Here is a 51,898-nt window from a genome sequence, read left to right as displayed (position 1 = left end):
GTCCTCTGCTTTAGGATGCTGCTGGGGTTCTCCAGCCCAGCTGCATCCTGTGCCATGAATTTTTTATAAGGAAGCTAGTTGATAACAAACAAAACCCCTTGATCTTTACCCGCAACAATTACAATTAAATACATTTAAACACACAAGCACTATAAAATAGCTTGTGTGTGCTTTCTATGTACACATTTTACATTTGTCTCCATCCAACTTTATAAGAAACGGCTTGTGTCCCATTAAAATGGAAGACATCCACTACTTGGAGATAAGAGAAAGTTCTTATGGAAGCATTAAGACCCACTTTAAACTGTTACTGTCTTAGTGCACTATTTTTTGGCATCGCCTGGTGAAAATAACATCTCATCCAAGCCTTAAGATGCATTCTTGAACTACATCCATGGAATAAGAAACAGACAACGTAAAGTTGAGTAGTTCCAGATTCTGAAAAGCAGGAGAAAGCTCTAAGTGCAAAAATGAACAAATATATAAAATGAATTTACAGTAACTGCTGAAAAGCCATTCCTGGGATGTGTTTATATTAAACAAACATGCATTCAATCACCAAAATAAATCTCCAGACAAAGTGAATTCCAATGCTTTGAAAAAGAAGAAACTTTTAACCCAGTATTTAATGTTGTGGAAAAGGTTATAAATTAAAGATAATTCTGCATCTTTTGTTGCGATCCTTAAGCTAAATATTTTATTGAGGATTTTACTGTGGGCATAAGATAGTTAAAGAAAAAGGCAGAAAAATGAATGAGTCACTTGGCTAAAGAAGCATAGCAGCATTGAGGTCTGAGCACTATTTATTTAGCTCATGTCTAGCAGTATAAAATAAGTTGGAAAACAAAAGTCTGTCTGTAATTGGGTTTAGAATCTGAAATGATTTCCCTCTAAAATACAAAAATTCCTTGTACAAGGATATGGCTAGTGATCTAAACTTTCTCAGGTTTGTGAAACACTGATCGTTCTCTCATCCCTCCGGAATAACAGATGGGTTGTCCTTGTACAAAATATGGTATCCACCTGCACTTCATTAGAGTACTGCATATTTTGTACATGCCACACCACAAGATCACCATGATGACATAGCAGCTTCAGAGACCAGCGTGACTAGGGCTTTTTTTTTTTTCCCCCTCTTGTAACACAGAGGATCTGGCAGGCTTTTACCTCCTGACACTGTTTACAGCATATATTGGTTGATACAGTCCCTTATTGCATCTGCTCTGGGAATTAAGGAAAGCAGCTTCAAGGCAGTAAGGTAAGTGCTGCTGCATGTTTTAACGGTAATGTTCAGCTATTTAAATGTAGCTCTAATGGGAACGTGAAAATATGTCAGGACAAGTTTGCCAATTTGTAAATTGAACACAAATCAACTGTTACTTAGTGGATTCACTTTCTCGGTTTCCTTAAAAAAACTCACATATTTTGTGCGTCAGTGTTACACTTTTTTACAGTCTGTTTTGTCTTCAAAGGAGAGTTAACGTGCAGTACAAAGAAATTTGTAAGACTACTCTCTGCTTTCCTATTCATTCATAATCTAGTAGTAAGAGCTTCATAGACTCTATTTGTTAAATCATTTTACAAAAGACAAATGATCTTGATATTTAAATAATTAATTTAGTAAACAATAAGAGGAAATCATAGGTATTTTGATTTTTTCATTAATTTTAAAGAAACTTTTAAACTTATTAAAACTTCAAATTAAATCTTTTGCAAGATGTGTAAGATATTATGCTGCAGAATTAAGTTATATTTAGTTTAAGGCTGATTGAATGATAAACTCAGATTTATTTTTATTTCACAACAACTTCAGAATTAAGGTAGTATAGTTTGAATATCTTCTCTCCCCTACTGTAGTATTTTTTTCAAAATTGTGGATATGCCATTTAGTATGTTTGGGCAAGTTTCTTTCACAAATATTTTCACAAGTATTTTACAATATAATTGATTAGAACAAATACAGGCAATTAATTCAAGCATGTTTAAGATAAACATCTAAGAACATATTTTGATTTTATTTTTTTGTTTATACAGTTCAGTGCAACAAGCAGGAGTGTGTACACACTCCACCTACTTCTTACATTTCTGACAAAGAAATGTTTAGCTATGTGAATGAGAAATCCGTGTATTAAACAAGACAACTTTACTGTGATATTTTATGTCACATGCATGCTCACATGCCCTTGCACTACTGAATTGTCATTTTCCTTTTAAAATGTCATTGACAAAATAATTCAAAATATTTGCTATCTAATTTTTAAAATTATTTCCAGGGATCTGCAGAGCAGTTAAGCATTGCATGCTATTTATGAGAACAGCCAGCTTATGATATCAATAATAAAATTTAGTGTTACAAATGTAATTTGAACCTAGAAGAACAATAGAGTTTGAATTTAAAGTGGGATGTTTATGTTATTTTATATGTAAGACAAAGTAAAATGATGCAGACGTGTAAAAATTTCACTGTAAGGCTGAAGACTGTAGTCCAAAGAGTTCACTTCACTTTGTCTTATACTTTAAATACAGAAGCTATTAGTTCTCCATCCTTAATGTTTAGTACCTAAATAGGATCGGGTTTTGAGCTGAAATGTGTCACTGTTGTGCCTTTACTTTCAGAGGAGCTGTACTTATTTATACCAGCAGGGGACCAAAGGTTGAGTTTGCATATTCTCATCCAGTAATGAAGAACAGACAAAGGAAATTATACTGATAATTCACATTTTGATTATTGGTCTCTCCTGTGATTTGTAATTAGGTAAATGTGGAACCATCATCATATGCAGTCATCCTCTTTATTCACTGGATAGCAGCTTAATGTCTAGCAAAGGGACTTTGTGGGTGATTGTCCGGACATAACATGAGAACATCTAAGAAAAAAATCTTTGTGCTGTAATGCGTGATATCGATAGGCCCTGCCTAGAGGTACTTTAGTTGCAATTATTAGCTGACTGGAATGAAACTTGGCTTTTAGCAAGTAAATAAAATCAAGGAAATTTAGAATTAGGGAAGACGTTCTAGCTATGTTCCTGTGTTTTAACGCTGTGTACTCTGCATAACACTGAACAATGCCAATAGCAAGACCAAGTTACTCTGCTGGAAGACTGCCCAGATCTGAAATCAATATCTGGTGGTCTGTTTACAGGCTTCACATACTTTCTGAAATTACTTGAGAACAAGAAGGTTCTAAGGATTTCCTTAATCACCTCCCTCTCTGAACAGTAGTTGAATGCACTGATCCTAGTCTTTTACTGGTGAAAATCAAAGTAAATTCAGTGACTTCAGTGATGGTAGACCCACTTTCCCAAAACATCTTCACAGATCAGCATCTGGTGAAGTATCTGATGAGAAGGGTATGCCATTAAAAAGTAAGGTAAGACTGCTCATATTGGATCACAGCAAAATGTCACCAAGAACACTGAATATTTTTTGCTGTATGTGAACTGAAAGACCAAATATGTGAATCTAGTGTTTTATTGTTCTATTAATTTAGAATGGTCATATGATGTAATAGACACTTTTATTATTATATATCGAATTTGAAAGAATATTTACACTATCTGAAATTCAGTCATTTCAGATTCAGATATTAGAGTACACTCGTGCACACGTATGCAGTGCTGGTCATCACCATGTTGAGGACAATAGGTCATATATTTGTTAGTTTGTTCTTTAGGTGAATATGAAATTTAGTGGATCATGCTTTACTGGACATAATCTATGGAAAGAAGATATACCAAGCTGCAGGCATCTTAACAGCACACTATACATCCATCATTAACCTTAGTTTGTAACTTTCCTGGCTCTTTCAAACTTAAGTCAAATAGCCAAATATTTAGATATGAGGCAATTCAGTACGTTAGGAACACTTCATAGAATTTAAATGGTAGAACTGCCTCTGAACATGGCCTCCAGGAAAACTGAAAACTGTTCTGTGCCAAGTTTAAAAAATTTAGTCTTTATCATTGTTCTTGTCACTTAATGAATAAAAGCCAAAAGATATAAGAATATTTTACTTAAAACAACAGAATGGCCTGTAATTTTGCATTACAAAGGAAGATTATAACAAGACAATGACTGTAAATTTATAGTAGTATAAGTGCATTACTAACAAACTAACATATTTTTCTTATTTAATAGCTTTAAACAGGAGGCCTAAGTTAATTAGATTTTAATTATAATATTTATGTGATAAAATTTTAAATATTGCTGAAAAGAAAAAGTTTTAACTTTTTTATTCCCTTTTACCATGCAGGGACAAGACACATCGCAAAGATGACTTTAAACTCCCTACCCATCTTTCTGTTATTGATTAGTGGCATATTTTGTCATTATGACTATGGTCCTGCAGATGACTATGGTTATGATCCTTTTGGGCCATCAGCGGCAGTCTGTGCCCCAGAATGTAATTGTCCTTTAAGCTACCCTACTGCCATGTATTGTGACAACCTTAAATTGAAAACCATTCCAATTGTACCAAGTGGAATAAAATACCTTTATCTTCGAAACAATATGATTGAGGGCATTGAAGAGAACACATTTGATAATGTAACAGACCTACAGTGGCTGATCCTAGATCACAACCATCTGGAAAATTCAAAAATTAAGGGAAGAGTCTTCTCTAAACTAAAGAATCTGAAGAAACTTCACATCAACTACAACAATTTGACTGAAGCTGTTGGACCACTTCCCAAAACTCTGGATGACCTGCAACTAAGTCATAACAAGATCACAAAAGTCAACCCTGGTGTGCTTGAGGGACTGGTGAATCTGACTGTCATTCACCTCCAGAACAACCAGCTGAAAGCAGAGTCTGTTTCTGGGGCTTTTAAAGGTCTGAATTCACTTTTGTATCTTGACTTAAGCTTCAATCAACTTACAAAGCTACCAACAGGACTGCCTCACTCCTTACTCATGCTGTATTTTGATAATAACCAGATCTCCAATGTTCCTGATGAGTACTTCCAAGGTTTTAAAGCCCTGCAATATTTACGCTTATCCCACAATAAATTAACAGATTCTGGAATACCAGGCAATGTCTTCAATATCACGTCACTGGTTGAGTTGGATCTCTCCTTCAATCAGCTGAAGAGCATTCCAACTGTCAGTGAGAACCTCGAAAACTTCTACCTCCAAGTCAACAAAATTAGCAGTGAGTTAAATTTGCATATTTTCAATATTGTCTTATATAGTCTGGACACTGATTGTCAATGCAAGTATCTGAAAGGGTAGGTGAACCAGTCTGAAGAAATGGTACTGGTTAGAACGTTAGCATACTGACATTTCTTTGACACTGGTCCACAATAATGTTAAAATACAAACATTTATATAAGAACTATTCACAGTAACCCTAAAGACATAAATTTCTGTTTTCATGCTCATGTGGGTATTATTGGCCACATTCTCATCTCATGTTAATGGAAGTAACTCCATGTGAGTAAATGGAGTCAACTTATACAATTGAGGAAAAAAAGTGTGGGAAATTTAATCAGTGTGAAAAATGCTCAGAATTCATAAGTCAGCAAAAAGAAACAGATATCAGCTGAGAATATGTTAAGCGTAACCTTTCAGAAGGCTGGCAGTGAAAGGGTTGGACTGACAACAATACAACAAAGTGGCTGTTTTTTTCCTCTCTTCTTTTTTCCTCTTCTTTTTTCCTCTTCTTCTTTTTCCTGTCTCTTTCCTCTCTTCTCTCATGCAGTATCCCACTAAACCTGTCTCAAAATCCAAAGAGCTACCCTCGATGTTTCTTCTTCTCATTCCCATTTCCCTCATCATATGATCAGGTGGCAAGCTTGTCTCCATTCCAGCATGAGTTTCAAAAATATTCCTTCTGAAGTCAATAATGTCACACCTTGCTTGAGGTCATGGAGGTTTCTCCTGAAACAGGGCTTTTACAAGGCTGTCTTAATACTGCAGCGGGAAGGTATTGGAGAGCTGAAGAGGCCTCAACATCATATCAGAAGCTTTCCATCTTCACCTCTGTTAGCAGTGGTACCTGATGGAGCGGCAGGTCTGTCCAACATAGTGTTTCTACAGGAGGACTGACATTATCTTGCTAGTTGGCATAAAGTGAACCATGAACTCCTGTCTTCTACTTGCCTGCTCCTATCCACCAGGGGTTTAGGTTATCAGTGTTAGTTGTTCCGCACATAGTTAACTCCATACAGACGTAGCAAAGGCAAATATTTTAGTGCTGATTTAACCAGACAGAGAGCAAGACCTTTTGAAATGTTTAGTATTTACAATGCTACTCACCTCTCCTAGAAGAACTAACAATGATGGCGTTTAATATCTCATGAGATAAACAAAGCAGTTTTCCCTGATTAAAGTTGTTCTGAGCCTTCTGCATGATACCCAGGCACCATGTTTGTTTTCCAGTCACCTTTCCACCATTCTGAGCAATAGTGGCAGCAGTTTAATTTTGGGATGAAGCCTGTATTTCCAGAGTACTGGTCAGAAGCAGGGGGGGGATCATGTGAGAAGTAGGTGTGCACCCGCTACTGCTGTTTGTCATTGCTACTCTATGAACTGATGTGTAGGAGACCTCTGATTTATTGTTTTTTTTGCTTAACCATGAAGTCTACCAGACTTCAATAATAAATTTTCTTCACAGGCATAGTATTGTGTTCCCTAGGATGCTAACTGATAATTCAGGACAAAATTTAGCTAGCAATAAGCATTTCAATTTAATGAAGAACCAGACAGGATGATTAAAGCCTTTGGAGTTCACTATTCATTATACCTGACGTACAACTATGACTGCTCAGTCTTTCTGAAAGTTGAGTTGATTGTTCTTTGAGTTGATTGAACTTCAAACAAATGACCACATTCTTTCTTTTTTTTTTAAATGAAGTATTGTAATTTGCCAGAGATCTGTGTGAGGATGACTGTGAAGACGGCCAGCATCCCTTCCATACTGTGGCTTTTGGTACACATGTAAAACTTTCAGATTATGCTTGCATAGCTTAAAGTTTTCACTTATATTGAAAACTAACATAAATGCATTTCTGCAGTTTCCCTTTTTCTCAAGTTCCTTTAGGCTATCAATTAATATTAATATTTGTCTAAAGAAGAGAAATCTGGTTCCAACACTTTTGATCTTACCAGAAAGAAAGGAAATATTCTCTAAATTATTGTCCATGAATTTAAGCCTAGGCTTGCTACAGTCATTATGCACTGCCATACACAAAAAAAATGCCTTTTTGAGAAATGTCCTCATTTAAGTGTCTTAGAGATTTTTTAACATAATTTGATAAATATATACAGAAAACAATTGTAGCAGAATTGGGTTCACTTCAATGTGTTCTGTCTTCATTGGTGATGTGAGTAGTAGTGGACAAAGCAGACAGCAAACTGGAATGAAGGTAAATTCAGAGTAACTTCACTGATCTCTACTAATGTATTGAAGTATGTCCATTATACTGAAAGTAAGTTAGGTATCAACTGTATACTCCATCTACTGTACTCGATGCTAATTGAGTATAAGATAAGACCATGGGAGTCCTATAAAAGCCTTTACTTTCTCCATACCCAAAACCTAAACTGTAACTTCTGAAAAAATTCTATTTAAAAAATTATTTTCTATTATTTCTTAATATTTCTTTTTATTAGTAATTTCTTATTAGTAGTAATACAATGGTAGAATTTATTCTTTAATAACAACAGTGGTTTGCTACCTGCTTTAAGATGCCATTAGCATTATAGATATAGATGTACCTGATAGAGATGGAGATGGAGATGGAGGTGGAGGTGGAGATGGATAGATGGATAGATAGATAGATAGATAGATACTTATGTACGTATGTACATATGTATGTTCATAAATAAATAAATATATACTTGTTTTACAGACATCTCAATGCAAAAAGAATGGAAAAGTCCTGTACAGGAATCAAAGAGTCCATCAGCTGGATCAGTACTGTAACTGTACTTATTCTAAACAGAGTTAGTTGTGGAGGTTCTTTATGATCTTTTATCTGGCTCACTCCACTCATCCCAAATGGGTATTTTTTTTTGACAACGTCCTGTGCACAAATGACTCCGATATGATCACTGTGAGACGACAACTAGCAAGGGTGACTGTGGGAACTCAGATCCCACTAGGATTGCTCACTGTATTGTACATGTGAACGAGGAGTCTTTCTACAGCTAATCATCCTCTCAGCTAAAGACTGCTTATGCTTTTTTGTCTAAAAAATAAGTGTTTCATGCTCCCATTTCACTCTGTACATGTGGGAGAGAAGAGGAAAAGAGAGGAGAGGACAGGTCTGTTCCTGATTTTCCTGCATCTCCTCCCCCCTTTATTTCAAATGCAGGTAGTTTGTTAGAATATCAGAATTCCATATGGCAACACAGAGTTTTAGTGAGAAAATAATTGTGCTCATGCAGGGATTCTCTTTTGGGAAAATACAAATGCCACACCAGTGGCAAAATTCCAGCTACACTACCTTTGAACCTTAATATTGTAAATTCAGGAAGACTTTTTAACACTTGCAGCATTAATAAGTGTAGTAAAGGAGACGTAAGCCACTGATATATGTTATGCCATGGTGCTCTGATCTCACTGATTATAATTCCCATAAAGTTGATATGGCTAACAATACACCAAGTGCATTCACTCCCACTTATCTTGTTTTCTCCTAGTGGAGACTGCAATTAGCAAACTTTTTTTAACATGCTTATAACAACTGAAAATTACACAAACTGTATACAAAATCAATACCTCAACGCAAACAGTGTGCACAAAATATTAGAGCCAAATCACACAGGAATCCATAGACTCACCGAATGTTTTATGTCGGAAAAGGCCTTTAAGATCATCAAATTCAACCATAAACCCAACACTGTGAAGTCCACCACTAAACCATGTCCCTAAGCAACACATGTATACACCTTTTAAATACCTCCAGGGATGGTGACTCAACCACCTCCCTGGGCAGCCTCTGCCAATTCTTGACAACACTTTCAGTGAAGTAAGGTTTCCTAATATCTAGTTTAAACCTCCCCTACCATAATGTGAGGCCATTTCTCATCCTATTACTTGTTACTTGAGAGAGAAGACTAACACCCACCTTGCTACAAACTCCTTTCAGGTAGTTGTAAAGAGCAATAAGGTCTCCTCTCAGACCTCTTTTCTCCAGGCTAAAGAACCTCAGGTGCCTCAGCCACTTCTCACAAGACTTGTTCTCTAGACCCTTCACCAGCATCGTTGCTCTTCTTTGGAAATGCTCCAGGACCTCAATGTCTTTCTCCCAGCGACAGGACCAAAACTTAACACAGTATTCAAGATGTGGCCTCACCAGTGCCTAGTACAAGGAGATGGTAATTTCCTTAGCCCTGCTGGCTGCACTATTTCTGATACAAGACAGGACGCTTGTCTTCTTGGCCACTTAGGCACACTGCTGGTTCATTTTCAGACAGCTATTGCCAACTAGATCTGCATCAACTTCCAAAGTGATTTCAGTCTCATAAATAGTCAGTACAGCTATTTTGGTAACACAGATAAATTTAATGTTTTACTTGCATGAAGTTTACATCCTTTGAGTAGTTAAGCATCTACCCAACTCATATAGGCATACTTGTTTTACAACAGATGTTAGCATTTATACTCAAAAGTAACAATATGGAAAAAAACAAGTAATTTTATAAAGTTTCTATATGTCTGCCTTCAAACAATATATTCTTGCCATGTACTAACAAGAAAATGAAAAACAAAATCTATATTAGAATTCATATTTACTTAATCTTTACAAATTATACCCAAACTATCTGCAGAAAACTGGACCTAAATAGTTAATGTATAGGTCAAGTAAATGACTTTGAAGTTTCAAGAACTTATGTTTTTATTCAGCAAAATTCCACACAAATTTAATGCTTTAAACATCTCATGTATTATATGATCTTAACTTGCAGGAATAACCAGTTTATTTCAGCTGATATATTCTGATTCAGAAGAGTATCAGAATTGGTCTGCAGGTTTAATATTATACTATACTGCAACATTTACTGCCTAATAAATGTCCTATTAAGAATGCATTTTGTCTCTCGCCTTTTCAAAAGAAGGCTGTAAAATATAAAAAATATCCATGATGTTTTTGTTTGCTTTAATCAAATTGGTGTTCAAGATCTAACTTTTGACATACATTTCCTTAATCCCTACTCAAAACAACTATTTTGTGAAAGATGCACAAATCTTTACCCATTCCTCAAGATCATATCTCCGTGACCCAAAAATTACCTAAACTCTCAGGCTTTAAAGGTATGCCTGTGTAGATGGGTCTACACTTAGCTTACACAAGGCATGTTTCATCAATAATAGTGGATTATTGTAATACCAGCTCTGGAAGAATCCAACTGAAGTTAAATTGCAGATGTGAAAGATAATTCCTCCACTTTCTTTAGTGCTACATGATATAGGTCATCACTTTTTCTTAGATGAGTTAAATAGTCATGCAGAAAAGGTATTTAAGGTGGTATTTTCAACAGCCAATGAATGACCTGTGACTGGTAATTGAAATGGTAACCAATTGTGAAAACACTACCTTGATTTCTCAGAATTTATGAGAGCTAATCTTTTGCAACATAAAAGCAGCTGAATATATAAAATTTGTCTGCGTATTGGTGAACAATCTCATTTAAGGAGTTCCCTTAAAATATTTCCTGTGTGAACTAAATTAATGTCAGTGACCTGAAGAAAAGACTCTCATACTAATTCTTTAGTACTGATGGAGCCTTTAAATAGGTTATTCTGACTCAGAAGAGTCTCACAGGTGAGAATGAAGGACTGTTTTTGCAGAATCACTCAATGTGGTATACCAGGGACATAAGATTTATTCACATGCGTTCTGTCTTGAGGATAGATTTGCTGTGCATGACAGAGGTGTATAATACATGTATGTGTATGCTTACATGTACTGAACACAGACTTTCTCTGCTTCGCGTAATTTCTAGTTCATAATACCACTTGTAATATATAATAGAACATTTTCCGTTTCAGACCAATCTAGTGTTATGTGAACAAAATAGTAATTCAACTGAATAGAAACTATACATATATTCACATATGAATTACAATAAGTACAATAGTTTAATAAATATTTTTTACATTTATACTCGCCCTTGAGACCGTTCAACTGTACAATGCAAATATAAAACTCCTCCCCAACCCCAGACTCGAATTCCATTATGAAACTAGTAAATCAAAATGACATATCCAAAATGATCATTGATAGAGACATCCATTGGACTGCCTGTTCTTAAGGGTAAAGCCATATAATGACTTCTGTTTCTCCAGAAATTGTTTATTTCCTTCAGTGTCTTATGTAGTGCGGTTCTAACTCTCCATTGTAGTATACTTAACACAACTGATTCCTCTCTCTGCATCTCCAGTTTTACTGGAGATTGTTTTTTTTTCCCTTTTTTTCTAAATGCTAGGTTAAGCCTCTATATAAATTTTAAGGTCATAAAAGCCAAATGGGTACTGAGACCACACAGTACTTGAAAAACTCTGTCTTGAAATTCTCAACCTATAACAACTAATGGAAAGAACGTCTCCTAACACAAGATCTTCAAGTTCCAGTGGACTCAAGGCAATTACATCAGTAGACATGCAAAATATTAAAACATAGCAGCATGAACTTAATATAACAATTTTCAAATTAAATGTAAAAAGCAGAAAGAAAATGATTTCATCCTATTTGTCCTAATCTTCCATGCTTTCTTATTTATGTTCCCTTTGTTTTAGAGTTCCCATTGAGCAGCTTCTGTAAGGTTGTTGGGCCAATGACCTATTCCAAGATCACACATTTGCGCCTGGATGGAAACAACCTCACTCGGGCTGACTTGCCACAGGAGATGTACAACTGCCTTCGAGTGGCTGCTGAGATTTCACTGGAGTGAGATATCTGGAAGCTTCCAGCTTCCTTCTAGAAGCAGTAACTACAGAAATTACACCATGATAGCTCTTTAAAATTAGGACATTCCTTAAAAGAAAGTGTCAGTCTGCATATTATCCATTTTGTTTGAAAATATTTAGCATGCACTTGGCAAACTTAAGGAAATGTGCATATTGTTGCAAAAAGTTGTATTTAGAAAGCAGAAGAATGGCCAAATGTGGTGCAAAATATGCCTTCATCTCACTAGGTAAGTTGATTAAATGCATTCAACTTCGTAGAATTCTGTATCCATGCATGCAATAGATGCCAGCTGGTACCAGACTTACATGGAAGTCAGATGGGTTTCATCAGAGCGCTAAACAGTTTGAGCTAGCCTGTGTATATATCAGATTCCTCTCTAACCAATCTAGGTATCTTCATTATTCACGCCTTTTTCATATTGTTATCAATTAAAAAGGAAAAAATTATTTAACGATTTAAGAGCAAACTAAGATGTATGAAACTATGTTTTCAGAGCCCATTACATTATTAAATTAATTAAATATTTGAAAGATAACAGGGAAACAATCATTTTTCAGGTTAAAAAATGTTTACTCTTCTTTTTGTCATACTTTCATTTAAACTTTCATGGTAAGATTTTTATCCATTGATGGTATAATTATTATTTCAAGTCATATATACAAGTATTTTTATTCAATTACTTGCATGCTACTTTTAACCAGATTGTAGAAAATAAAACGTAGCAAATAGTATTTTTATGTCCATATCATTGTCAACTATGTTTCAGTCTTTTATAAATTGAAAAAAACTTCAGGTTAAGACAAGATAATCTAAGCTATTCTATTATTATTGAAATTTATTGTATGGTTAAATAAACTGTTTTCTCTACTTTCAAGTTTCAATATGTTTATAAACATACAATCTAGCTCAGCACCGGTGAGACCGCACCTTGAATACTGTGTTCAGTTCTGGACCCCTCACCACAAGAAGGATGTTGAGGCTCTGGAGCGTGTCCAGAGAAGAGCAACGAAGCTGGTGAGGGGGCTGGAGAACAAGTCTTACAAGGAGCGGCTGAGAGAGCTGGGGTTGTTTAGCCTGGAGAAGAGGAGGCTGAGGGGGGACCTTATTACTCTCTACAACTACCTGAAAGGAGGTTGTGGAGAGGAGGGAGCTGGCCTCTTCTCCCAAGTGACAGAGGACAGGACTAGAGGGAATGGCCTGAAGCTCCGTCAGGGGAGGTTCAGGTTGGATATCAGAAAAAAATTCTTCACAGTAAGAGTCATTGGGTACTGGAACAGGCTGCCCAGGGAGGTGGTTGAGTCGCCTTCCCTGGAGGTGTTTAAGGAACGGGTGGATGAAGTGCTTAGGGACATGGTTTAGGGAGTGTTAGGAATGGTTGGACTCGATGATCCAATGGGTCCTTTCCAACCTTGTGATTCTGTGATTCTATGATTCTGTGATAATGTGTTGGCCATTAAGTTGTTACATTGTGGAGTTTGCAATAAGGGTGTAACAGCACTATGAAATGGTACAAATTAATTTCTCAGTGTTGTCCAAAGAACAATGAAATCTCTTAGAATCCACGCACAATGCTTAAAATGCAATCCTAGCTACACACAGCAGAGAGATGATAGTATATTCTGTGGGACTGTATAGTCCAATTATTGTCAACATCCTGGAATGCACACTAAAATAAACATGTTAGAAACTGAGAACTATAAATAACTTGCTTGCAAACACAGATCGTCCCACAGGTACTATTTTCTTTTCAACTACTAGACTATTAAACACTCAGGCTAAAACTCTTCTTCTAGTTTCTATAGCAAAAGCAGAGGTTTCTATATCACCTCTGAAAAAAGAAAAAAAAAAAAAACACCACCATACACCACACCATTTAGTCAGCACATTGCTAATTCCAGATGTTCAGAATCAATTCTGAAACAAAGAAACCTGTGACTAAAACAAAAAGAGAGATGCAGAAGAAAATAGAAATATTTCCCTCCTCATTTTTGTAATTTTTGAATTCATAAGTGTTACTGCATTTTCTGTCCACATACATGAAGGACTGAAAATAACATTTGTTACAAGTAAGCTAGAAGAATTAAGTCTAAAGCTGGGGCTCTCTGAACACATCAGAGTGGAAATGACTATGGAATAGTACCTAGGCATTATAAAACAGAAGAAGAAAGAGGTGCATGCAAAAATCTCCAAAGAACAGAAAAAAAAAAAGAGAAACACAATCAAATATTTTCCTGAGTTTTTAACATAACTGTGCCCTTCACAGGAAAACACGCTAAACACTAAGAATTCTACAACATACTGAAATCTGTCACTATATATCTGTGATCTAGCAAACAGGACAGAAATGTATTCTTATTTTCAGTTTGTTTCAGCAAACCAGTTCTCTCGTGCAAAACAAACCAGTATGAACAAGGAAACTGAGAACAGTCCTCCTCAGGATAGTTTATAAAGTGTTGATGATGGTACTTTCTACATATCCCTATGTTGCAAGTAAAGCAAACACAGATGTTCACAATGCATTCTGGAGTTATTTTCAACGGATAAAGTAGAAGGACAACCTTTGTCAAAATAGCAAATAGTGCTAAATATCTCCCTCAGAAACTAAGGAATCACCACATTGCAATGAACATTTGGACAACTAAGAGAAAATGGCATTTGGCAGTACATTTTTATCTTGAACAGTTCTTTCCTATACTTCAGAACTTCTCAGTTAGTTGGGGAGAGAGAACATTGCACAGCTTGCTCTTCATACTGAAAAAAATGGAACATGATGTGCTTCTGCTAAAGGAGAAGTGGGACACCACCTCTTTGCTTTCCTGTTGTGAGACGCAAAAGCACAGATCTTTGCTTCTGCATTAATGAATTGGTTTACATCATTATTAAACCTGTTTAAGATTCTAATCTCTATATAATTGGCAAAAACAGATGGCTAATAATGTATATTTACTTTAGTTCTCAGTTTATGAAAGCTACATCAATTGTTTTCTCAGCATTAGGCAGAAATGAAGGTGTTTGGAAACAATTAGCAGAGCTAGAACCTTGGAAACTGAGTCACTGTAATTTGTAATTTGTGCCTATCCTGGAAGGGAAGGTGATTGATCTTGATTCTAAAGTCCTCAGCATTGTGGACAATATGCAGCCTAGAGTACGGAATAGAAGGAAAATATTGGCACACTGTTAAGCAGGAGAGGTGAATCAGTCACCCACAGCACTGAAAAGGCAAATGTCCTCAACACTTTCTTCACTTCTGTCTTTACCAGCACTGTTGATCTCTGGGCCGTGGGAACAAAAATCCAGGTTGATGCAAACACATACCCACCATCAGTAAAGGAAGAATTGGTTTGAGAACTGTTACAGAAGCTTTTTGCCCTATAAATCAATGGACCTTGACAATATCTATGCCAGGCCATTAATAGACCAGATTTGTGTCATTATGAAGCTGCTCTCCATTATATTTAAGAGACTGAGGGATGTCCCAGAAGACTGAAAGAAGGCTAATGTCACCCCTACCTAAAAGAAGAGCCTAAAAGATAATCCAGGTAATTATAGGTCCATCGTTTTTACTTCAGTCCCTGAGAAATTTATGGAACAAATCCTCTTGGGTGCTTTCACATGTTAAATGAAACACATAATTGGGAAAACCAGACAGATTCACTAAGGGCAAATCGTGCTTGACAAACCCGATTGCTTTTTATAACAAAGTGACTGCCTTGGTTTATGTAGCGTGAGTGGTGGATATTGCCTGCCTTGTATTTCTCCAAGGCTTTTCATACAGTTTTCAACAGCATCCTCCTAGAGAAACTGACACTGTCTAGAAAACTGTCCTGTGCAGTGGGGAACTGCCTGAAAGGTGCTTATAAGTAGTTCTTTTTCAAACTGGCAACCTGTGGAGCTCCCAGGGATTGATATTGGGCCCAACATTATTTAATATCTGTATAAGTGATGTGGATAATGGGATCAAGTGTACCCTAGTGAAGTTTGCTGATGATATCAAACTGAGTGGGGAAGTGGACGCTTTGGAAGGGAGAGCCGCTGTAGAGGAAGACCTGGATAGGCTGAAAGAATGGGCTGAGAAGAACGCTATGAAGTTCAATAAGGACAAGTATAAGGTCTTGCACCTGTGAAAACATAATCCTGGTGGGCAATAAACACTGGAATATAACCGGCTGGGGAGCAGTTCTGTGCAAAGGAACCTGTGGGTCCTGGTGGACAACCATCTCAATATGAGCAAACAGTGTACTGCTGCAACAAAGCAAGCCAGCAGGATACTGGGTTGCATCAACAAGGGCCCCACCAGCAGAGGTAAAGTCATTATCCCCCTCTGCTCAATGCTTCTCAGGCCACACTCAGAATACTATGTTCAGGTTTTGTCCTCTCTATACAAAAGAGGTGCGGACAGACTGGAGAGGTTCCAGAGAAGGGTCACAAAGATGATTAAGATTTGAGAATCCTGTCATATGAGGAAATGCTGAAAGAGCAGAGCTTGTTCAGTCTTGAGAAAAGAAGGCTTAGAAGACACTTTATCACCATGTTCCAGTATTTTAAGCGTGGCTACAAAGAAGATAGAGATTCCCTTTTTACAAGTACTTACATGGAAAAGATGAGAGGTAATGAGTACAAGTGACTCCTGGGGAGATTCCAATTGGACAGAAGAGGAAAATTTTTCACAATGAGAACAGTCAGCCATTGGAATACTCGCCCCAGAGAAGTAGTGGATTCTGCAGCACAGGACACTTCTAAGATTCAGCTGGACAGGGTACTGGGTGATCTTGTCTAGATCATGCTTTTGTCAAGAAAGGTTGGACCAGATGATACTTGGGGTCCCTTCCAACCTGATATCCTATGATTTTTAGAAGGAGGTTGAACTAAACGACCTTCAGACATCCCTATAGACTTATTTATAATTTCTGTGAATCTGTGGTTCTAAGAATACTGGTAACCAGTAAGGGAAAATAATAATTTTAATAACCAGCTCTACAGCTGAAGAGTTTTGCTCAAATGCACATAGAATATTTATTGTTCCAGATTCCAGTCCATAATTCAGACTCCCATGATACTCACAAAATCATAACTCAGCTAACATTTGGATATAGATTCTCTAGGTAAAAACTGTGGAAACTTTCCTTCATTGCCCAGATGTCTGCAGCTGGCTTGTGCAAATATATTCCCATTTTAATGCTTGTGAGATACAGAGTGCTGGCAGTGAAGCCAGAGATCTACCCTGCTCACTCTCCTGTGTGGGACAGCAGAGGCAAATGTGCTTAGAAGTCTACACAAAATAAGAGAAGCAGTCTTACAATCTGACATACCAATGGACATTGCTCACGGGGGACATTTTGGTTGTGAACTTTTTTTGTAGGTTTAGGGACTGATTAAAAGATTCTCAGCCTGTAAAAAAATAACTTAATTGATAAGCTACATAGCTTTTATCGATAAATATCTCTTAAATCTTTTCTGTATTTTAGGGCACATATCATACATGTAGGAATGTCAGGTTCAAATACCTGGACAAATTACCACTTCATTATGCAAAGCAAAGCAGCTTCAAGAGAGACTGAGCACTTTTAATCATGCTATACTTTGCAGCTTCTGAGATAAAGTTGTGGTTGTGGGCAAGATAGGAAATAATTGTATCCATATCTCCACATACTGAAAACACAAGAAGGATCTCATCAGTCTTCTCCGAGAGGTGACCTGCCTGCAGTGCCCAGCTGGAGTGAGTTCAGAGGTGAGACTGAATTGCTCAAGGCTGTGCCCACTGAATCACATAAACACTTTATCCTAATGATTTCAATCTGGATACCTTAAGCTGTCCTCAGTTTGATAGTTTTTGTCAACCCTTAAGGTCCCAGATAGATAAACTCCTTGTTGGGACTGATGCAGCAACACTCTACAGAGAAAGACACTACTGTATCACTGACCTGGAGACTTTTCATATCCTGCTGGGGGAATCTAAAATGAAGACACTTTCAAATATTTTTAGCTTCTTTAACAAGAGAAAAATGTAAAATAACAGAAATAACACTGACACCTCACAGCCTGTTTTAGCAATCTTTTTTGCTATTTTAGAATACTTAATCCATGATAGCTTACTTTTCAAAACAGTTGATTTACAGATTGGGCATTGGATGACTAATTCATGTTTTATTTTGCCTGGGAAATATTAATCATCTAAACAGACACATGAAGACCCAAGATATCAATGCATGTATGTAATTGATAAATGGATGTCAGATATTTACTTTAAGATATATTTAGCATATATGGTTGTATGTCTAGAATTTTGAAATCAGATCCCTGTGTTTGATAGATTTGTTTCAGTGTTGAAATCGTTGAAGGTATGAAAACAAACTGAAGTAAGAGATTGACAGACACGTTTAAAGAGTAGGTAAACTAAATTTAGCTAGTAAAGGTGAATACCAGATCTTGGCATTGTGTCATGGAACCTTTATGGTGTCACTGTGGTAAAGAGATCAAAACAGAGAGAGAAAAGGAATGGACAGCCAAAAAAAATCCTTAATGTAACATATTCAGCAGAAAAATTTGTTTCCCATAAAACTGAGCCCTTTTCCATACTTATTGTGTTCTGAAATCTGTTGCTTAGCAAGGATTTCATTAAGCTGAGCTACTCAGTTCTCCCTATGTCTTTTACAAAGGAGTGAAGGTGTAAAGTAAACTGCTAGAATTTTGTTGCTGGACTTTTAGAACAGGCTCTCAACTTCCTAAACCCTATATAAACAAAGAGTCAGGTAACATTTATATTGCACGAATTAAGGTAGCCCAACTGTTTTCCAGCATTCCTTTAAGCAATGTCTCCTAATCTAACCTAAAAGGTCCCTGGAGAAACTCCCTGTAGTTTAGCTGCCTGAGTATGCACAGAACTGCCTATTTTGATAAGAGATGCAATTTCTCCCACTTGAGAGGTCTAGGCAGGCAATTCCAGGCTTCTAGCAGAGATGTAGGGTTCCTGCTCCTAAGGATGTTTTAGTTTTATTTTTCACCAGGAATGATGTAAATTAAAATGCATTTGGAGGAGCTGAATCTGGAACAACTGTGCTGGCCTCTTTGATCTGTCTGCACTGTTCCCTGGGCTAGCCTGAAGGGCTCACACATCTGCTTTATTTTAGACTCTTTGGTCTTGCTGACCTTTTGTGGATAATTTTTAAAAGGAGTAGCAGATGCTATTAATCTACATATATCCCCGCCTGGTGATCCGGGAACTGTCTGGAAATAGAAATTTTGTGTTTCTGACTAAATAAAACTCAGGGCTTCCTGCTCTCTATTTCAAACAGGGATGCAGAAAAAAAAAGAAAAAAAAAGTGAAGTGAAAGAGGCAGATTGAACCTTGAGTAAACATAAACACCTGCCTTAAGTGGTCTGCATGGCGGGCTGGAATTGCCAGTAGAGTGTATGATCAAGGATATATAAATTGGTCTTACTTTCTTCTTCAGGTTTTGAAGCATCACGTTTTCTCTAGTCATCATGGAGGGAATTAAAGAGCATATTTCAGATAAATTGATTGTCCTTTGCAGCAAGACACCTAGCATTTTAGTAAAGTGAAAGTGAAATTAGGCACATTGCATTGCAGCCTTTTCTAAATGGAACAAGTGAATTAGCTCTGTTTGCAGTGTACTCCTGGGTTTGCTGGTGAACTATACATGTGCTTGATGTTTAACAGATCTAGTTTCATATTAAATCTGAGACATATGGCAGCCATTACTGAAAGCAAAGTTTTTTTTTTCGCCATCATCAATTTCAGTGATGAAACAGAAAAACAGCTCTTACAACACTGATAGTTGCCCATATCTCCTCCCAATGAGTCTTTCTAGTCTATGTACTTTTAGCCCTTCTTGTCTTTCTCAAGCTCGAGGGTAATTCTAGTCTCAAGCATGTACATCACTCTTCTGAAGGAGCTGCTACCACCTTCTGCAGTTGTTGGTGCTCCTTACTTTTGTTGTTTTTTGTTTGTTTGTTTGTTTTTAATACAGATTCTCTTATTAGATTGATTAACAATGTGGACCACTAAGAGACGCATGGAGCAAAAATCCTCTAGTAGCTTGAGACATCTTCAGCAAACTAGAATACTCCCAACAGTATCTTTTAAAAGGTCTCAAAAATTCAGAGTGGGCATTCACAGTGTTTTTACTCTAATAATTTTTCCACTTCCTTTTACTGTCATGCAAATACCTTACATATCATTAATTTTGGGAGGATAGTTCATCATCTCAGGAACAGTTTGTATTTTACTGATATTTGTCTTTGATTGATTGGCTTCACAAGTTAAAGATGACCTCATAAACACAAACTTCTTAACCTCCTCTTACTGAAAATAAGGCACTGGAAAGTGTCTCAGTTTGGATACTCAAAACGAAAAGCCGCCCAAACCATTAGTCAAAATCTTGGCCATGATCTTTTATTAGTCTGTGAAATTTTATCACCATATATCACACTCTTTAAACAACAAATAGCGATGCCAGATGATGGAGAACTGAACAAAATGAATGCATGAAGGATAGTTTGCGTGTAATCATGAAGGTTTCACGGAAGGCAGGATTTTCTGCAAAGAATATTTGGGCAGCCAAACAATAGTTTGTTTCTGCAGAAGTCTTTCCAAAATTTTGAGTGCACGCAAGAATACACATTATAGTCCTCACACCCTTTCTTCTTCATTTTGAGGACTTGTTTTTTTTTTTTTTTATTTACACTGGTTTTGTTTGCATTAGGAAAGATGAAAATTAACATTATTGAGAAAGTATTAGCAACCGGTTTTGCTGTTTTCTTCTGCTAGTGAACAACATCACCGTTCAATGAGATGATAGCATATACGTTTGATAGGATCAAATACCTGATCCTCAAATCCACAACAGGCAGACTGTGCTGTGCCTCTCCCTTCCTGAGCATTGGTTCATACAAACAGTCCTACTGCCTGTCACAAGGTAACCAGCAAGTCCCTCTGACAGTAACTTTTGTGATAACATAATGACCACCTGCACATGATTAGCAATTCAAAGGGTAAATTCAACTCCCCATGATGCATAAGATGAGTGAATCTTTCTTTTTTTTTTTTTTGTTAAATGCGTAAAATTTGGCAACTTACATTTGTGTGTGTCACAACAGGTACCTCGCACCAGAACTCACTATTTTAAACTCCTCCACATACCTTTCATGAAGGATTCGGCTCATTCTTTAACGTTGGACAGATCTCAGTACTTCCACATCCTCTCTACACACTGTGAATATTTAGGACAAGCGCAAATGAATTTTACATTGCATTGCCTGGGTTTCACAAGAAGCATAGATTCACTTTTCATAGTGAAGGCTTCTTAAATCACTCACAGCTGAACAGACAACCATTTTAACCATCATGCAGTGGTTCCTCCAACTCTCCACATCTATCTTCTGTGGACTCCCGCTGAAAAGCCTTCTTTCTCTCAATTAATATGTGCCGCCGTGTCTTCTGCAGGAGGTCAAAGGAAAAGTTTTAAGGCCTAAGTGCTTAAAGTGACACTTATAATTAAAAGGTTGATAATATATTACATCTCATTTTTGTGCTTAAAATTAGTACCTCTGTGGAAAGCCAGAACCTTTGTTTTTAGGTATAGATGCAAATTATTTTTATCTAATTTATGCTTTCGAAATATTCAGCTTAGTGTGCATTAAGGGATCAATTTTATACCTAGCTGATAAGAAAGCCCTAATAATCTCTAAATGATATTGAAAATGCTGGAGTTCTAGCAGAGTTAAACATTTAACCACTTTCTTTATTTTGAAGCACATACTTAAGCCATGTAATAACTACAGGTAGGGAGGATGTATTTTTTTTCCTAAACAAGAACCAAGGTACTACAAACATGTACCTATGAATCAAATTTTATGATATATTTGATACTAGCCTTGCTGAAGTCAGTGGAAGCTGACCATGTAGTGAAGAGTTTCTTTCCTTTTTTTATTTACTTATCTTTCTCTTTCTGCTCTACGTCTAAACTTCTTTTTTAGACTTGCTTATTTCTAGGAAGCAAAACCTTAACCCTAACCTTAACCTTAACATTGTAGTTGTTAGATGTATCCTTATTTGCAAGAAATTAGATGAAAATGAATTAAAATAACTGTATAGATAAGTTTTATAACAAGCTCATAAAAGTTACCAGGACGTTTTCAGTATTCTCATCAGATTTTTCTTTAAAATAGTAATGCCATTGTTCTGGCTCTGAATATGGCTAGTTTTCCTGATATTAATTTGTTACTCTAAGTTTGGATTAAAAAAGAAAACAAAAATCTTCCAGACTGCTTAATGTGAGAAATATATGTCTATACCTTGGGTAGGAAGTTGGCTGAAAAGAGTTTACTTTAGACCAATGATAAAACCAGGTTATTAATTGGTGCCTTTGTAATTAAAACCAGACCTCACTGCAGGAGGCACTGGAGAGTATGATAACTTTGTAGGAATATATGAAAATATCTCCCTGAACAAAAAGGAAAAGGCATGCTTTAATCTCTAAAGAAATGAAAATACGTTATTAAAAAATTCTTAGTAAATGTTTTTGTTATCTTCTTCTTCTAATCAAGAATTATGTCTGCAAATGGCATGGCAGCATCTGCATTTGATAAAAATCAAATATAAAATATTTCCGTAGAAACAGATGGCACTGTTTTTAATTCTTAGTGGCCAGCTCAGGAACTATGAGAATGAATTATGATGTAAGTGAGCTTTGCATGTAAAGTATCTTTTGAGAAAGATTTTGAATAAAGCTATGTTTTGCGTTACCTGTTTCATCTAGACCAATTCCTCTCAACTACTAAAATATAAAAATCAAATGTCTTCAGCTCTGTGGCTGCTTGATATTAAAGTCAGGATTTCCTCTCTTTTCCTGCCTAGGTGCTGAGGTGCCTTAGTTATTTTAGGGGTTAAAAGCTGTAGCCACTGATGCATATATATTAGGCTGTATTCATAGAACACAGCTTGTAGCCTGACTCAAGCTATTACAGCCTAACAGCAGTGACCAATAGAAAGAGAAGAAGATCCAAGAAAGCTGAGGTAAGCCCAAACTCTGAAGCAATGTCAAATTACCAGCAATAGCTAGTAAGGTGTGTATGGCAATACATCTGGGAATACTAGCATGTACTTCAAGTTTTATATGCTATTAATTCTTAAGAGAATAGGAAGCACACACAGTGGTTAACAGCCAAAGGCTGTGAATTTACAGTGATTTCTAACAGGATTCAGATAGCTCCAGGAACTTGACTAATAAGGTAAATAATTTTATATTTCTTTTTTTTTAAATGTTATTAATGTTATGAATGTTTACACAGTAAGAAGGTATTTAATTTTCTAAATTAGAGATACTGTTCTTTAGAAATATTTTATTCTTTTCTTATTTGGAATGCATCCAGACGGCAGTTTCTGAGGTTGGAAAATCTGTAGGATTCTGCACTTGTTATTGCTAATAACAATGTTGAAATCTGTTAAATGACTATATATCATATCAAGCAACTTAAATGAGCTCTTACCCTTAATTGTGCATTGATTTTGGTGCATAAGAGAATTTACTTTTATTTAAATACTATTTGTGCCAAAACTAATCTCCTAATTTTAACTAGAAGTTTCAGATATCTGTCTCTTGCCTCTGAATAGGAAAATGCTTGCTAATCTTCATGAGAAAGCAAACAAGATTACAGACTCTGTGAAGCACTGTTTTTATGCTACTCAAATATTTCCTGTTGGAGTAAATAACCATCAATGACTTTGTTCATCATTTAGTGACAGAAGGCACTAAACAAAGCAAATAAATAAGTAAAACAGACACAAGATGCATGAGTGTATATGATAAAATTTGGCTAGGACTTACTCTTTGTGTAATTTAGATTAGACATTTGTTTTGATTCTTTGCTTTAGAGAACAGAGTTCATAACTTTGGATACGAGAGAGTGAATGAGGGAAGGGAATGGATTACTCAAACATATTCCCTCTAAGCTTTTTAAGAACATAGCCAACAAACAGCTGTTAAAACACTCTTTGATCTTTCACTTTTCTGTGACGACAAAAGACTTTGGAAAATCTGATCCAGATGCCACTATAATTTAAGAGAGAGGAAAAACAGAAAAGAGGGTATGATTAATTTTAAAAGGAGGAACTGGGCATAATATTATTTATGTCATCATAGTATTGATGGTTTTATTGAAGGAGGTAAATTATATAAACTAGTTTATAGCTCTTTACAGGAAAACAAATTTATAGGAAGCACTGATTTAATGCCAAAAAAATTCCGCATATGTTCATGTTGTTTGAAATTACACGCATGAACATCAGTTAAACTGGTAGCCAATGTGAAGTCTAAGTAGAGTCAGGACAACGTTTTAGACACTGAAATGTTTATACCTCTCATATTACTGTTCTGTTTCTCCTTAACAGGCTAGATAATGCCATAAAATACAGAATTTGGCTGTTTATAATGGAAATGTTATTTTGTATGTAATACTGTCTTGATAACCTAGTATGCTATTAGAGAGTTCTGTCAAGAGACAGCTAATTGTTTCTCTCTCCTTCCAAGGCAAACAATGACTCTAAAAGTCTATACAGCTGTTTTGTTCTTATTCTTGGTCAATTCTGTGTGGACTCGAAATGTGAGACAAGTTTATGATGAGTTGGATCCTGAGCATTGGTCTCACTACACTTCTGAGTGTCCACGAGAGTGCTTTTGTCCTCCCAGTTTCCCTAATGCATTATACTGTGATAACAAAGGACTTAAAGAAATACCTGCAATTCCAGCAAGAATTTGGTACCTCTATCTTCAAAATAATCTAATTGAAACAGTTTCAGAGAAGCCTTTTGTGAATGCCACTCATCTAAGATGGATAAATCTGAACAAGAATAAGATCACCAACAACGGAATTGAGAATGGTGTGCTGAGCAAGATGAAAAGGCTACTTTACTTATTCCTTGAAGATAATGAATTGGAAGAGGTGCCTGCACCATTACCAGTGGGCCTGGAACAGCTAAGGCTGGCTAGAAACAAAATCTCCAGAATCCCAGAAGGAGTCTTCAACAATTTGGAAAACCTTACTATGTTAGATCTGCAACAGAACAGTTTGTTGGACAGCGCTCTTCAAAGTGACACCTTCCAAGGACTCAACAATCTTATGCAACTCAATATAGCAAAAAATTCACTCAAGAAAATGCCTTTAAGCATTCCAGCTAACACACTGCAACTGTTTTTGGACAACAACTCCATTGAAGTGATACCAGAAAACTACTTCAGTGCCATACCCAAAGTGACTTTCCTTAGGCTAAACTACAATAAATTATCTGATGATGGTATTCCCCCAAATGGGTTTAATGTTTCATCTATTCTAGACCTACAGCTGTCTCACAATCAGCTCACGAAGATTCCACCTATCAATGCTCACCTTGAGCACCTTCACCTTGATCACAACAAAATCAAAAGTAAGTTTATTGTCAGTGTGGGATCCTAGCAAGACCTAATTATTTTTAAATGTTTAATTTATTACAAAAAATGCTCTTTGAAATAAACAGGTTAAAAAACATGCTCTAGGTTATAGGGAGATGGGCAAGAGGACCTCCTAAAGGCCAGTTTTCAAGTCAGGTTTAAGACATGACAAATGTGTGCATGGAAGTAATGTCACATGTGAAAAGTGTTCAAATGCATACAGAAAAAAACCACTGTGCAAGCAGATCAGAAATATGAGTGGATTAAGAAGAATTTGTGCGTTCACTTTTTGAGTTATACATATGCCAATAGCCACTTTATGGGAACCGATCATGTTTCCCACAGGAAGGCTAATAGTAAACAAGTTTACTATGCTCAGTTCTTCTGAGTATCTATCTGTCTACCTAAACTATGCAGTAGGAGCTTGATGTAAAGTACCCTCAAAACAGAATAAAAAGTTGGCTGCACAACAAGATAACACAAGATATTTCAAATATGAATAATTAGAATGTGGATGTTGGTTATTCCAGGCTTGAACACCCTCCCCATCTTTTGTACACTGTGCACAAAATGCTGACGTTTGGGTTTAGTCTTCCTAAAAAAACCTTTTCACTTACTTCACAGAAGCTCTGTCTTGCTAAGGTTTGTCTTCTTGAATGTTTTCTAAGATTTTCCACTTTGTATAAATGAGACAAGGTTTTGCACCCAAGACAACAGAAGCCTGTTGTCATGTCATTGTTCTGCTTCTAGCACTGCTCCCAGATTCATATAGGCAAAGCAAGGATGTGGTAATTAGAGCCACTGGATAAAATATCTCCTCAGTAGGTCCTGCACATCTTAAATCATTTGTTTCTTCCTATCTATCGCTGCATAGAAGGTAATCAAGTCTCTACATTTGTCTTCCTGTCATGGTGGTTTAATTGAATAAATGGTTCCTAACTTATACGTTGTGTCACTGTAGTACACAAATATGCTAAAAATAATGGTTTGGCTTCTGCAAATGTATAAATATTATAAAGATAAGTACACATATTTAAGTGGTCTGTGAGAAGTCTAATGCTTAACTAGAGTTAGGCCATACTAACTAAGTTGTTACAGAACATATTTTATTACATCCTGGTTAAAAGAGTGTTTATTATAATTGCTTCACTGCAGGCCCTCAGGTGCAGACTTCTCCTGTTGCTTTAAGTTAACACTAAACTGAAATCAATGGAATGTAACCTGTCCTGTTTAAGAAGTGTTTTGCCTCTGGATAGAAAATGAGTATTTAAAGAGCTGCCAAATTATCTTCCTTTCCTACATAAGTCTATAAAATTTTAAAACCATGAAAATCAACCTGTGCAGTATCTGCAAACTCATGTCCCATAATCCAATGACAAATGAGTATCCATAAGCATAAAATAATTTTTGACAAACCTTACATTCCTTAGTATGTTTAGCAATTTTCAATTTTTTTAAAAATATATTCCTAGAAACTATGCGTAAATTGGCCAAACAGTTATCAAAAAAGAAAACTTGACACCTTAAATAAAATACAAGTATTACATAAGGCACATTCTACCACATAGCATAATTATTCAAGAGGTAAGGGATAATGACATATTCTCCACGTGACATTTCTCCAATGGATAGTATCTCAAAGAGCCTTTAGGATTACAAACAAGGAATGTAATTCCATCAGGCAGGAGTAATAAGATGTTGCAATAATTCTGCAGGTTGTTTTTGTCTTCTTAAGTCCAGAACATTAGTGATTGGTCATTACTTTAAGATAACCAATGTAAAAGATTTGCAAGAAAATAACTGTAAAAGCCTGGATCTGGTTTCTCCACAAAAAAAGTCCTCCTGAAAGTTTACTTTACTTGTGCAGTACAAGCCCCTTTTATAACATTAATTCTCAGATACTCCTGCACATGTGCCACTTGATGCTCTTTTACCTCCCACTGGTTCATTACACTACTAGCATCACAAGAGCTCAAGTATCAGAATTTCTGTGTAAACACTATTTGCCTACTTTTATTGTAATATATTGTATAATATCAGCTCTTTGTATAAGTCCAAGGCCTTGTTTCTCCTGAGAGTGTTTATGAAGATATAAGGTAATATCCTGCAGCCCAGTGAAGTCAATGATAACCTCATCAATAGTCTTGGTGAAACCAGGATTTCACGTGTGATCCCTTCCCTGAGGATCGCAATGCACAGATAAAACAAGATCTCTAAGTTAGGAAGTAAAATTAATATAAACTAAAACTAATTATGGCTATAACAGATATGGACTACACTTCTTCCATGGCATTTTAAAACACACTTTTACATACTGAATTATGAGATACACATGCAAGGCTCTGGGAAGATGTCAAATGATGGAAAAGGGAGTGTTAGAGGAAAGAAAAAGAGGAAAAGGCATGAAGTGATGATGTAGCAACTGAGCAAGGATAAGCAGGTTGTATAGGGATAGGTCCTCTGAGCTATTCTGTATGCAAAGAAAGGGAGAAATCCTTGGGCCAAGTAGCAATGCCAGTCTATCAAAATCCATTACAGAATAATTGGAAAGAAATGGCTGGAGTTACAGATCCTGAGTTACATTGTCAGATCCTTGCTCTGTACCTGGTACTGGATTCTTTTCTGGAAGATCTCAGAAAAGAACAGATTTCCATGTTGACCTGTGACTTCTGCAGTTAAATACCATATGAAAAGGAGAAAAGGAGTCCAATGACTTGAGCCGGACTACAGTGAGCACAGCTAGGGTTTATAAGATTAGGACAGAAATACCCTTACATCCATATATGTCAGAATACACCTATCTTCTACATAAACATACTTTCTGAGTGTTTCTAAATTATAAGTTTTACCAGAAAAGAAATAGGTTCTTTTGTGTTTTTTTGAGCAGACATACTCTATTAGCCATTAATGAGGACCTCTTCTGCTGTTTTAGCCTAGAGCAGCTCCAGGGTCTCACTTTTAAGTGTTACACCAATTCACAATACTGTTGACAACAGGTAAAATTCATCTTATTTGAATTAACCATCTTAGATTTTTGTATTTTGTGTGGGTTAGTCATACAGATCACCTACTCATCAAATGGAAAGAGATACACAATTGAAGAGAGAAAATCATCTCGTCTTAAGAAGATGTGGATGAACTTTCAGAACTATTTCTCTCTTTCCAGAGTTTATAAACAGAGTCTAAATGGTTTACTTAGACTGACACTTACCTGCTACATGAATCAGTTTAGATGGGGTGAATTGTACACTTGTAGATGGATTGCTCTGCCCCTTTTGCTTAAGCAAAATTCAGCAATATACTGATGAGCAATATTGAAGAGAAGAGCAGAGAGACTTTTACTGTTTTGATAGTTTGGGGAAGATTTACTGCTCAGGCAAAAAGAACAATACGAAACCAAACCACTTCACACACATCATCAGGAAATAATTTCTTTATAGGTGGCCTGTGCTTAGATAAATGCTGCCTCTCTTTCAGGCTGGAGTGATTAATCTAGTGAAGACTAGTGCAGTGGAATAATTTCTAGGTCAGAGAGCACAGAGGTTTATAAAGCACTTGAAGCCATCTTGTCTCCTAAGGACAGTAGTGCTGACCTGGAATGGCAGGTATTTTCTGCTACGTGATTTTGATTCACTTGCAAAACTTTTGATAATGGCTTTCATAACCTCACTCTCAAACTTCTTGCTTCATATCTTCACACATAAAAATAAGTTGTAGCTTGCTTCTTACAAGAATATCAAAAGCTTTACAAAGATAAATCAAACTTCACAACATAGGCAAAGACATTTTGATATCATGGGTACAATAAAAGTTTTAGGCACCAGACAACTGGATGTATCTATCAAGTTTCCATGATAAAAATGAAGTCAAATTCCAAGATATTGCAAACAACTGGGTAGCTTTTCTGAATCAGCAAATGTTTTACTCTTTTGGGAAAAAAAACACCAAAACACCATAGTCTTCTCTTTTTTTTTTTTCCATCATAGCATTTAACCAATCTTGAGGATTGTAATAAAAAGAAATGTGCATATTATCTTTGGTAAATATAAGTGGAGAAAAAAATTGGTAGAAAACATTTCCTGTTTCTGGGCTGCTAAAAAAACTGTGCTCAGAAAAACTCTGCTACACTCATGTTCTCCATTCAACCACTTCTTTCAGGGAGTCTGGGGTGGACAAGAGAGTCAAGCAGTGAAACCAATCACTAAATACTATAATTCAGTCAAAGGAATTTGACATCTTTGATAAACAAATACCACTTCAGTGTTTTCTGAAATAAGGCCATTTTGAGACTGGAACAGGGCAGCATTAGCCTCATTATTCAACAACTGAAGGCAAGATATGCAAAATATTTTAGCCAAATGATAGCGCAGAGGTAACTTAGTAGAAGCACCCAAAGAACCCAAACTTTTCAGCTCTTATGAAAATGGGTAATGATTTAAGCCATAGTTTCAAATTTTATCTGAACTGAAAAAAATCTGTGTGGTTTGCAAAGAATTTTGAGAACTTGTTGGCTTTCAGAGTAGAAAGAGAAATATCACACTTCACAAGTTATATTTTTGCCATTAAACTGACTCTACTGAAGAATTAAAGAGAACAGGAAAGCACAGATGTTAAAACAAGCAGACACTATATGAAAAGCTCCTGTCATTCAATACAGTTATTTTGACTGTGAGATACTCATTTGGAATGTGAGATACTGTAATTGCAGTAAGGTGTTCAAAATCTCTCTTCATTAAACTCTGTCTGAGAGCAAAGAGCTGTTAATAGTAGTTGCCCAGTAGTTGTCTAAATTAGTTCCCTCTGTCCAAGATAGAATTTTGCATCTAGTTTGCTTTATTCATAATTGCAGCAATTAAATGTGATTCACTGATTTTTATTATATTGTTAAGATACTTATTTGCTTGATCAAAAAAGAATTTAGTTGTTAATTTGTCTTTTTCTACCTCTAAGAGTGAATGTCTCCTATACAGATATCAGTGCGAGCCTATTTTATATGTTTTTCAAATGAATTTTACCTTCATAAGTGTTTCCCACGGAAATTATCTATCCTGTTGATCTACATTTTCAGGTGTCAATGGTACTCAGATATGTCCTGTCTCAATTGCTGTAGCAGAAGACCATGGTCTTTATGGCAACATCCCTCGCCTCCGCTACCTTCGCCTGGATGGAAATGAAATTCAACCTCCAATCCCATTGGACATCATGATATGTTTCCGACTACTTCAAGCTGTTATCATATAAAGATATCATAGTGTCACTTTTGAGCTGTGAGAGTGCTAAAATACAAGTTTTGCTGGGATGAAACTTGCTGTAACTCATAAATCAAGAAGTAACAGCTCTTTTTTCCTTTATTTTTTTTCTTTGCTTGCATATACATACAGCTGAAAAGACTGGTCATCTTTCAGAAGATATTTTGGATAGACATGAAACGTGCTTAACTTTGCCTAAGAATTCCTAGTGTGAATATATTGAAAATCGCCTGTGTAATATCCCAAATATTCCAAAGCAAATTCTCGCCTAGTCTGTCCTCCTTGTCGAATACTATAATGTCTATCCTGCTAACATCATTGCTACAGACAAATTATATTTCTTAATGTTATTACATAGTAATTAACATAATGAATGGGGGCTCTCTTGACTAAACATACATGCTTCAAAAATCATGAGTTGCAGAGCTACTAGCTATCAGAACTGCCCCACTGTCTTTTTTAAGTTAGTGACTAATGGTGAACAATCACTTAGCATGTAAATGACTCATAAATTGCTGTCATCATTTGGAGACTGATACTTTTACAGCAGGAAGTATATGAGACTCAGGGTCCAAAGCAGTAAGCGGCATAGATGATGTTTTATGGATTAATTCAGTGTATGATTTCAAAATTAGAATACACTGAGCCAACTCAAATTCAGGAAAATTAATTTAATGAGATAAAATCTTTATGTACCAAAATGCCAGTTTTCTGTAGTTTCATTCTTCAGCATTCCATTTCTTGATTTGACATCATTTCTTTCTGTACCTTTGGGAAAATCACTGAATATTTAGATCGTTTTCAGTTTCCATAGAGATAAAAACAGTAGCACATATTTTACAGACTAGGAACTTCCCAAAAGTTGGAATGGTTGGTTAATATAATGGCGAAAAATAGGAAATTAAGCCATACATCCTCCCCTTTTACACCTAATTATTCTAGCCAAATATTTGCATAGAAATTGTATCAGTTTAAGCAAATACTATCAAGTCAAAGCAATGTTTGTCTATCTGGTGACTCTTATACACACGTGTAATAACACTGGATTTTAGAGAAGTCCAGATATTTAGAATGCATCAAATTCACAATTCACTAACAAGGGAGATATTGGTAGGCAGCTTTTTATAAAACTTGGCTCTATTCTTTCCATTTTTATAAATATCATTGGGATTTCAATATACACTTTGAATATCAGAGTCTGCTTGTCACTAGGAGAGAACAACATTTTTATTTCTTGTAGCAAACAAATCAGACTATCCATCAGTTGTTATTTTAGTCTTCTTGTATTTGTAGATAGAAGCAATTAGTTGCTCTTGGCAACCTATGGCTTGCACCTACTTGTAAGATTTTAAGACTGGCTTCGGTATCAAACATTTAAGATTATCCATGTGTTATAATTATTCCTTTGAAGATGAAGCATTTTCTTAGAAACACATTTTTGAAAGGGTTGAGAATGGCAATTTCTAATCCTTAATACCTTTTTATCTGAAAATCAGGCCTTATTCTGCTCCAATGCACTTGTGGAAATAACCCCGGTGCAGAAATCCAGTATAGAAATAACTCATTCAAAGATCTTGTCACAAAACTCATTTATTTTTGCAGTTCTTTTCATGTGATTGAAGAGAAACTCCTGCCCTCCTAAGAAAATATTTTCTGTACTTCTGTGTTCATTCTATATGGAAAAAGGCAGATTTGAGAACTCTTTACAGTATGTATGCATGTTTACCTATGTTCTTTATCAGTAATAACATAGTTATTTATTTTTTGGAAAAAAAAAAGTGACAAAATACTAATTAAATTATAACAATGATTATGTGCTTGTACTTTGAAATTAATTTCTACCTCAAACACAGAACAAATATGCATACTCCAAAGTGAATATTCACAAGCATATATGCACATTAATAACATTATTTACAGTTCTAGCTGACAGTATGTCAAAGTATCTTGAAGTTCCAGCTAAAACATATGACTTTTTTAGGCACCATATAGCTTAGGAAAGTCTAACCCTTACCCAAAGAATGTCAGGCTTACATATGAGAAGGAATGATGTGCAAAATCATATATGAACAACGGAGCACGAAGGTACTCAATTTTCTTGATAGGGACATTATGTGATAAAATCAGCAATATATAACCTAATAAAATCACTTTTAAAAGTTATTTTCCACCAATTGGCCTGATATTAATGCATATTTCCAATCCACTTTAGGGCGGAAAGCCCTATAAATTAATTCTCCAAAGGTCAGTGCTATCTTATGGAACAATCTTTGGACACGTGCACATCAATGTGCAAGATTTGTCTCTAGCAAATCTTAGTTAATCAGAGTGAAGACAAAAATGCATGATACATCCTTGGACAAGCTTTTATTGTGGTGAGGAGCTGCTGCTGCCAAGTGCTCTGTGTTCCATACCTTCGATTGAACCCACTGACTCCACATCTGGGGACTGTTTAATAAAGAGAAAATCCTACGTATCTTCATTCAAGCTACTTTGTCCCATCTTGATTCCCTCTCCCAGAAAGAGCAGTATGAAGTAGAATGCAAAACAGTTAAGTTAATGAAGTGACCTTCAGAGGTAAATCAACCTTATTTGGGCGTGGAGCAACTTTCCTGTATGGATGTCTCTCTTTGCAACAGACTTAATGTTCTTAAATGTTCTGGGAAAGTTAGTGAAATTTCCCTTCAGATTACAACAACAGCAGGCCTAAATTTCATTACCGCCCAGAATGAAACAATGTAGGCTTTCAGCCACATCTAATCCAATCCATTTGTTATTCCAGAAGACTATAAAGGACAATGAAATACACAATGAGCTTTTCCCTAAGACGAGGGTAAAAAGCATCACTGAGCTTGGAACTCTGGTGGTGATTCTTAATCCAAAATGAATCTTAGATTCCCAACTGATATTTCCTTGTTCAGAAAAAATTTCAGTCTCTTCCAGTGCAAGGTGGGAGGAACAGACCTCTCAGCTGTCCCATCTGAACCCACAGGTACCTTCATCAAGCTGACATGTGTTTTACTTAATTAATTAGAGCACACTGCAAACAGTGCTGAATGGAAAATCATGTACAAAGATGTTCACAAGAAGTATGAGAAGTAGAGTACAAAGCAGGTCACCTTAAGAACAATGTAGTTGTGGTCAGTCATTAAATAAACCACAGACAGCTAGTGCTTTGCCAGAAATGCATATTACATGCAAGTTAGTCTCAAAATTATGGTAGTTAACACGGAATAGATAAATGTGCTGTCACCTCAGCACCTCAGACAGTTGGTCTGCAAAGAAAAGCATTAAAGCAAAATGAGGGGCTTAAGAACTGAGAAGTACTCAGACATGTCTGCCAGCTTGACTGGAGGATGCATGCTGCTTCTATCAAAAAACTATGTGGTTTTATAACACATCTGGCTCTGCAGGAAGAAAAATCTCTTATAAATACTACCAACATAGTTAAAAATTCAACCATGTACATGAATCTTTCTTCTTAATACTCTGGCATTTTCTCTTTCTCAATATTCCAGGCAATTTGCTACCACTTTGTTCTTCAATAATTTTATTGGCAAACACTAGCACAACCATCTGCAAAGATGCTAGTGACCACAGCATCCTGCATGACTCTTGTATGAAGGAGGAAAGTTAAACACTAAGAAGTAAAAATTGGGAAGGCAACTAGAAAGACAATTTATAAGTTTGTAATGACTAACTCCAACACATATCCAGTGTCAGCTAGTATCCCAATTCTGCCATGTGTGGCAGAGAATATCTGTCATTGTTGAAATCAGCAAATAATCACCTTTCTCTTGACTGAAATTCTCTACTATAACTGCATTTCTTTCTCCAGAACTCATTGCCCACTTAAACATAAAAGATAGCTTCGAGGCACCACATGTCCACATAGTGATACTCAGGAGTAGTACTAACCACTTCACGTCAAGCATACAAAGCAACACATATCGTTAGCATCATGTTCTCCTTAACTAATTTACCTTCTTTCCACACCAGCAGAGGTAATATTGCTTCTGGGTCCTGTGCTTGGTCTGTCAGTGCTCATTCAAACCAATCTACACTGTAGCAAATTTGAAACCTTCCCCAATACATTTTTTTTCTTACCCCAAACTGTTGCCCACAGTCTAGGTATTTGCTGTGCGCAAATTTTTCCCACAGCAAAATTTGCCCACAGCCAATTTTGTCTTGGTTTCTGCAGCACACACATTTGACAAACCTATCTGCCTATCGACTTAGTTTTATTTCTTCAGAGCGTTTTAGCTTAAGTACGTTTATGCATGCTGAGCTAATGGCTGTTCTGATTTCATCTTTTTCCTGGCAGTTCAGCTGCGTCTGGTTTTCTCTAGGGGGAACACAGTCCTGACCACCCCACACATACTGCAGCAGAACAGCATGCCCCATTGCTCACAGCATTCACACCTCCTGCTATACACATGCATGGACCCAGGCTTGTGCTGTCATGTAGACAGGTTATATCTGGAAAGCTCTTTTCCAAGACTTCCCATCCGCAGACATTTTTGTAGGAAAATTAGTGAAGAAACTGGAATCACATCTTCCACAAAAAAAAGCTGTTTCTAATTAGAGGTTGGGGCAATGAAAGTTACGTGTAGAATTAGCAGCTTTCATTGAAGGTAGATTTCTTTTCAATAAACTGTTTATTTATTAAAATATGCTATTATAATTTTTATGAATTATTAGTGAATTCAGAAAAAAATATGTAAATATTATCAGCCACAGGAAAGAAAAAGAATTCAAAACATTTCTGATGCATTTTATTTAATAATCCTGTTGCTATGTCATCCATGCAGCGTGATATGCCCTTCTTCAAGTAGTGTAACCTTGCAATTTGCCTGAAATCATGCTCCTACTACTAGGAAGCTTTTTTTTAAGGAGGATAATATCCTTGTGATGCTCTGCTTAGCTTCAGTGCTTTAAATAATCCATTGATTCTCTATCCTGGCAGAGAGGATGGCCTTCATGGTATTACAGGATTTAGGCTCAAATCCTTGTCTGAATCAGAAGCAGAGTGATTTGGAGTGTAGATTTTTTTACTCTGAGGAGGCTGCTTGAGCACCAGACTAGAGGTTCACTCTGTTTTATGAATCCTAAGATTTATTTCTTTTAATGACTGGAACTGCTTCAAACGAAAGAGACTGATAGCAACCCTTCCCAAAAGGGTTTAGCAGCAGAATAAGCAGGAGTTACACCTAAAATGTATTCTCTGAGAAAGCTGCCAGTCACAAGGCCCCCAAACTCTCTGCCTCTGAATTACTGGACAAATGGGGAAATAAACGCTGTTGGTCAGAATTTCCTCTGAAGGTCATGGTGTTTTGGATCTTCTCAAAAGCTAGTCATTTATGTATTTGGTTTAGTTTAACGTAAGTTTTTTAACATTCAATTTAAAATGCAGCATATAAACATTGTGTGAATTTTATTTTCCATGTCAATAAGAAAAGAAGATGAAAATATTTAATTCTTACTCAAATAAACATAAATATTTTTGTATTGGTTGAAGGGGAATGGATATAACTGGAGAGGGGCAGATTTAGGCTGGACATAAGGAAGAATTTCTTCACCATGAGAGTGGTGAGGCACTGGCACAGGTTACCCAGGGAAGCTGTGGGTACCCCATCCTTGGAGATGTTCAAGGCCAGGTTGAAAGGACCTTGGGCAGCCTGACCTAGTGGGAAGTGTCCCTGCCCATACCAGGGGAGTTGGAACTGGTCGATCTTTGAGGGCCCTTCCAACCCAAACTAGTCTATGATTCTATGTTTCTATGTTTCTATGTTTCTATGTTTCTATGATTCTATGATTTTTCCATGAATTGTCAGGAGAAGGGTTTTCTGATAATGCATAATGATATGTCCCTTCTTTACCTTTCTCAGAAACAAACATTAGTCTCATGATGTGGATGGATTTAATGTTTTGGTTTTTTTCCATACTGACTATTGTGATCATTGTGATAGTTAAGGGCGAGCTCTTCCAAATTTACAGAAACTGTTTAAACATAGGAGCTCAGGCACAGCCCAGCTGTTATAAGTGTTGCTGAAAGCTCATATAAACATATCCTTTGTTTAAAAAAAAAGGGGGAGGGGGATCTGCTTTGAAAACTGTTACTGTTTACCGTTTTCAGGAAAAATATGTCAAATAGCCCTTCAGTTTCCATTAACTTTTTTATTATTTCCATAACAGTTCTGATAAATTCATGTGAATTTATTTAAAAGAAAATAAACTTTGAACAAGCATATCTTTTCATTAGCAGATGATTCAAAATGTTTTAGATAAATCTTTTCACATTGGTCTGCTAGAAGTTACGTATTGTATTGAATATTTTCATCCTATTAAAAAGAAGACACTTAAAACTTCTAAATTGTCCTTGCTATCTGTGTGTGTAGAGACACGTATTTCAAATTTAAGATTGGTTTCTAATTCAATCAAATGTCTGAAAAATCTAGGAATCACCTGAGCTAGTGATTGCAGTCTACTTGCTTGCTGGGAATGGAAATTCCTATTCTTTCAGGAGAGTAAGCCCTCAGAACAGAATAGCTTAACTTGTCTAAAGGTGAGTGGGACGTACTGAAACCTATGCTGTCTACAATGAAAAAAAGTTGGACAAACTGCCAATTATCTAGTTCGTACAGCCCTTGGCGAGGATTAGGTGGTGCTTCCCCTCCGCATCACAAGATCATGGAGTTCTTTTGCCAGTTACTGCTGAATTGTAAAGAGATACAAACAGTGTGGCACACTGATGTTCTTTTCGGGGAAAAAAAAAAAAAAAAGAAAAAAAAAGCCCTTTAGAATCTTATATTTTTGGGAAAACTGCCTGTTTAGGAAGAATTCTTAGATCTCAACATTTGTGCAGAAGCTTCAGCTGTAGTTGGTATCAGTGCTACGCAGTACTCCCAGATATATGAAAACATTTTTGTTGTAGCTAGTGTCTGGCCAAATAACAAAACAACTGTATTTGCTGTTTGTCATGTTACCAATATAACCACAGTTTTATAAGGAAGGAGACAAGCAGTAAAAAAAATGGCAGTGAGAGAATGAGAGATGTGAAAAAGAAGACAAGGGGGAGAAAAGAAGAGGAGTTTTGAATGCGGGGATAAAAGAGAAAGATTGAATATAAGATTAATGTGGAAAAGAAGGAAGATTGAGAGATGCCTTTTGGGGCATCCCTTTGTATGCAAGTAAGAGAAGAGGGAAGGAGACACAAAAACCTCAGATGTTTTATGGGAGGAAAACTGAGAGCCTGGAAGCTTGGAAACTACTGGTCCACATTATTTTTTGTGGCAGTGTTGTGGTCTTTCCTAAAACCTTAAAACCTAAGTCTTACAATGCCTCAGCCTAGTCTAGCATTACTTCTTTTGGGAACTGGCAGGACAGCAACAGCTAATAACAAATGTTTAATACTTGTAATGCTGTCTAAAGCACTGTGATTAATACATAATCCAACATTTGAGTCCTGTCCAAACACAAAGAAACTGCGCCAATATGAAAATAACACCCATGAGCTTTCTTCAGATCCTGCATTATTGCATTCTGTTCACTGTTTCATGCTGATGTGGAGTTGCCTTTTAGAATGAATTCCAGGAGTATGTTAATATGCCACAACCATGAATTTCGTTGAAGATTTGTTGGAAACCACATGAAGAGGCAGTGTCAGCTGGCAAATCAACTCCGCAGTGTCCTCGGGCTTAACCTTTATCTTGTAAACCATATGGTTCTCCATGTGCTTAGTTTTATCAGCTAATGTTTTGGATACTGGCTGATACAACATCTATCATCTGCTAATTTTCAGTGGCCCTCTAACTTGAGTTTTTCAGGTGTACTGTGGCCCCTTAAACACTTTCAGGTGTTGAATTGTAACTAAGATGTACAAGTTAAAAAGCAACATTTTAATTCTTGCTGGCCTCCAGTTAATATCATGCAATGAAGAATTCCTCATTTTATCGAGGAATACCAGAAAAAAGAGTGTGCATGCTTAGGAGAAAAGTCGACATTGGATGGTTATGGAAACAATGTTTAAAGAAATTTTAACTACAATCCCAACACTAGTTAATAATAAAATCTTTAATATCTCTACTCTTGTAAATGGAAGAGCTTTGTAAATTCATTTATGAAAAATGGACAACTGAATACTTAAGCTTAATTAATATGGATCAAATTGAATTTAAACTCAGATTGTAGAATATTAGAAATCCAACTCTCAGGATTTTTTTTTCACTGGTTACCTTTCCAGATGAACACTTTTTAGGCTTTTTTTTTTTTTTTCCTAATGGCAATTAAACATCTGATACTGCATCCTTTGGGTTGTTCTAGGAATCTAAGTGTGATTATTCGCTTATTACATGAATAGGTTGGGTTATTTTGGTCCTGAAAAAATTCTGGTCAACAAATAACAGTGAAAACAGCAGCTTTGTTTTGAAATGGCCATGACAGCAATAACAACAAAATTCATCTGTTTCCTCACCCTGGGCTGTGAAATTAGTGAAGGACTCATTCCCAGACAGTGATGGTGACCTTTTGGGCTCCTATTAAAAAATTAAGGGAAAAGAGAAGGGTAAAAGAAAAACTGTGTGAATTTCCCTAAGCCCCTTTCTACTTTAACAGTATCTAGTAAAGAGATTAACTCTGAGGGATGAACTGCAGTGACAAATAGGAGGGAAAGCTGAGAATAAAGGAATTAATAGCTCTTGTGTCAAACCCCTCTACCCGCAGTATTAATTTTTGGCTCAACCTTAACACAACAGCATTTTTATTTCAATACGTAATCTAGTTAAGGAAAAGAAATGTTAGTTTGGATCATGCATTCCCTCTCCACATCTACACATATCCTTGTCAGAATCCTACAGTGATAAGGTTGCTCTCTGTCTCAACAGCGCATGATAAGTATGCGCATTTTGGTATGTTGTTATCTAATTAAATATGTGCAACACAAAGAAGAAACATAGTGCATGCACATACGACAAGGTAAAGGAAGAACCAAAAGAGTGAATAAAAGATATTATGAAATTAAGACTTTTATGAAACTGGTTTTAGTTAGTGAAAAAATGAAGGTTTTATCTATAATCAATGCTTCAAGCTATTCCGGAAATAATCTAGGAGAAATGAAATGAGAATGAGGTACATGAAAGCTTCTGGGTTTGCAATAGTAACAGCTGTCTCTGGAGAACCTGGGCAAGCAGGTTTTTTAAAATTCAAATATGTCTGTTTTAAATAGCATTTTCAATTCAAGCATGCATCTCTGTCCATTAAAACAAAGAAAATGTCCACAACTAAGCACAGAGGACAAATGCCATATGATCTTCAATAATCAACCTTATAATCAAACACCATGTAATTAGTGCAAGAATTGAATATCAAAAATATGTTGTGATTCCATGAAATGTACCCTTAAGCATTTGTGAAAAAGAATAGATATTCTAGGACTTGTGCCCATTTATCCCATTCTGTTCCACATGAAAGAAATTATATTAAATAAACTGAATATCTGGAAAAAATTAAATCATCATCTCCCATTGGCAAGCCTAAAGGAAAAAATCACAAGAAAGCACAGTTTTATACAATAAAAGTTCTCATGTTTCATGGAGTAAAAGGGAAAAAAAAACTGCCAGAGGGAAAGCTTTTATTACCCTCAGTTATTCCTCTTCTCAGACAGTATGTAAGGGAGTTCTCCTCTGCTCCTTTCTGTTATCTTTCTTCAATGATCTAAAGTTGCAGACATAGTACCCAGAGTTATTTAAATGAAACCATTTCAATCTCTGTTGAAGAAAATCCTACAGAAGAAATTTTCACTGATACAGTGACAGTCATTGGCACTATACAGTAGCAACCAAAACAGACAGGTCCCCTGAGCAGACTTCTTTTTAGTGATAAAAATGTCTGGCTTTTTTACTGCCCTCGAGTTCTGTTTAAAGCAGCATATGGGTCAAAATCTGCTGTTTTTAATGGTGTTACAGAGGTGGCAACCTCTGTAACAAGAAGGCAAGGACTTTCTCCAGCAGACCAATCTCACTGCAGGCCCCAAATGATTTACCTTAGAGATGGTTTCAGTTCAGTAATGGAGTTTTAGAAGTCATGCTTTGCTCTTAATTAACTTATATTCAGTTTTGCCATATCATACCAGTGTAGTAGCTATCATTATGCTGTGATAAAACATTCAGGACTCAATTTTTTTTTTTAATCTGCACTCTGACATGAGAATCGAAGTATTTTCAGTAGCTGAGGCTGTATCCCTTAGTCTTTACTAAGGAGAAGACATACTCTATGAGTACTAGAGATTACAAATGAGATACGCATTTACATGTTTGCATAACAGAGATAACCTGAAATTCCTATTTTCCTTCCAGCAAATGATAGTGTGAGTAACTGCTCTCCCATTGCTCATTTTCCTCACACAAGTAATTTCTTCACACTACTTGATCTTTAACTTCTTTGAAGAGGATTCCCCAATCTTCTGCTGAAGGTTGTTATTAAAGAAACTAGAATTTTGAATGGGAAAACATGGAGCTTACACTTTTTCTGCTGTAATTCTCTACAATGTTATCTATGTCTTCTTTACTGCTATGAATTTCTCCCCCGCTCTTCTTTCGGACCTCTCCTTCTCCCTGCTGTGGTCTGAATTATATCACTACATGCCATACTGTTTCCTTTGCCTGAGTTATTTTCCCAAATATGGCTGTTGCTGGTATTTTTATAAGGCTTAGTTATTGGAATGTCATACATCTATTCTCTGATACAGAAATTTCTATTTTTCAACTTCTCTCTCCTCACACTTGATCATTCATTCACAATTCAGACATAAAAAATATAGTTTCGAATCAATTTCCTTACCTATTGTTTTGACCACATAAGGCTATAGCAGAACATTTCCACTTACTCCCTTTCCCCAGATGATGAAATTCAAGCTTCTGATCTTCATGTAGGACTTGTTCATTTGGAGAAAAAAATCTCAATTAATTGATACCACATAATCAAATTTGTATATTTCTGTGGGTTTATCCTAAAACTACCAAAGGCTTTTCACTGTCTTGTTCTTACTGTTGGAAAACTTTTGTTTCACCTGAACTTCTACATGATTGATGTAGGCCCTTTTGCTGTGGTGCCAGCAGAATTTTTTGTTCCAGTTATATACAGTGGACCAACTTGCTTCTAAAAGGAATCAGCAGAAAGCTGCGGACATGTGGGCAAACAGCACTATAATCACCACATTGCTCATCAAAGAACAGAAACAGAAATAAAGCACCGTTTGTACAATGAAATTTAACACTACTTCTCTTGTGCTTAGATGGAGAATTTTCCTCTGCACCAGAGCTGGAGAAATTCCCTCGGTCTAAAGCTGGATGAATCTGGATTAATCTGGGTTTCCTGACTTCCAGAAACTTGCACAAACTGAAACCTCCCCAGGAACGATTCCCTCACATATTCATTGGCACAGTTCTGTATGAGAACAGGACATTAGCAATCTTGAAATAGCACTGAAACACACCACAGCTGCACTTATTTTGAACCTTGAAACTTTTCCCTTCTGTGTCTCATCCAGTGCTCGCATTTTTTACCGACACTTGCTTAAATTTTAATTTGTCTTTTCTGGATGATATACAGTACAGAAATTCCAGTTTTTAGAATTTTACCTGTATTTTAACTATATTGGCTGTGCCGGGTAAAAGGTCTTCATCAGCTAACTCTGATCCTGTCTCTGTTAATGGCAACACAGAGGTGACAGAGCTCACAGGATAGAGACCACATGGTAGCTGTTGCAGATGGTGAGCTGAGCAAATGCTGATTGCAGTTTAACTTTAAGCAGTAAGAGTCAATGACCCATTACGCATGCAGTGAAGCAAAAAAAACAACCACCCCTTCACAGACATTTTAAGACCATTTAATTACTCTGTTCTGAGTTTCTATGAAGCTACCAGGATCTGTCTCTGTGAGTCTGTGTTTGTGTATACGTGTGAGTGTATAAATTAGAAATACACTTTTGGAAAACACCTCATACATTTCAAATAGAAAGTGAAAAGCAATATTTTAATACCTCTGTACAATCAAAACCAATCACAAAGTACTAATTTAGGTATTTTTCTTGGATATTTGCCTTGAAAAATACGACTGGTCTGGCGTTTAGTATGGTAGATAAATTCATGTCGCTCTTCAATCAATGAGAGTTTCCTTTGTAGTTGTGCTAACAGCAATCTGCACTTTTGCTGAAATGCTATCTGGGCTGATATATTCTGCAAGCTAAGGTTTTTTTAAAAGATATTTTTTTAAATATTTAATAGATAACAATGGAAGTCTGGCTAATATTGTATTTCTTTCTTGTTTACAATTACGTTATTTTACAAATAATTAATAAATCCCCACGGTAATACTAACAGCTAAAGAAAATTAATGTCTTTCCCTACAGCCTATGAGAAAAATCCAGATTCTCACAGTCTTTGTGCATCAGTGTCTCAAAGGGCCTCTTCCCAAGTCCACTTAGAAATAGAACAGTTTAAAGCAGAAACTCAAAACAAATAAACAGAAATATTAGCTAAAGGGCGTGGTGTGTCTCATTTACAGTTCCAGAGGTCCTGGCTGTGGTTAGCCATGGCCAGCTATGTATGTCTTTCTCCGTGCATCTGGCTAAGGCACTTCTGGCCTGCATTTCTGACCACAGCATCTATTTCCCATTCCCTCTGTTGAGCATCATGGTTCCCTCTACCTCTCAATTACGGCACTTGAAGCTGGCTGGCTGCTGTCAGCAGGAACCAGATGCCCATGAGCTGGAGAGAGCCTGGAATGCTGTGTTGCAGCCAGGGTTCCATCATCTAACAGTACCCATACTTTTTCAGAAGCTCTAGTATGGAATACATCTTTGGGTTTATCCTGGTCACTCCTTCATCAGGTGACTTATCGCAGGTGTGGATATAGCCATCATATCACTCAAGCCACCTCCATGCATACATAAAGCAGGATAGACTTTCCTCTGTCACATGAACTAACATGTGAATGCTGTCTTTTGCTAGGAGGAGCAGTAAGGAGGGCTACTAAAGCTGATGTGCATTCCCTCTTTACCCTTTTTCCACTCCCCAGTAAGACAAGTCACCCTTCAGGACCTAGTGGTGAAGTTGCTTCCCTTCTCTACATCTTGTCTAAAACTCTTAGTGTTATTCCTGTCACTGTGGAGTAAGCCTGAACCATGACCCATTTTTTCTAAACCAAATATTTTTTAAGTAAAAACTTCAATTTAATAAAAAATAAAACTTCCCATAGAATGAAGACTGCTATGAAAAAAAAAAAACTCCAGTCTTTTGCTAAAAAGCCCCCAACAACTTACTCTATGTGAATATATGGAATTTCAAAAAATCGTTTCAATATTATTAGAGTAATGGAAAGAAAAGGAGTTGTAGACAGTCAGATGGACTCTCAGTAGCAATCCTGCTGAAGTTTAACTCAGCTCTTGATGCACTAATAGACCTATTTTTCTATAATCACTTTCAGCTCTCACTTGCAGCTCTATTTTATAATATATATATTTCAGTTAAATGAATTACAAAAAGCAGCTGCCAGTGTATTTTAAAAACCCTATAAGTAGGGTAAAATTTTCAATATTTTCTAAGATTCTATGAAATATATTCCAATAATACATATATTTTATTCCTGGCTTTGGGAACATGATTTCAATTTTTTTTTCTAAAAAATTTGAAAAAACTTTTAAGATTAATTTTTTTTTCTTCTTTTGTTTGAAAACAAGCCTTTAAGGATAGTTGGGGGATAAAAAGGGAGCTGTTTTACTGTTTGTATCCCAGCTTTATAACAGGCATTTTTCCAGTTTTTCTGTTCAAAGGTTATCCTTGATCCGATTAAGGGAAAGTATATAATTCCCAAATACCAGAGCAGAACAATGTATGTTAATGGCAGTAAAGCTTCCTTTGAAACCAATGCCTTTCGAGACAAAAACTTGGTTATTATTAGGACAAGCAATCAAATGAATGAATTTACAATAATTTGTAAATACCATTGAAGGATGCAACTGATATGATAATATGAATGCCAACTGCTTCCCTGACACATCGGTGCCTCAGCAAAATATGATAATGGCTGGTTTATGTACTGCCCTAATAATTTCTGGATTATATTCTGCTTGTTGGAGTAATTATGACTTCTTCAGATTACTGTAGGTGACAACTAGTTGTCTGTGAGCTGTACCAAAATTGTAAAAATGAGGATACTACAAATACTTATCATTCAAGTGTTTTGTAACAAATTCAATGAAAGCAGGTATCATTTTTGTGTCACAATTTTAGGATTACATGAAGGCATTCAAATGCAGTCATGTTGTCCTCTTTACAAGGATTTTTTGAATATTTAAAAAGCATGTGAAACACTCTAAAACACTGCAATATATGCAGTACAAAATGCAAACCTAAGAACACATGAACAATTTCATACTCAAATATCACATGAAACTAAGCAAAATTTATGTTAATGAGAAAAACAACTGTAATTCATGTCCTTCATTTCAAATTTACTCAGGATATTGAGGACATTATGATCCTCATTATGCCACATAAAAACTTTTGCAGTCTCTATCTACGAATTAAATGTACTATAATTGTCTTCACTATTTCTTTTGAAGAAACAGGCATGTCAACATACAATATATGATACAAAGCTTGTGCTCCAGTGAATCCCAAATCCTTGTCTTATTGAACCTTGCCTCTGGTTTATTTTTCCATCCCAAGCCAAACTTCATATATCTTTTAGTAATAAATATGATAACCCAGCTCTGAACTGTACTTATTTAGCTAAGCAAATATACTCTGAAGTTTTCCATTTCTCTGGGGCCAGAAACTGCATTTTCCTGAATGGCACTAACATCAACCAGTCCACAGTCTGGGCTGGAGCAGCAGACAATAGCTTTGGATGGTAATAAAAACCGTCCTTGCCACACCACATGCTTGCATACTCAGCAGTGCTATCTTATGTTCAGCTATGATTAAAGAAAGAACAGAGATTCCTTTCCCAAATCCTTCTCAAAAGTGATGCAAATTATACCTCTTAAGCAGCAAACTTTAAATTTGGTTTTAGAAGAATGGCAGTGCGTCTAATGCGAGTGGAATATAACCCAAGTTTGTGAATGTGGACCTCTGACTCCCATCTTCAGCCTCAGTGGGAATTCCGAAGTCTTCCTTCATTAAGGAGCTACAGTATGAGCTGTATATATCTGTATGTGTACAAATAACTGATAGACCAATGAAGCATGAAAAGCACGTTTGTTTTCACCCAATTTCAAAAGTACGAATGGATTAGTAATAAGGTAGAATAAACCTCACCCATTATGAAAATCTTCAAAAAGTACATCTCTCCATCTCTCCTCTGCGCATTTACATGGAACAAAGAAAAATGTAATCCTAAGCAGCAACCTCAATTTAGATTATTTAGCTAGAGCAAAAAACACTACTGTCCAGTTTTGCCCAAATCAAAATTAATAAATACACTAAAAATCCTGAGAAAAATGTTCTTCTGAGACTTTTGAATGAAATAAAAGAAGTGCAAGGAATGTGAATTATTATAAAGGCTATTTCAGGCTTGTCTTAGAAGACTTTGAATAAACAGAGTTCTCTAATTTTTCTAGTTCTTTTCTAAGCTAACCATATGGTTTATTCATACATAATGTATAGTAATAATCTGACAAGCATTTCATCAGCTTGAAAATTTATAACATACACACAGAGTGAAGCATGCTCTGATGGCTTTAACTTGTGGGCTGATTATACAAACAAATGTTAGAGAGGTAAAATTGGAAATGTATTTAAGGTGGAACTTTGAATTTTATAGGCCAGTCATGCCAGCAAACCTGGCTAAAGATGATTAACTGTAATAGCTTTTGGATCATGCTCATAGTGAGTAACAAAGTTTAATAGCAACAGAAGCAGGTATTGCAGGTTCTAAATCATCCTTTCAAAAAGAAAAGTGGGAGTCATCTATTCTTGTCCTTGTAACTATGGATTTGTTGTTGTTTGATTTTACTATAAATGTATGTGGCACCTGTCAAAGCTAATTCTTTATTCTTAGCAACTAAGAAAGTCCATGGATACTGAATGCAACTACAAATCAGTGTCTAAATAGATAAAGGCTTTCCATATGCAAGAAAACAGTATTTTGGGTGTTCCTTCAGAAAAGCATCACAGTTTGGTAGATCATATTGTATGATATTATTCTGAGATGTCACTGTTAGTAATCAATATTAACCAGACGCACCATACATCTGACAAATTTTAAGAAAGCATGTTGTCTTTTACTGGAGGTGAAATAAAAAGGTATCTGGATAGGTAGTACAAAAGAACAATTATTAAAATTTTAATGACAGACAAAACATCTTATACTACAACATCTGACACTGTAATCTGCCTATATCAGCCATGGATATAAGAGGTGACAATAAACTTGAAAGGAAAATAATAACAGCTTCTAAGGATATGCTAATTGAAAGGAAATTTTCTATTGAGAAAAAAAAATCAGGCAAATTGAGGTGAGAAATAAGGCACTTGAGTTGATTTATACATAATGGGGTTTTAGTTATTTCTGTGACTCATTAGGAAAATATTTTCTTGCATTTACTGTTTATGCAGAAATAATTAAACATAAACAAGACTTTAATAGTAAAAAAAAAATTGTAGCTCTCACATTTTCTATTTAACTCTCTTTTTCCTTCTGTTTATGCTGATTTGCACAAGGAATGGAGCAGTTGGAGCACTACAAATCCTTCTTTTATACTTTGTTTACCTTTGATGAGCAAAATGGAAATGCTAATCCCTTCTGCAGACACATGATTTCCTTCCTCTCCTCTGCTTTCTGAGACACTTGTTTTTCTGTTCTTTGCCCTTTGTTCCCTCATCCCAGTGAGGTTCATATTATGCACTCTGTTTCCCAAGGCTTAGGGTGAGCGAGATTTCACAATCCGGTAATTCACAAACACAAGTGATACTGAGACGCACAAGCGATGTATCAAAGCAGCTTCCTCCCTATATTCTTGCTATGCCTTCAGAACAGAAAAACTCCAAACCGAACAGAAAGAAGAGTTGGAGTGTTCAGTATCTCACAAGGACACATTCTAAACTACTTGAGTAAACTTAGTCCTGAAACTGATGGTAGCTGATTTCAGAGCTTTCAGGATTTCACTCAGTGGCTTCTCTTTTGTTTTTCTTAATATACTTTTGACGGCATATTTAAAATTAGAAAACAAATAGTAAATAACGATTCAGTAAATAATGGTTCAGTAAATAATAATGTCACACACCAAGAACAAGCTGAGAAAAAACATTTGTTTGGCTATGAAGTTGACTCATTGCTACATTCATGAAATATTGGATTATTCTAACATTAAAGGCCTGAGGGAAGTAGGGTGTCAAAGATGAATCCAGGTACGAAAAGGGAAAACTCTGTGCTGTGTGCCTTAGTAAAATTCTTCAGGAACATTCTCTGGAGTGTGTCCAGAGAAGAGCAGCAAAGCTGGTGAAGAGGCCGGAGAACAAGTCTTATGAGGAGCAGCTGAGGGAACTGGGGTTGTTTAGCCTGGAGAAGAGGAGGCTGAGAGGAGACCTTATTGCTTTCTACAACTACCTGAAAGGAGGTTGTAGAGAGGAGGGAGCTGGCCTCTCCTCCCAAGTGACAGAGGACAAGACAAGGGAGAATGGCCTCAAGGTGTGCCAGGGGAGGTTCAGACTGGATATCAGGAAAAATTTTTCACAGAAAGGGTCTTTGGGCACTGGCAGAGGCTGCCCAGGGAGGTAGTTGACTTACCATCCCTGGAGGTGTTTGAAAGATGGGTGGATGAGGTGCTCCAGGAAATGGTTTAGTGACAGATAGGAATGGTTGGATTCAATGATCTAAGAGGTCTTTTCCAACCTGGTGATACTATGACTATGATTCTATGATTCAGAGCACATAGTTTGGAGTGCTAAGTACTACTTTTATATAGAAAACTAAGAAGCTGTCTTGTTGGATTGTTGAGGTACATATACACCAGTTACAGAGTACTGGTTGAAAAATTATAATTAAATTCTGAAACAAAATGTTTAGAAGTTTGGAATACTAAGTGTCTTTCCAAATAGTTTGGAATGTCTGCAGAAGGAGTTACATATACTTTGTGCTCTCTTCTTTACAGTAAAGTCAGAGAAAGCATGCATTCATTGTGGGTATTTTATTAACAAAGAGAGTCTGCATGCCACCAAATAATCTGAAACCTGATCTGAGTAGATAACAATATATAATCATTTTAAAAGGAGCAAAAATTTCAAAAACTGAGTAGTATGTATAAATCAGTACCCAAACAGACACAATGGCTGACATTTATTGCTTTAACTATGAATTCTCTCCTAGAATATGAAAAATAAACTACATATTACACAGGGCTTTTAAAGAAACAACACAAACTTCCTTTGTTTTTTTTCCTAGAAATTATCCTTACAGTTTTAAATATATAAACAATCTGCCAAAAATACAAATTTAAAGTTTAAGACTAATGTTTTCTATACCCACTGAGATGACATTCTCATAACAACTTCATTTAAAATAGGTGGCTCTTGCCAATGTTTGGTCAGACTATCCTATAGTTTCTGGTTTATATCCAATGCTTCATACCAATTCAACCTGACTGGTTTTGCTATCCTCTTGCGTAAGTGCCCCACACTTACTTCTTCATCCTAACACTATTTTTAACAGGCTAATGCTAACATTAACGTGACAATGTTACCTGTATTTTGTTCATGAGACGTAGCATATCTGGATACTTACAGACCTCCCACATACGACAGAAGCACAATTGTCTCCATTACATAATGCAAGTGACCCCACTTTGTTGACATGACAGATGCACTTTTGGTCATGGAATGTGGAAAAGAGTTGGAAGAAACCAAATACATCTTTTTAAAAGATGCTGTAGCACAAGAAGCTGAACTTGCTGTCACCGGTATGGGAATACTTATGTATTTTGTCTCCTGTACATAGACTGATCTTTCCCCTTGTTTCTATTGTTTTCCATGAAAATACATCAACATCTTAATTTATTGATGTTACTCTATAGTTTCAGACCAGGAGCATCTTTTATCCAGGTGCCAAATAGAAACAACCAGATGAATGACTCATTTGGGGACTTCCCAAAGTTGGATATTATCTTACCATCCTTGTTAAAAATCAGCGCTATAACTTCCCAGAGTTGATGCAGTAGACTAAAGACTTTCACTTCTTTTCAGACTGGCAGACTGAGAAGCTGCTGAGAGGGAAATTTTGTACCATACACAAACTCTCTTCATTTTATGGCAAAGCTAGGATTTTCCCACATGTTCTTTCTTATCACAAGTTCCTGGGGATGAATCTGTGAGGCCCAAAATAAAACAAAGCAAAGAAAAAAAGTTATATTTATATCGAGTGGATGCTGACAGTGTGAATCAAAGGCTCAGTGCTCTACAATCAAGGTTTTAGAAAAACAAGAATAAGACAACCCTGAGGCTTTGGCATTGAATTCAAGAACACAGTTAGGAGTCATTGCATCTCCAAGAACTGGGAGAACTGAACTGGAAACAAAGCCCTCTCAAAAAAACAAGGGAATAAATTAATTCGTTTAGCACTGCCAGCAATTATACAATGGGAAGGCATTTTAGCTAGGGATGTGTTAGGCAATGACCACAGCTGGATATGCTTCCAGCTGAAGTCATGCTCCAAAAGCCACTGAACGCAGTGGAACTCTCCATTAACTTTAGTGAGCTTTTAATCAAGCCCAAGTTAGTAAATCAGAGAGTGAGATTTAAAGACAATTGGGGGAGTCTGCAAGACAGTAATTTAAACTGCACAAGGTCAGAGGATTTAGACGAAACCCAAATGTGAGTGTAGGGACCAATTAGAGGACATGAAAAGCTCACTCCCAAATGTCCTTTAGTCAAACTCAGGAATTTCATTATCTTCCCTGATAAGAGAATTCATAAAGCACAGGACAGTGATCTGAATCAGTTCATAGCTCACACAGATTTTCTGTGAGCTTTTTTAAATGCTTGTCTTTCTGCTCAGCAACACCACAATGGCTGTAAGTATTTCACTTAGCAGTGAAATAATATTAATTACTTCAGGACAAGGAGTAGCATAAATATTACCAATATCAGTAAGAATGTGAAATGATGCTTTTTGCTGTGGAAGATACAGCTATTGACTTTGTTGCCAGCAAGAGGCATGTGTAGGCATGTGTAAGCATATATACGGATCAAAAACAATTAGCTTGATAACTTAATGAGTAAACTGAGGCCAAAGCTACTGAAAGAAGAAAATAATAGTAACAGGACACAGCAGTAACCAGTGTGTTGCTTGTACTGTACTTATTGTCCTGATTCTTCATGGTAGAAGCTGCTTTTACAACAGGAAGGGACAGTGAACAAAGAAATAAAAAAAAAAAATCTAACTGAGGGATTTAAAGGCTCAATTTTTATAGAAGAAAAACATGCTGAGCCTTCCTTAGAAAGAAGTCTGTCATCCAGGAGAAGCTACAGCACTGCAAGGCACTGCAGTCTTTACTCAATTACTAAAACAGCACATGATACCATTTGGTGTGTCCTACAATATCCTACCTGCTAACAGATCTGTTGTTCTTCTGCCCCTGCCAAACCCTTTCAAATGTCTTGGATTCCCTAGACTAGCACTAGCAGTTTGATGTTGGACTTTCAAATTATTGACAGCTGGCTTAAAATTCTTAATAATTTACAATGTCCCATACAAATTCAGTTTTCTAGGATAGTCTTCTTATTGGCAAAATTCTGATGTGGAAATTAGATAGAGCAAAGGAAATCTAGTTTGCTTATCACATTGGAATCTTCTACATGAATCTTATTCTTCCGTGGATAAGGAATGAGTTCTGCCTTTTTTCATCTGTTAATATGTGAATCAACAGTTTTAGGAAGTATATTTCATTGAAGAATTAGAGGAATTATGAAAATTTCAGAGGAGTTTTTAGATGTTGTACAAAAAGTGGTAATGATTCTGCCCTTCTAGTTTGCTATCTTGAGACCTCCCCTGGAGTACTGCATTCAGTTCTGGAGTCCTCAGCACAGGAAGGACATGAATCTGCTAGAGTGAGTCCAAAGGAGGACCACAAGTCAATCAGAGAGCAGAAGCACCTCCCTCATGAGGTTTCCCTTAGGATTGTTCAGCCTAGAAAAGAGAAGGCTCTAGAGAGAACTTTTAGCAGCCTTCTAGTATTTAAAGGGAGCCTACAGGAAAGCTGGAGAAGGGCTCTTCATCAGGAAGGGCAGTGATAGGA

At 36.3% G+C, this 51,898-nt stretch overlaps 2 protein-coding genes across 3 annotated transcripts; both read left to right on the top strand.

Moving 5' to 3' along the window:
• The first annotated feature begins 855 nt into the window (after window positions 1–855).
• On the top strand, window positions 856–12,762 carry LUM (lumican). The gene is made up of 3 exons (XM_009559930.2): window positions 856–1,258; window positions 4,253–5,149; window positions 11,744–12,762. Exons 2-3 carry the CDS (start codon window positions 4,273–4,275, stop codon window positions 11,896–11,898), a joined length of 1,032 nt encoding a protein of 343 aa, XP_009558225.1. The 5' UTR covers window positions 856–1,258; window positions 4,253–4,272; the 3' UTR covers window positions 11,899–12,762.
• Window positions 12,763–22,892: 10,130 nt separating this feature from the next.
• On the top strand, window positions 22,893–36,728 carry KERA (keratocan). 2 transcript variants are annotated; one of them, XM_054085308.1, is made up of 3 exons: window positions 22,893–22,950; window positions 24,464–25,356; window positions 30,429–36,728. In XM_054085308.1, exons 2-3 carry the CDS (start codon window positions 24,471–24,473, stop codon window positions 30,599–30,601), a joined length of 1,059 nt encoding a protein of 352 aa, XP_053941283.1. In that variant the 5' UTR covers window positions 22,893–22,950; window positions 24,464–24,470; the 3' UTR covers window positions 30,602–36,728. The 2 variants fall into 2 exon arrangements, with proteins under 2 accessions (XP_053941283.1, XP_053909271.1); XM_054053296.1 differs by lacking the exon at window positions 22,893–22,950 and adding an exon at window positions 22,990–23,165.
• Window positions 36,729–51,898: the final 15,170 nt, after the last annotated feature.

The sequence above is a fragment of the Cuculus canorus genome, chromosome 1, assembly GCF_017976375.1.
Source record: "Cuculus canorus isolate bCucCan1 chromosome 1, bCucCan1.pri, whole genome shotgun sequence".
Classification (NCBI taxonomy): Eukaryota; Metazoa; Chordata; class Aves; order Cuculiformes; family Cuculidae; genus Cuculus; species Cuculus canorus.
This window is presented reverse-complemented; position numbering and strand designations above follow the sequence as displayed.

Bases quoted from the DNA above. Each gene is read 5' to 3' on its own strand.
- LUM (XM_009559930.2), top strand. From the start codon at position 4,273: ATGACTTTAAACTCCCTACCCATCTTTCTGTTATTGATTAGTGGCATA. The intron at 5,150-11,743 runs GTGAGTTAAATT...CCTTTGTTTTAG, and splicing joins CCAAGTCAACAAAATTAGCA to AGTTCCCATTGAGCAGCTTC.
- KERA (XM_054085308.1), top strand. From the start codon at position 24,471: ATGACTCTAAAAGTCTATACAGCTGTTTTGTTCTTATTCTTGGTCAAT. The intron at 25,357-30,428 runs GTAAGTTTATTG...CTACATTTTCAG, and splicing joins TGATCACAACAAAATCAAAA to GTGTCAATGGTACTCAGATA.